The sequence below is a fragment of the Gymnoscopelus braueri genome (assembly GCF_963280865.1).
Source record: "Gymnoscopelus braueri genome assembly, chromosome: 4".
NCBI classification, from domain to species: domain Eukaryota; kingdom Metazoa; phylum Chordata; class Actinopteri; order Myctophiformes; family Myctophidae; genus Gymnoscopelus; species Gymnoscopelus braueri.
In genome coordinates, this window is record NC_137605.1 from 34245846 (window position 1) to 34317781 (window position 71936).

Genomic DNA, 71936 nt, shown 5'->3' on the forward strand with positions numbered 1-71936 from the left:
ACATTTTGATGCCAATACTTTTGTAATTTACAATTCCGGACTTTTACTTGTAACAGAGCATTTCTATATTGCAGTATGGATACTTTTACTTAAGTAAAACATTTCAGTACTTTTATCCACCACTGCTCTTTCTCTCTCTCTCCCTCCCTCCCAGTCTCCCACCTTCAACCCTCGTCCTGCTCATCCTCAGTAACAGGTTGATCCATGAGTCCCTCTTCTGACATCCGTTACTCCGGATCTCTCCAAGGGAACGCTGACAGGCTAAGAGTGATGATGATGGTCCAGACAGGAAACCAGCAGACACAAACCTGTCCCATTCTGGAAGATGGATAAGCTGCAGCAACAGGGTTCACCTGCATGAAAATAGACAAAGGTCTAAATTCAACTTTTTTTTGCACAGTTACACTTGTGACCGCTGTACTTATATAACAAGACGGGGGTCTAATAACGCCATGGCTCCCATGTGGCTGTGGATCTTGGACGTCATGTGGCCAGTTCATGACATCAGTCGTATATGACATATCTGTGATGTATGACTCCACATTTGGGCAAGTTTTCATTCGGATCTGAGCCAGACTGACTTCCCTTATAAAATGTAAGCTACAGTGAATGTATCAAAATGCATTTACTTCTTTGGCCTGCTGGCAGTGTACACCAGAAATTTGATGCTGATCAGTTCATGCCAAGTTTGGTCAGTAATTCATTCTAGACATTTTCTTCAAATGGAAAATCTGATCTTTTATGAAGATTTAAAGAGGAGAAATTGTGAGTTATTGTGAGCACGTCCCCTATAATTCGGTATTTCTTCCCAGTTTTCCTGGCTTATGTTAGATTTTGCTCTTCAGGCAATGATTAAGAACACAATATTGTCATTCCGTCTCATTTTTTGGGGATATTGATCAATTACTCACCAAGAAACACCAACTATAGACTAAACACTTTATCTCATTCTAGTTGATAATTTAGCTCAGCCCAAGTCTGAACTTGAATTAATTTTGACAACAAATATAGCACACTTAACAGATAGGATCTGCTCTTTATTTTCCAGCAGTCTTTCGTTACTCATTCAGTGCCAGTGTGTTTGCCCAGTGCCAGAGATTTTTTGATTTTTCTTAGATTTTCAAGTAGTCACAGAATATTTAGCTCCAGTATGATCGATCCCCTGATGGTTGCTAATCACAGGGTTTCACTGTGATTCTGAAGAAAAAATAATGTCATTGCGACCTCCCGTTCCCTTTATTCCACCTTTGAGAATAGCATGTCTCGGCCAAAAATACATAGTAAAAAAAAAAGTACACAGGAGCCGAGATACAGGATTTTTAAGTAATAAGTTAACCAAGAAGTGAATGGAGCAGTAAATCTTCGGATCACGTTATCTTGGGTTCTGGACGTTTTTCAAGCGTCTGTGACGTCAATGGCACTCTGGGCTTATGAAAATGTGGACGTTGGCGACGTCAATGGCACTGAATGAGTATCACAGTATAGTTGAAACCACTCAATTTAATCATTCCTATGTTATTCCGTGAAGGTATTGCATGTGGTCCCTGACCATGCATTTAGTAATGGAGGAAAGTGTATTTTTTTTATTTTTATCGATCACTATAGTTGAGAAACAGTGCACTAAATGACCTGTTGACATACTGTACACAGTATGATGACGCGTCAATGTTGTCAGTTACTGGGAAGTCACGAGCTTCCACAGAAAAGTCAGTTAGAATCTCAAGGGAAAGTGTACCGGATTGCCTGGTTGAGTCACCATTATTAGGAAATGTACCCATATAATCAATCAACAAATTAAATTAAGCCCTTAACAGTCATTATTTAATGTCAAGCTTTTCCCCCCACACCATGACCACATCCCCCCTCCCAACACAGCTGTGGTCCCCAGGTTGATTCTTAGACAGGGTGGTGGTCCCTGGTTCATAATCAGTTGAAAACCCCTGATCTATCCTACTCCACTGTCACCTTTTCAGGAAAATTCCAGTTCATCCTCCGAGAGATCCTGTGACTTAGATTAGAGGGCAGGACAACAGTTTGTTTGTACGCTACTACTATTGTACTTTGGTACTATAGGTTACCGTACCAATTATGTACTTGAGTATTTGTTTCACGACAGACTTTTGACTTATACTCACTACATTCTATCTACAAATCTATACTTTACCCACCCCATTTTCTACAGATTTTTCATTACTCTAGAATTCATATAGCAGGGGGTACTTGATAGCATGTTCCATTTTAAGTCCATAAGCTGCATGCCCAGTAATTATATTTAACAACATCACATAACACTTCTTTGAAAATCATCAGCTTATTTGTTTTCTTTCCTTATTTCCTGCATCAGACCTCTTCCATCAAATGGCAAACTCCTACATGTAACTAATCTAAACCCTAATGGATGTGACAAGAGTACAGAGGGGTCGATGTATATATCAATTATTCATACTTGGCTGCTTGCACACCGACATGCAAGCACATTGCCTTAACAAAGAGATGTGATTATTTAATCCAGTGGTGTGATGATTTTTCAAATGCTCTGTAGAAGCTCGATTGAGCACAATGATAGGATAATTGATTTTATTTGATGTATATGGTCTGAATTGTCAATGTTTAATAGTCTTCAGAAATGGGATTTGAGGTTCAGACTCCTTCCGCCTCTGTGATTGTTACTTTTACATGTTAACTCTCAACACAGAACACACTACAGTATATGTTTTAAAAGTACATTAGAAATGCCTTTTAAGAGGGCTTATACTTTAAGTATTTTGACGTGCTTTTAACCGATTATTTGCAGTTGACTTGAGTAATGATTATTTGTTCTTCTTCCACATCTGTATAGTTTACTGTAAAATTAACCCAATATATTTCTCTTATTTAATGTGAAACACCACCTTTTCTTATCGTAGTCTCACCTTGCTGGACAACATTTGAAAGGGGTCTTAATGGAAAGAAACATTTGTGTTTTCATTGCGTAAGATTTGTTTTACAGAGCTTATGCGTGCGCAATAACCGTGCATGAGCTCAAGCGTGTGCGTGCGTGTGTATGTCTCACAAAATGTAAACAGTCAGACAGTAAGACTTCCTGCCTGAAAAGCAGAATGTGAGATTAGAAAGAGAGAGACAGTCAGACAGACAGACAGCGAGGGAGGCAAGATAAAAGACACCAAAATGGAAAATGTAAGAAAAAAGGGATGCTGACAGCAGGAGAAAATAGGAAGAAAGACAGACGCACTGGAGGGCTAAAGAGACACACAGCAAGATAAAGAGACCAAAAGCTACTACATGGGAGGATTTGATAATAGCTGATAGAGAGACCGAGACAATTATTTCTCTTAATGGAATAAGTACCTGAATGGAACAACAACCCAGATGGACAGAAAAAGAGAAGAGAAACTATTCTCAGGGAGATTACTTCTGTAACTTCAACTGACACAGAACAAACACACTTAACAAGTGGAAGTCACTGTCCTGAGGTGATGACGTAAGAAGGTGAAGGTCACATCTGACAGATGCAACATCCCTTGGCTGGTGCATGACCCCTGCATCACTTGGTTTGCTACTGAGTGGATTAAGATAACACTGAGGGAACCCCAACCTTATCTCCAGGACTGACTGGTCCAGAGTCAGTGAGTATAACAATAAAACGGGAGGTTTGACTGGTCCCCTCTCCCCTTATTGAGGTAAGTAATTTTTTTCTTCTTCTTCTGGCTCTATAAATGGTAACTGAATCAACTTTTCAAATTCAACCCTTTGTTTGGATTGTTTTTTACCAAATAAGTCCACCTGAGAAGCTGACGGGTAAAAATAAACATTTTTGCAGATTTAGAGATAGCAATTAAACCATGTAAACTTTCAAGTAAGTCCAGTAAAAACGAGTAAGTATATATTTAAAAAGAACAAGTCTGCAGTCACACAAAAAAAAACGCTGAATAGCCATGGAATCATCCCTTTGCCTGAGGGAACTGTCTAAAAATGACTACAGAGACATTGTAATACCTAATTTATGGTCCGTTGTACAATGAAGTTGGCTTCAGACAGCGTGGGATCTGAGATTAGAGCTATTCCATCCTGTCTCTCACAGCCCCTACTCTCTCTGTTCACACACAGAGGACTCCCACATCGCCGGGGTTTATTTGGACAGTGTTATTTGTGATGTGCCTCAGAGCCCTCTGCTCTCCTGTCTGTATCACTTTACAGGCTTTGATGTAAAGGCACGGAGGAACAACAAAATGACACTGTAGCTATGAAGATGCACTGAAATGGCTTTGTGGTTATTGTAGAAGCTTTAACACGGTATGTATTATAATTATGAGAAGATCTCTTACTAATTCAATTTTTTATTTTTGAAAATGTCAGAATTTCATTCCTAACTATTTAGGTGTCATGTAAAAATCTGCCAATTTCTCAGTATCATAAATTAAAAAAATGTTGTCTGGACACTGACAGATAATTGACTACAATTATAATTAACTATAATTAACTACGTAACCGGAGTTCCTCAGGGCTCGATACTAGTGTCTTTTCTGTTTTGTGTTATTGTGGGGAAAGCTTTCACTGAAAATAGCCGATTGACAAGCTCACAATGCGAGGCAAGTTGCCTCGCATTGTGAGCTGGACGATCTGCTATTTTCAGTGAAAGCTTTCCCCACAATACGGATGCTGGGGTTTAGGTGGTTAAGTAAAAGAACTTGATATGAAGAATCACAGCAGTGGCGTAAGTGGCAGCCCCCTATTCATAACGTATATTGGCCGGGGTGGGAGGCAGAGCCCAGTTATTACTGGGGGTGTTACGACTGTGCTGGATTGTGGCATTTTATGTAAACGATTAACATAAAAAGAATTTACGAGGTGCTTGGGTTGCGTGAACAGCCAGCAGCATTTTCCTCTGAAAGATTCGATAATCAACCTCCATCTTTCTGAGACTCACTGGTGGGTCCCCAACCCACGCTTTGAAAACCATGGGCTGAACCACTAGGCTCTGTCATTTATCTCTATGGCTACAGAGGCAGTGAGTGGTTTAATACACAATTTCCCCTCAGTGATGCTTTTAACACTCTTTAGTGCTGCTAATGATGATGAACTATCAGCAGTAGAGTGAATAATATCAGGGGATGTTACTGTGAATATACCCATTCATTTCCCTCACTGCCCTTACAGCTGTATGGCCGGGCTGCTCTTGTTATGTTGATGAATCACATTATTCACGTCCCACTCTTAGTTGAGCATGTTATTCTCATTAGTGGGAATCCAATACATTTGTCATTGGCTGGATGGCTATCTTGCTCATGGAAGATTAATTCTGAGCAATGGGTACACATAGCGCAACAACCAGGGGTTCTGAAACCTTTTCATCTCGGGACCTAAATGGGAAATAAAGCTGCAAGTTGGAGCCAATAGTTACGGCCCCTTGACCCATTCTGGCTCCCTGTTCAGCTTGACACTGCACCAGTGGAATCTGTGACACGGGACCACATTTTCCCCTATTTGTGCATAATCTTTGAATTTATTATGACAAATATAATTTGTTTTAGCTTAATTTTTCACTTTTGCATCATTCTGAGGAAGAAATACCATTCTGAGGAAGAAATACAAAGGGCACATTAAGTATTTATACTCTCTCTCTCTCTCTCTCTCTCTCTCTCTCTCTCTCTCTCTCTCTCTCTCTTTAATTCACTCTAGCTCTCACAGTACAGTCTCTCTTTCTGCCTTTAATTACTTTCTATTTAGACATCTACAGTCTTTTTCTGTTGCTGTCTATAAGATTCTGGTAGATTCTTGTAAACATTTGAGTTTGTATATTTTCCTATTATTATTAACACATACACTTTAGTAGATGGGGTAGCAACCATTATAACTAATGTGATTGATCTGATACATTCTCATAAGGGTTTGTTTGTGCAGGGTAGGGAATAATCATCACTCATTAAATATGAAAATACACACACCCAAAAATAATATCAGACGTTTACCGCAATATCGGCTTGTTCTTTGTAGTTGTCAGTTGACATAACTTGTTTTAATCATCCATTCCCCATCAGGTCTCTTAAAGACATGGTAACAGATCATTGTAAACGCTGGAAATTCAAATCATGAGGAAAAACTAAAACATTATTTTAAAAGATGGTCCGTTTCAGGGACCTGTAGACTTCTGGCTCAGCTGGCTCATACATTTACAAATAACAAAATTATTTGTAAATACCAATATTTGTCAATAATTTCGTACCCATACACAATTACCAAAACATAAACACAAACTATTCTGCTCAGTTTTTCCCATCACAGAATTTTCTCAGTCGTAAATAAATACACTTCCCAAGTTCCCATCTTAATAAAAATAGAAGATAAATAAATAACCCTGAATTCATAGGATGGACTTATGATGCTGAAGATCTGTACCACAGAAGGGTACAACCAGACCTTCTCTTTATGTATAATTGTAAGTAAACAGATAGCCCATCTGTATAGTCATAAATAAATAGACAGTCGAAAATGAATGGATGCTTCAAATGGCCCTTAGTGACTTTGTCACTCAGGGCTATGCCAACACTAACAAACTTAAGAATGGGCTGTGTGTGTGTGTGTGTGTGTGTGTGTGTGTGTGTGTGTGTGTGTGTGTGTGTGTGTGTGTGTGTGTGTGTGTGTGTGTGTGTGTGTGTGTGTGTGTGTGTGTGTGTGTGTGTGTGTGTGTGTGTGTGTGTGTGCGTGCGTGCGTGCGTGTGTTTTCAGGTTTTCTCTGAGTAGCCATTAGCTAACCAACTAAAATATATATTTAAACAACAATTGACTAGACCCTGGTGCAGACCTCATCAAAAGCCAATTCAGTTCATTTGACAGTTTGGCCTAATGGTGGTGCTAGGGGGAAGGTCATGGGATCACCAAAATCAATAGGTTTCCTCTTGGGAGCGTGAAAGTGCACAATAAACTCCAACCATCCAACCATTACTATTTGAGATATGTTGGTCATGGTCACAGACAGAGAGACGAACACATGCGGACATCATCACGACCTCAGTGGCACTGTGGCAGAGGTGATAAACAACCCAATGTTTATGCAGCATCCGGCATCCAGACTTAAGGCCACTTTTCTTTTACTTTGTTAAGCAAAATACTGATTTGAATTTTATACTTCATTGAGTTGGCACACTGAACAGATTGGATTTTCCTCCTGAAGGTTAGCAATGTTCTGTTTCCACAAGTGGTAAAATGCCAGATTCCAACTGGGCACACAATGATAAATAAGTCTTATTATTATAGGGTCTAACCTCTCCCCCCCTCCCTCCTTTTTTGTTGCCAATTCCCCCTTCTCCCATTGTAGGCTTTATGCCAATTCACTTGAATGTCAATGAAACTTGGTGTAATTTAACCTTTGTGGTCCAAAATAAAACTGATAGGCTACATACTGAGACTAACAGGGTTGATTTCAGTTTCCTTCCCAATTATAGAATTTCTCCATTCTTTGCATAGTTTCCCAACATTTGGACAGTAAAACCATATCATCAGCAATCCAGCATAAGAGAATGCTCACCATTTCCTTTCTTCACATGTTAGATTGCAAATGTGAACAGGGTGGGACCCTCTGTTTTTCCCCTGATGGAATTGGAAACCAGTTTGTGCAATATCACTTTTGTCACATGCTGTGTGTGTGTGTGTGTGTGTGTGTGTGTGTGTGTGTGTGTGTGTGTGTGTGTGTGTGTGTGTGTGTGTGTGTGTGTGTGTGTGTGTGTGTGTGTGTGTGTGTGTGTGTGTGTGTGTCACTGTAGTTTATGAGGTTATATATCGTGGCAAATCCTGGATATCCTGCATGAGGTTTATTTAGAAATGATCAAGTATCAAGCCATGACGAATTGTCATGCAAACATCTGAATTACGTAACAGCTTGTTCTTTAGCTAAAATAACTTGTTGTCATCTTATTCTTATTGTTACTTCACTGGATCCACAACGACAATCAGGGGTTTACAGCGTTGATAAAATACATTTCATTTCTTTGTCTGTTCATTCTCCTAATTACTGTCATATGAAGAAAAATAATACTCCTGTTACCTGAGAAAGACTTATCAGCATTTTAGTATTCCCCTGAACTAAAACCATACCGTATCATGGTGTCAGACTAATATTCAAAGTATCCTTTAACCCATTAAAACTGGGAAAGCATCTGTGTCATTTTAGATTTTGGTGTTGAAAAATGAAAAAATCAAAAATAGCAGATATACAAGCTCGTAGCGCGTCACGTACATCTGCATTTGTTTTACATTTTTGAAAAAAAGTGTTTGCACAATGTTGAATAATTTTGAATTACGAAAAAGTTTGAGAACTACTGATTTAGAAGGCATTTGTATCGGTCTCAGGTCTTAATGAAAGCATTATGTCATTTTGCCTTTCAGAGTTTCAGCTCCTATCCCAAATCGTCATCTTTGTCCGCTTCTTCCCCCACATCATCATCATCATCATCATCATGTACTCCAACACTTCTGATTCCTGGATGTACGTCAATACTACATTTTCCATACAGCCTGTGATGGGCAGTCCTAGTAACAGTGGCGCTGTGGAGCCGTACCTTCAGAGACTGGCCCATTTAGATGAGGGCCTTTACTATGACTTCTACAGCCTTTGGATTGCTTTGATGGTCATAAATTCTCTTATATTCCTGGTAGGTATTCTATACTTACAGCATTCACTCAACATTTGTTCTGCAGGTATCCTGTAACAAGCCATACGTGAGAACATTATTAAATGTTTTAGTGCAAGTCCAAATCAAATCCAAAGTGCAGATATTTGTGACTTATAACACTTATAAATGAATACTTAATTGACTGGAGTTGGCTCTGTACGTGGTCTGCACTTTTTGTCTTCGACAGACCGGGAGGCGAAGACTTTTGCCCCTGTCTGTCTGTCTGTCTGTCTGTCTGTCTGTCTGTCTGTCTGTCTGTCTGTCTGTCTGTCTGTCTGTCTGTCCATCCATCTCAGGCACCACTGACTATCAGTGTTCATCAGTGAGGTCTCTGGTGCAGGGTTGGTCTCTGGTGGTCGTTCAGAGACCAACCCTCCTTGCTACTCCTCCCGCCTATGAGCACTCATCCTGGGCATGGAATTGGAACTGTCCTTAACTAATGATATACTGTATTACACTTGGTCATAGTGACTTCACCATTAGTTAATGGTGAGGACCAGGAATTAATGAAGAGTTCATGATAAATTCATGAAAAATTTATGTATGAGGTCATCATTAATTAATCAGTAATTAAGCGTTATATACATGTTTATTGTTTTTGACAGCTGCCACCATCACTGCATTCCTATTCAACTCGCTTTCTTCAATGAACCAATTATCTCTTCCCATTTTTACCCCTTGCCTCCTCTCCTCTCTCAAACTTCTTCTCATATCCCTGCCTTTGCCTCCCTTCTTCTTCTTTCCTCCTCCTCCTCCTCCTCCTCTCTCCAGGTGGGCATGGTTCTAAACACAGTGGCGCTGTATGTTTTCTGTTACCGGACCAAGCCAAAGACCACCTCTGTGATCTACACCATCAACCTGGCGGTGTCTGATCTCTTGGTGAACCTCTCTCTGCCAACTCGTATTCTGCTCTACTACAGTGGGGGGGAATGTCTCACCTGCTCCTACCTGCACATCTTCAGCTACTTTGTGAACATGTACTGCAGCATCCTGTTTCTGACCTGCATATGTGTCGACCGCTACCTCGCCATCGTACAGGTGGGCGTGTCACTTAGTTTCAAAACAGCCCGCATGCATGCATGCATGGCAGGGTGTTATAATCAGTCAAGTCTGTGTGTGAACGTCTTTGAACAAACTTATTTGGCTGCATGAGCCGATTTTTCATGAAACTTGATGGATGCCTCAAAGAGATGATTCACTTTTGCGTTAAAACTCTCAAAGATCAAGGTTATATGGCAATATAATTTCATCAAGGTAAAAAATAATTGGCCTAAGAACAGATTTTCTTTTTTTGTTTGTTTAGACCATGGACTAACCATATATATTTACAGGTTTTGTTGGGCTTAATTTATACCTTGTCAGATGACGTGTTACTTTCCATAAATAACAGGTCCTGCCACAAAGTACAAATTAGGGTTTAGTGATTTGTTTGGTTAATTTCTAGTGATAATTTCCCCCCATGTTACTAGTAGGATACTCAAAAAAAAAAAAATTACATAACAAAAAAAAACAAAACAAACAGGTTACTTCATTTGGTTTTGTCTCATAGGTTGAAGCATCCCGACGGTGGCGTAGTTCCAGCGTGGCCAAGTGTGTGTGCATCTCCGTCTGGCTGTTTGCCATCGTGTTCACCTACTCCTTCCTGTCTTCTGCTTTTCGGAATACGGGCTGCTGTCTCTCCAAGCTCCTCTTCCTCACCATCACAGAGTTCTTCCTGCCAATGATCATCATCGTGGTCTTCACCCTGCGGATCATGTGGGCGTTAACTGACCGCCGCCTGATGCAGCAGAGCCGGTATAACTCGCCTCATGTCAACATTACAGATGCTTGGCATTTTTTTCATTTTTATCATAAATGTGGTTAGTCTACCGGTTCTCAACAGGTTTCACACTGGAACCATGAATTAAACACACTCATAATTACATTGTGTTGCCACTTGGAATGAATGCTTACATTCTGCATTACTCTGTAGCAGTGTTGGGCAGTAACGAGTTACTTTTAATATATTACTGTAAATATTATTATTTTACCCAGTAACGAGTAGTGTAAAGTATTACTCTGCCAAAACAGTAATATTTTAACATATTACTATGTAAAAAATAGCACATATTACATATTACTCAGGTTTTGTTGGCTGCCTTTTGAAAATGTTGAATTTAAAAGGTCAAGAGAGATTGCCGCTTTATTTTATAGCCTTTTTAGCTGATTGGTGGCTGGAGCTGGCTAAACAGATTGTGTTGGAACAGATTGTCTCTTTTTTTTTTTTGCGGGTTGGGGGGGAGTAATATGTAATATAATAATATAATATATTACTCTTGTTTCCAAGTAAGAGTAATATGTAATATGTAACATATTGAAAGTGAGTAATATTGCCCAACACTGCTTTGTAGTCTGTAGAGCATGTTTCATAACACACAGAGACCCAAAGACCTAAATACTCAGGAATAAAACTTCACACATGCATAATAAATAACCAATATCTGTAATGTATTTTCATCCATTCAATAGCTACAGGAAAACAGCAAAAAGTTGGACCATATAAATCCCATGTTGTCCTCCAAAGAAGAAAACAAAACAAAGAAAGCCTTTTATAAAAAACTAAGGTGTCTATTTGACAGCAGTTGAAATATGGTTATGGTGGGTTGAATGTCACAGTGGGTGATTTGAAGCTGCGTGTCTGTTAAGGGAGAGGAGGAGGAGAGCTGTCCAACTATTGACCACGGTGCTGGTGATCTTCACTGTCTGCTTCACACCCTTCCACATCCGACAGGTGAGTGACACTCCATCTTCTTAAAGGGATGTCAAAAACCCAGACACGCTGTATGGGATTTAACCACTTGAACCCCAGCATCCTTATTTCAGGGGAAACATTTGTGTGAGCTTGTAGATCAGCTATTTTTGGCATAGAGATTATGTGTAGACGGGGGGGGAAGCGGTCCAAGTACAGTACTCAAGTCCGTTTTACTGAGCATAGAGGGTTTGAGTGGTTAATAGTTGATAAAAAGCTGTTGAAAAGTTGGATTGCAACACGTGTGTAAACATGTCATTGCATCTGTGATGATGACAGGGTCATGTGTGCTGTGTGTTGTAGGTGTTGGTGTACTTCTATCCCAACATGCCTCACCATGTGATTGTCTACCATCTGACTGTGACTCTCAGCAGTTTAAACAGCTGCATGGACCCTGTGGTGTACTGCTTTGTTACTAATAACTTCCAGGTAACAATGCTGTGTGTGTGTGTGTGTGTGTGTGTGTGTGTGTGTGTGTGTGTGTGTGTGTGTGTGTGTGTGTGTGTGTGTGTGTGTGTGTGTGTGTGTGTGTGTGTGTGTGTGTGTGTGTGTGTGTGTGTGTGTGTGTGTGTGTGAGAGAGAGAGAGAGGGGGGTGTATGTCGATCCCCTTTCCTTCACTCTGTTCTTCCTTCCATCATCTGCCTTTCTTTCCACTTTTATTCTCTTTTTCTTTCTTTTCTTCCAAATACTTATTCAATCGATCATCATTTATTCAATCTTTTGACCATCTATCTTTTAAATACCATCTACCTTTCAGACCTTCTTCACCTATACAAACTCATTCATCCATCCACCTTCCCTCTCTCTCTCTCTCTCTCTCTCTCTCTCTCTCTCTCTCTCTCTCTCCCAGGCCACTATGAGGAGTCTTTTCCGCCGTGCCGAGGCAGAGCAGACCAGTGGTGAGATCATCAGCATGCAGCACAGCTCCAACAAGGCCTCGGGGGGTCAGATGGTCAATGCCATCACCAATAACGTGATCATGATGACCAACATTGTCCCATCACTGCAGGAAGACATTGACTTGGAGCACAGCCAACTCTCTCTAAGCTCCCCTCTCTCACATAGCTGTATAGGGACGGACGGGGATGACCCGAGAGGTCACTTATAGATGACAGACTGGGCTTTGGACAGAAGGCGGACATACCTGGCCTAACTGGACGCCGTGGTAACCAGAGGGGTTCATCATCAGCATGCAGCATGGTGGCCCCGGAACAGTTGATGCTTTCAGTGTCAATGTAATGATGCTGACCAAGCTTCCCTCCAGTCTACACCATCGGTTCTCAAAGTGGGGACCGGGGACCCCCAGGGGTCCTTGAGGGAGTTCCAGGGGGTCCACAGCTAAATAATAGATAGTTAGGAACCAAATGGACACTTATGGGTCTGTAACTCAGAGAGTGTACAAATGGAACCAAATGGACCCTAACGGGTCCATTTGGACACTCAGAGAGTGTACAAATGGAACCAAATGGACCTGTTAGGGTCCATTTGGTTCCATTTGTACACTCTCTGAGTTACATTAACATAGATTTTACAATATAAATTGGGGTCCCAGAGATAGAAATGCCATTAAATGGGGGCCTGTAGCCTAATGCATGTCAAGCTGAGGGCCCTTGAAATTAAAATGATTCAGAATCACTGCTATAGGGCCGTAAACATCTTCTTTTATGGGGGTCCCTGGCATATCTTTTCAAATGGGGGTCCGCGGGCTAGTAAGTGTCAATTTGGGGGTCCTTGACATGAAAACGTTTGAGAACCACTGGTCTACACTATACACAGAGACTACAGTGAGGAGGCAGTTTAGCTGAAAGGTAGAGGCTGACTGTTGTGGGTTCATTCATGCCAACCTGAGATTGCAATCTACATTAACAACTGATGGAATGATTGTCAAAGTAATAGCAATGATGAGGAGGACCAACCTGACACATACTGTGTACAGTATGTGACCACCACATCCTGCACCTCTAGGGAATCACACTGTAAAACGGTCGAGGGAATCATCGGTTTTGGATTGCAAGACGTTTTGAGCCAGGGATTGGCCTGGGTCCTATGAGTATGGAGGCAAAACAAAAAGGGAAAAAGACTGTAATGACTATCCTGTCCAATAGAGGGCAGCTTTTTGCTGCCTTTAGGGTTTCGAAGCAATCCAAGGACTGATTCATGATTTCATTTTTCATTCATTTATTTATTTCGAACATATCAAAGTTATTAATGAGAAAATACAAAGGAAATAAAAGGAAACTATAAAAAAGAATTAATAAAAAACAGCGCCAAAGTTATCTTATTAGATTATATTCCATGTTCGAAAAAGGAGTAGGAAGAGGTTTTGTGAAAACTTATCAGGTCCTACCCCTTCTTTACGTACAGTAGGCCTATCTCAAAACCCCTCAAACCTGCAGATAAATATTTTGGCTTTCCGCCCCAGTGTTTACACACTCACATTGAAAAAAATTATAACAATTAAACTTTGCTTCCAAATGACATCCCAATGGAAAGACAACTTCACTCTAAATATTTTGGTAGATGGCCTCTAATTCTGGTGTGTATTGAAATACAATAGATACTGTATAAATTAAGTTGAAAATATTCTGTGAATAAGACTCTTTAGAGTGTGTTGTTTTAAGTGGGATTCCCATTAGAATAATGTTTCAAATAAATCAAGAATATAGAAATGAGGCAATAAAGAGTTTCAGCTTCAAGTCATGTTCTATATTGAATACTTACCATTAACACTATTGCATGACAGCAATGAGCCATTTATTTCCTGCTCCTTCCTTTCTTTCTTTATTTAATGATTTGCTATACAGTAGCTGATGCATTATGTATCAATGTACCAATAAAAAGTGAGAAGCAAGCACTACAAAGTTAGACTGCTCTTTTGAGTTAATTGAATGTGGATGTATGGTTGTGTACTGTGTATTTATTCAGTGGTGTGGTGGTCACCACATGGCATCACAGCAAGAACATATTTGTTTTATATCATTTAGCCCTGTTTTCTCCAACAAACGAAAAGACACTGTGTATTATCATCCAAATTTAGTTATAAGCGGAATAGGACCGTGTTTGGGAACAAAACTAAACCAAATCTGAAATCTGACCTTTTATCAGATTGATCCCGCCTCTCCATCAGCTAGGTCGCTGGTTCTCAACCTTTTCAGGCCACGACCCCCCAAAATGTAAGAATCCCCCCCAAATAATCATAGTTGAGTTGAGGCATTACATTTAGTTTGACTCGATTCCACAGATACATATTGTGAAAATAGCTGATCTACAAGCTCACAACGCCTTGGGAGTTGTCTTCACAACTTTTGCCTTTTTCTTATATTATTTGACAATTTGGCCAATGTTTGACCAGTATTTATAGTAGGCTATAGTTTGTTGATTACTTTTCATTTAATTTCTTTTCTTTCTTTCCTCTTTTTTTTAGGTATTAAATTAAAAGGTCTTAAAAGTCCTTAAATTCTCACTTCTCTGTCATCTGGGGACCCCCCCTCCAAAATCATGTGGGGTCCCGAGCCACAGGTTGAGAAGCACTGAGCTAGATGCTGATGATGTCAGCATCTGCCCTCCGCTTTGTTACTGTGGCAACCAATGAGAGTGATATAGTCAAACTAACCAGATGGTCAGTCAGTCAGTTAGCATGCTAGTGTTAGCCACACACAGCTAATTTAATAACGCAGAGACCATCATTATTGTAGTCCGGATGTCCCGCAGGATGGATGTTTTACCAGATCAAGCTCAGGTATGAGGTATCAGTCTTTTTAATGGTACATTTAGCCATCTTAGCTTTTAGCGACAACTGAAGTTGGAATGATCTTTCTGAATCTAAACCAGAGTTGATGGTTTTGATCATCCTGGACATAATTACACCTGCCAGTCTCTGTCTCATCATCATCTGCTGATGTGTGCTCAGGATATCGACATTATTTGGGGAGTTTAACTGGTCAGGAATAGATAGCATTAGCCTGAGCTTTTGTTTTGTGTGGACCGAGTTATTGGTGTCACACACATGGGATCGCCTGTTGTGTTTCGCTAGCGAGAGAAAGAGCAGAGCAGGTATACTGTTGTTAAACCTCTGTGTGTAAAACGTGTCCTGTCCTGAGAGAGAGATTCCTGTAGAAATACTTTCAGCCTCGGATCATCTGCATGTGTTGGGAACAGACCATAACTCTATGGAACAGACGCTCCATCGTGTTCTTTTCGCTTCTACGACCCCGTAATAGCAGCACCATGATTGTAAGTTTGGGATTTATACTTGGAAACTGGAACTGAACTTTTAAGTGTCTAATGTATAAGCCATGATCGAAAAGAGATATTTCTTGTCTATTTTGAGGTGGTCTAATATTGGTAGGAACTATATCTGGGTTGTCTCTGTTATTGTAGCATTGATTGAATCCTTTGTTTACTTCAGTTTGATATGGGCGTTTATAAGAGTTGTATCTGTTTTAAATTAAAATGTTGCAAGATTTCTGGCAATTTTCATACCAGATCTGTCAAGTAACAATTGTACTCTAGTCAACCACTATAACTACATTGACTACAATAACAGTAACTGTAACTATGATTGAAATGAAAGTGAATTAATCAAGACCCTAAAGGGAAATGAAACATGAAAAAAAAGAATGAAATTTTTTTTTTTCAATCCTACCTCATTTTGCTTATTAGATATGTGAGAGTGGTTGATATGACTGGAGGTGAGGTAAAGGTTATCTAACTACTAGCCCTGATACATGACTGTCATGTCATGACAGATGGCCGTCTTGGATCCATGGCTATCTAACAACATGTGAAGATATAAATGTTGCTGTGCTAATGCCACAATGCCAATCAGTTGTGAAATGCATAGCTGAGCTGACAAGGCAAACTTGTTCTGAACAGCTATAAGGTGTGGCTCTTCTTTCATGCATGCGGTTTTCCTATTGCATAATCATGTATTCTCCTGCAATAAAAATCACACTTATTTCTGCCAGTATACCACTGTACATAGAGTATTACAGTTACTGGCCTACCAGAACTGGGTCTCCTCTTATAATTCAACCACAGAATTAATGTAAAGGAGCAGATTAACAAAGATTCTGGATCGGCTATGTAACATCATAAGCCATCATTTGGAAAAAGGAGACTTTTATGATTCCATCATGGATAGAAACTGTTATTCATGACCTCAACTTGACATTTTTATATTCAAAATGATTTCTTTACTCATTAATCATACTCATTAATTACTAATACATGCACAAGAACATTTTGTGTTTTCCAAACCAGCTTCAGTGTCATTAGGCTAATAGTGGCACAATTATATACTTTGTCCAGTACCTATTTTTTATATTGTGAAAACGTCCATAGACGTTCTACCCGGAAATACCCATTTTCTTTACAAACATTCAGACATTGTGATCTGGTCTATAGAATATGCAATGAAACAGTTGATTCAAATTCACATAAAAAAAATGCCCAAATAGGACATTATGCCTCAGTGATAATATTGTAGCTTCAGCTTACTGGCTAACTGACTGTTTGTTTCTCTGTAGGTTATTATGTGACTTCATGGGGCCGTGCCAAGGATTGTCCACCTGCACACACACTCATCCCCTCCATCCCCCACACACTTAAACACAAACATACTCACCACCAGTCTCCCAGGCCCTCGCCAACCCCCGACCAAACTGGTTCCAACCACAGAACTACCACATACCCCATTATGGAGTTGCCCTGAACTCTGTCGGATGGATGTCGCAGGGATTCTGACTGAACAGAAGAGACAGTGAAGAGCACCATACTGTAGCTTTCTGAGCCAAAAGCCAGCCAACGCGTTGGAAATTGGATTTCCTACTATAACTTTTACAGGACATGAAGACCAGTCACCAGGTACCTGTTTTGCAGTCAACACTGAGTGGAATTCTTTTGTCTTTCTTTTTGGGAGAGTTTTTTTTTTTTGGCATTATAAAGGTTGTCCTAGTGAATAAAGAGTGAAATGCAGAACGCTGCGGTCCATGGATGGGATCTTAACAGGTTGTTGCCAAACCTCTCGCCCTGATCACATCCCTCTTCTTTCTGAAACTACAGTTAAAAAAAGTCGACATGGATTCACTATCAGTCTAGTTGGATTTTGTCGCAGCATCTTAGTCAACCATCCTACCTCTCACATTTCTTCACCAATACATGTTTGAGACCATGGATACCACATGTTGTCATATCAGCAGACTATCTGTAGTGTTATAGGAAATTGATAAATAGTAGTCATATCATCCATCCTTACAACGGAAGAATGTTGCCTAATACAAAAGAGCCACTTATGGAAGGAGAAGAGCAGGAGACGGTGGGCCAGGAGGTCCCCAGCCTCCCTGAGAAAAGGAGACCCAGGGAAGGGGAGGATGGACACAGAATACCGCTGCGTCGCTGGGTGATGCACGGGGCGGTGATGTTCGGCCGCGAGTTCTGCTACGCCATGGAAACGGCTCTGGTAACACCAGTGCTGCTGCAAATAGGTGAGACACTAGGAGGCAAACATCATGCACGTAAGCACAAGGTGATGTGGGGAGAGTCTGCGCAGGCCTTGGTTTGACATAGGCCTATATTATTGCAGATTGATAATGGGCTCATATATGAACCAAATCCAGTGGAGTAAAGTAACTATAAGTACATTTACTCAAGTACTGTACTTAAGTACAGTTTTGAGGTATGTGTACTTTACTTGAGTATTTCCAATTTCCAATACTTTTACTTCTACTCCACTACATCTCGGATCCAAGTACTTTTACTCCACTACAATTATTTGAAAACTTTAGTTACTTTGTAGATTTAGATTATTATTACAAAACATACATTAACCACTTCAGTCCTGCCACTGACAAAATCTCAGCCCTGAATGATGAGGCTGTCCAAATGCTACTGCTCTACAGAGGTGGCCGTGTTCCGATTTAGCACTGCAGTCAGTGAGAAGGTTGCATAGCTGTAGGCTGGTGAAATCTGTTGGTGTAGCTCTATGCCAGAACTGGATTTACCCCTGCTGTGTAGTTGGCTGCATTTGCCCTGGCCGATTTGCCAAGTTGCAGTGTCTTGTCTTATACACAGATAGGCACTGTGTGGTCATGGTGTCTGCACTAGGAATGCCATGTGTGTGGTCATATTGTGTACTAGGAGGCCACGTTGCGGTCCACTTTTCTAGAACAAAGTGGACAAAACATCACATGGAGAAATGGCCATGATCCTAAAGATCAGCATGAACAAGAGTGGGATTGTGGAGCTACTGTAACATGCAGGGGTAGAAATGATGTGCATTAATTGGTATTATTCTCTTTAGGGCTGCAATAGTTAATCAAACTACTACATTTAATCGATTATAAAAAAAAACGTTGATTTTAATAAAATAACATTTTGGGGACAAAAAAAATAGCAGATCTACAAGCTCATAACACTTCTCAGTGCAACACGTGACACTTGAACTTGTAGATAGGCTATTTTAGCTAATTGTTGTACGAGAGCTTGAAGGGATTTTTCACTTTCAAACATGTTTTCAAATTTTTTAAATTTGTTTTAATGGATAAATAAAGAAATAAAATAAATGAAAAATGTTATTGAAAAAACACGGCCCCTCACGTATTCAAGGTTCATGGTGTTTTATTGTCATTCCATACAAGTACAGAACAAAATTTGTTACCCAGTTCCTGGTCATGGCAGAACTTCTTTTAATGTTTTATATATTTTTTATTAGAAGGACAATCAGTCACCACAATCTGGTGACAATCAGAACCAAGGACACGTGTTTAAATACATGAATCTATCATGGTCAAAATGGAGTTTGAAGTTACAGTGGGTTTGTATAGGAAGGGGGCGTGTCTGATAAAATGAATATCAAATATCTTAATACTGAACGTAAAAACTGTCTGGTGCTCACAAAAGCCAGAGTAGACATAAAGATGAACTTGATCATGTTTGAAAGTGAAATATCCCTTTAAGTGGGTAAACAGAGGATTTATTTTGGGTGTCCCCGATTATTAGCAATCATTTAGAGCTTCAGAACTTGTCGTATCTACAGATAATGTTCTGTTGAATATACACAAAATACACAGACATAAAATACATCCTATGTTGTTTGTACCTGTCTTTAAACACAGTAGCTGAGAATAGATGCACTGTGAAGTCCAATAGGGCTGTAGAAGCCTATACAGACTAATAGACGATTTAAAAAAAATCAATTACAATTTATTCACGTCGATTTGTTGATATGTAAAATATATTTAATACGTCATTTAAAAACTGCTTTCAGATTACTCAATTCATTGAAAAAGTAATCGATAGAAGAATAATCGCTGAAAATAATTTATAGCTGCAGCACTATCATCGTCTTATCCATTGGTTCTCAAAGTGGGGTCCGGGGACCCCCAGGGATCCTTGGGGGTAGGGGGGGGGGTACCAGGGGGTCCCCAGCAAAATGTGTTAATACAGTATAACGTCACAATCATTTTAACCACTTTAACCATATTTTACACTTTGGCTATTCAAAAATAGCAGATATACAAGCTCATAGCGCGGCACTGAGTGCCGAGTGCCGCACTATGACCTTGTAGATCTGCTATTTTAAAAAAAATCCCTGACACAAAATATTTTTGAGATGGGGGCGGGGGGGTCCGCAGCCAAATGCATATCATTTTGGGGGTCCTTGACATGAAACAGTTTGAGGACCACTGGTCTTATCAACTGCTCTGGGTCGTACCGAAGGTGTTATGTGAGTCCTTTGTGTCCAGTAGTCGCCAGCCAGAGGGTATGAAGCTACCAGGTTTGCCACCATAGCAGAAATGGAACAAAAGGCCTCTACTCCTGGCTAGGTATGGCAGGAATGTCTAACACAGCACATTTCACGCACTGTTTTCCTACCGCTTAGAATATTGTCGGAAAAAAAGTGTGTTTGTAAAGTCTCCTTAAAAAATCCATCAAGAGGTATTTTGAAACATTCCGCTGCTCCCAAACACTCATTTCCTGTTTTGTTCATATTCTTAGGCCCTCCATTGTGGTGATAGGGGTAATGTGTTGACATACTGCTGAATAGTTTCTTTAACTATGGACCAGGATCTGAAAGAGGCCTGTGTGACCACTTCTGTTTTTTTCCCCCACATATATTGTTGATTATGAGGAAAAATGTATTCTTTTTAGATTATGGGCTGAAGGGTTTAAACAACCACCTTGATAATCGTTTCAGATAAGCTGCTGTATATCCTCCCCTGTGTGAAGAACAGTCAAAAGCTACTGTATACTGGCATACCATTAGATTTTCATCACTAAATTAAGTTGATTGATTGAGACTAATGACAATTGTGCCCCATGTTTCAAGAAGGGTAGTAGGTATTTTCCAATTTATTTTCCAATTAAAATTCAGTATTTCAAAGTCCCAGCCTTTAACATCCAATTGTCTAGCAACGTTTTCTTACAACATCATCCGCTGACACATTAACCTGCCAGGTCAGGTTGAACTGTACCAGAAAGGGAAGAACAGTGTTTTTGCAGGAGTGGTTTGGTTACACATGGCTAGGTTTCACATGACTTGCCAGAGATTTAACCGTTCATCATTCATTACATGTTTGTTAGAAGGGAAATGTGATTGACTTTTAAAGTCAATGATCCCCTGAATCATAAAACAAATATTGGTGCATATCATTTAGGTTAGAATTATGTTGAGGCAATAACTCGCTCCAGGCCATGGCATATTGTGATTATATCACAGCTAAGGGGTGTGATAATCTGTCAAGTAGCCTAATCACAATACATCATGTCCTGAAGTGAATTATTACTGATTGATTATTATCAAGCAGTTACCAGATATGGCAACATGAGAATTATAGACAGATCCCAATTACAACATGTTTTAATAACAATTTTACTACAAGATTATTGTTTTTACAAGAATGTAGTGGTGGTTATTTTGCTTCTGTACAGTATACTTTAGACTTTTCCATCAAGTTCATCAATCTCACCTTTCTGCAACTTTGTCTGTTGTCCTTTTAAGGTGGTCCCAGATTTTGTGCTGGAGAACTGCGTCTCTATAATCACTTCCTCTATAGTTAAAGATTCAAGTTCACTTTAAATGTTGTCATTGTGTTGTCAATTTCACTGTGACCTACAGATCGTAATGTTTTTTCTTAGCTGTGGAGTTATTTTTAACTGTTCAAGACATTATACTTCTAACCATGGTATATGGTTATTATATCCTACCACACCTATCAAGCATCAGATTATGTAATTTGACATATATTTCTATTTATACTTCCTATTCTGTTGATGGAGTGGGTAGAACTAATGATCAGAATATACATTCTGCTGAATGAAATAAACTGAATCCCCTCAACCACAACTACACTTTAATGGATTGCACTTCAGAAACCACTTTTAAAAAACCTTTAACTGTAAACTAGAGCAAGGAGGAAAAAGAAGTAAACAATGGCAGTTGGTGGTGTCCAGTTCACCAATCAAGGGAACTCACACACACACACCAAATTAAATTAACAGACACCCAGGATTTGTTGATTCAAAACAGGAGCACTCCAATCAGAACAAAAACAACTGTCTCATGATGTCCCAAGAATGAGCATTGTTTAGCATTGTTTAGCTTGCTTATCCCATTTTTACCGGGAACGCATCTCTGTCATTTTAGATTTCTTTGGCTATTCAAAATCTACAAGCTTTTGTGCCGCTACGAGCTTGTAGATCAAGCTTGTAGATACAAATCTTTTAATATATATTTATTAAAGTGAACATTTGTAAAATATTTTGTTCCAGGGACCCACAGAAGCAGAGATTTTGAGTTACAAATGTTCCCTTTAAAAATATTTTATATTCAAAGATTTGCAGACATTTTCAAGATTTTTCAAAAAATAGCAGATCTACAAGCTCATAGCGCGGCAGCTTGTATATCTGCTATTTTTGAATAGCCAAACAAATCTAAAGTGACACAGATGCGTTCCCGGACCGAATGGGTTACACTAATAATCCATGTCATATCTTTTGTCGCTCTCTAGCCAAAGCGCAGCCACTTTGTACACGGAGCGAATGGACAGGAGAGACAGAAAGTTTAAACATTTCCCAGATTCCATGAAACTCTAAGCTATCTGAATTATGTGAGAGAAAAGTGAGGAGAGGGAGGCAGCGTGGGTAACATCATGCATGTTGTTCCCTTGAGAACCAGCAAGGCACTCCATGAGAAGTTTCCATTGAAATCTATTGACCTTCCCTTTTTCTTTTCTTTTTTAAGGAAATTTACTCAAGTACTGTACTTAAGTACAGTATTGTATTTGAGGTATTTTTTTTACTTTACTGGAGTATTTCCAATTTCAATACTTTTACTTCTATTCCACTACATCTCAGAGGCAAATACTGTACTTTTACTCCACTACAATTATTTGAAAAGTTTAGTTACTAGTTACTTTGCAGATATAAATTATTTTATTATAAAACATGAATTAACCACTTTAGCCCCATTTTATACCTAGGCTATTTGAAAATATCAGATCTGCGAGCTCACAACGCGTCGCATAGCTTGTAGATCGGATATTTTCAAACATGTTGTCCTTTTATTTTTGGTGCTTTAAGTATTATTTTGATGCCAATACTTTTGTACTTTTACTCAAGTAACATTTTGAACACAGGCCTTTTACTTGTAACAGAGTATTTTTTACGTTGTGGCATTGCTACTTTTACTTAAGTAAACTATCTGAGTACTTCTTCCACCACTGGTTCTTAATCAATTGGATGATGTTTCAGCTCTTGCGTTGTTAAAGGTTAAACTAGAGGAGGATTTTGCAACGTCTTTGTTGGGGTGCAAGTCGCTCCATTTCACTCCGTCTCTCTCTTTCTCTGTCCCTTGTTCTGTCTCTCTGACCCTTCGACCTGGCAGTCACATTCTGTTCTGTGCTGAAGTTGCAACAGACCTCACTGTGTGTTCTCATTCGCTATACAGTTGGTTATAGAGAAAGGCTTTTGGAAAGCAGTGTTTCTTTAGTGATGGACACAGGGATGCTGGGGATGTTTTGTAAGGGCTATTAATAGGGTCATTTAACGAGCCTCTGTCCAAGGGGAGATTACATTTTCTCTTGGGTACGACCCAGGGGATACAGGCATTTTTAATGGCATACAGTATGTTTGCCATTCCTCTAATCCTGTGTAGTATTCCTTTGATCGTGTTCAAGCCTTGATTTTCAGGTTTGTTGTAGCTTTTTCAAAGAGTTTTCCATATTCAAAAATGTGTAATTGAACAATATCAGAGAAAGTCACCGACTGACTTTGCATTTTGGGTTGATTTTCACATTAAAAGCCCCATGCTGTAGTGTTGTTTTGACTCTTCTATCCAGGACGACTGGGTATTCATTATGTAGCAGATGCAGGACATACTGTAGTTAAGATGATGTTTTAACCCATTGAGACCTGGAACGCATCTGTCATTTTTTTATTTGAGCTAAAAAGCATTATTTTACACTTTGGCTATTCAAAAATAGCAGATATACAAGCTCATAGCGTGGCACTGAGTGCCTCGCTACGAGCTTGTAGATCTGCTATTTTTGAAAAATCGTGAAAATGTGTGCAAATCTTTGAATATATATTATTTTAAAGCGAACATTTTTAACTCTTAAAGCTTTGCTTCAGGGGGTCCCTGGAACAACACATTTTGAGATGGGGGTCGGCGGGCCAAATACATATAATTTTGGTGGTCCTTGACATGAAAAGGTTTGAGCACCACTGATATAGAAACATACGTGTTTCAGAAATTTGTTGGGATTTAGAAGACATTTGTGGAATCGGGCTTCAGGTCTTAATGGGTTAAAATGGTGTACTGTATTACCTACAGTAACTTATTTATTTTTCACCTGGTCTACAGGCCTGTGAGCCATGATGCAAGAAACCCTCCTGTCGGGGTGTGGTTTTGGGCCTGTAAAGACATGTCCACTCCACTTCCTCAAACTCATGTCCCATCTTGAGTAACTGAAGGCATGCCAGTAGGGAAAGGGGGTATTTCTGTCACAGAACATTTGCATATATACACTATGTGAAAAATGCCCAGGCCCAGCAGCTAGGGGTTAACCCATTCAATACGGGAACGCATTTCTCTGTCATTTTAGATTTATTTGGCTATTCAAAAATAGCAGATCTACAAGCTCATATGAGCTTGTAGATCTGCTTCTCTTTTTTTGGGGGGGGGGGTGATTTGTGCAAATCTTTGAATATACATATATTTTTAAAGCAAACATTTGTAACTGTCAAATGTCTCAACAAATGTCTTAATTGTTCAGAAAAAATATTGTTGCTATATCAGTGGTGCTCAAACTTTTTCTTGCCAAGGATGTTTTTGGCCGCCGATCCCCATCAAAATATGTTGTTCAAAGAAGCAAAGATTATTGAGTAAAAAATGTGTTTAAAAAATATATATGTATTCAACACAAATGTTCAAGATTTAGCAGATCTACAAGCTCTTAGTGTGGCACTCTGTGCCGCGCTATGCGCTTGTAGATCTGCTTTTTTTGAATAGCCAAAGTATAAAAATAATGGCTATAGCTAAAAAAAAAGACACAGATGCGATTGAATGGGTTAAGTGTCTTTCTCAGGGACACTTCAACATAATAGGCCGGGGCCGGTGGGCAGACAGGGGACCTTCTGATTCCCAGATGGCCTCTCTACCCATTCAGATGGCTGCCCCGTGTACCCTGTACTTACAATGGGCCTTCCTGTTAAGACACATATAGTCCCAGATCAGATACAGTAGTTCCTTATCTCTCTGAATTGTCTGTTATTGACTAAAAACGGCAATGTTAATGTGCTAATAATTTCTACACGCTTACTTGAAACACCCATAGCCAGCCAATATAATATATTTGTAAAAATATATATTTTAAAAATTAATACGTTGGGTTTTACTGTGTAGAGACTGAGAAATTTAACATTAAACCTATGATTACACCCCACTAGGCGTTGGTCAATATTCAATAATATTGACTAACAATATATTTTCTATATTTAGAAAATGTATTTTATTAAATAAATTATTAATGTATTTTTTAATAATTTCCTATTGAGCCGAGCAAGACAACTTCAACAAATGACTTCCTCCATTTGAACATACTACATTATATTGAGCAATAGAAGTGTTCCCCACATACTAACCTTACCCAACAGCTTGTTCTCGTGTGTGTGTGTGTGTGTGTGTGTGTGTGTGTGTGTGTGTGTGTGTGTGTGTGTGTGTGTGTGTGTGTGTGTGTGTGTGTGTGTGCAGAAAACAACACTGGACTGGTTTAAAACTACAAGGAAAGCTAGCTTGCCTTCCTGCTGCAGATCACACCGTCTCATACAATATTCAAAGATTATGCAGTTGATGAGGATATAGTCACCTTTACAGTCAAAGCCAGATTACAGGTCCTTCCAACTAGACTCAATCTTTCTCTGTGGTAACCTAATACGTTTCCTTCTCATTGTCTGCACCATGACCACAGTGCAGTTACTGAAACTCTGTCACATATTCTGGATGGCTGTTATGTATATAAGGGAATGTACATTGCTAGGCACGACATAATTGTTGACCTATTAGTTAAGGACACAAGTTCTATGTTTCATCATCTGCCAAAATGTATAAGCACTCTTGTGTTTCAACTACCATGTTCATGTGCAATAATGAAAATGATGCCTTTTCAGATGTCACAGCTAATACACCAGATGTTGTTATTGTTGATGAGAACAGTAGAGAAGTGACCATTTTGGAAGTGGCATGTACATTTGACCACAGCCTGGAAGAGGCATTCCTTACCAAGGTGCTTAAGTACCAACGTCTTAAGGATGCTATTATACAGCTTGGTTACAAATATAAATTGCTTGTGTTCATATTTGGAAGCCTCTGTAATGTCCATAAATCAGTTGTGAGAGGCCTGCAGATTGCCGGAATGCCCAAGCCAAGAGCTAAGGAATTGGCAAAATTATGTTCAGTGACTGTGATAATTGGCAGTCGCCATACAGTATATGGAGGAGGCGATGCTTCCTGTACCCGCCGTGATCTGTATCCTGAAATACTTGTTGTTGAGCTTTGCCAAGTTTGTGCATCTACTATTGTTTGTGTTCAAGAATTTCTTGTTAATGTGTGTGTGTGTGTGTGTGTGTGTGTGTGTGTGTGTGTGTGTGTGTGTGTGTGTGTGTGTGTGTGTGTGTGTGTGTGTGTGTGTGTGTGTGTGTGTGTGTGTGTGTGTGTGTGTGTGTGTGTGTGTGACTGACTTGTTTTTTATTTTTGGAATATCAATAAATATCTTTCTAAAAATTATAAAGGAAATTTGAAATTACTATTTTTGATTAATAACCAAGCATTTTTTATTGTGATTTAGACATAAAAAGGATTATGCCATCTTGGGCCTAACCTAATTGAATGCTGCATTGCTGTCTGCCTGCCTGTGTGTAACTAACAGTATTTTGTCTCTTATTTCCAGGTCTTCCAAAGCAGTACTATAGTTTAACCTGGTTCCTCAGCCCTATACTGGGTCTGCTTTGCACTCCTTGGATTGGCTCAGCCAGTGACCGCTGTACTCTAAGATGGGGCAGGAGAAGACCCTTCATCCTGGCCCTGTGTGTGGGCGTTCTGCTGGGAGTAGCACTCTTCCTAAATGGATCCATGATAGGTGAGTAGGGGTGCAACAGTTAATCAAACTAATCTATACAAAAAAATATTATTTAATAAAGAAATTGATCAATCCCTATTTTGGGCATGTCATTATCGGTGAAATGTTTAATTTAAAATAAATAAATAGTGAAAGCTATTTTCACAATTCTTGCACGACACTGTTGTGTGACCAAGTATAAAATAACACTTGAGTGATTAATCAGTTTGTTGATATATTATATAAATAATTTACAAATATAGATTATTCGATGAATCAGAAAAGTAATTGACAGAATAATCGCAAAGAAAATAATGGATAGTTGCAGCCCTTTAGGTGAGTGAAAAGGATCTAAAAAAAGAACTGAAAGTGCTGAACATTCAGTATCTTTGTTAATGTTGAGTGTAAAGAATTTGTGTCTTCCACCTGCCATGGTGCTAATGTAGGTCTGCAGTGGTGTAAAGTAACTAAGTACATTTACTCAAGTACTGTAGTTAAGTACAATTTTGAGGTATTTTTACTTTACTGGAGTATTTCCAATTTTCAGTACTTTTACTTCTACTCCACTACAACTCAGAGGCAAATATTGTACTTTTACTCCACTATAATTATTTGAAAACTTTAGTTACTTTGTAGATTTTGATTATCATTACAAAACGTAACCACTTCAGCCCTATATACTGTACATTTTCACCATTTGAAAATAGCCGATCTACAAGCTCACAATGCATCGCATCTGTGAGCTTGTAGATCTGCTATTTTCAAAAGATTTGAAAACTTGTGAAATGGGACATTCTGACAATGAGTACTTTCTACTTTTGGTACTTTAAGTACATTTTGATACCAATGCTTTTGTACTTTTACTCAAGTAAATTTTTGATTCCGGACTTTAGCTTTTTTAAAATCTTTCTTTGTAATTTTTACATTGCAGTATTGATACTTTTTCTTAAGTAAAAAATGTGAGTACTTTTTCCCACCACTGTAGGTCTGTCGATTAGCGACACCCCCGGTAGCCAGCCACTGGGCATCATCCTTACTGTGGTGGGTGTGGTGGTCCTGGACTTCTGTGCTGACGCATCCGAGGGACCAATCAGAGCTTACCTTCTAGATGTGGCCGATACCGAGGAGCAAGACATGGCTCTAAATATCCACGCTTTTGCTGCTGGTAACGTATAAAGCACATGTTCAGACGCAGACACGCACATTATACACTCATCATTTACTTTAGAATGGAAGAGCGAGAGATGGCCTTCAACGTCATCTTTTTCTATCAGTTCTTTCGGAGCGTATTATTATTATTTCTTTTTTATCATTATTTTAACTTTTACCCACTCACTTACTTACTTATTTACTTGTGCACATTTAAGTGCCACTGTTAACACAGCTGATGTCCGATAGGATGAAAAGATTAATGACGCATGTTTAGCTTTCTTCACAATTTTTGACTGGTACAATTTACAATTCAGACATTTTGCAGGACTTCCAAATGAAACAGGATAGCTCTCATGTTTGTATTATTATTATTATGTTATTATAGATTACCCTTGCAGTGTGGACCCACATGGGAGGTCTTGCCAAAGTAGGATAAAAAACAACAACAACATACAAACCCAATAATCCTGCTATTTGACACAGTTCAGTATGGGCGTATCATACTCAGTTGAACTTACCACTCAGTCACAGACAAATCTCTCCTGTCCAGGTGATACAGATTTCATCTTATAACGCTGCAGGCATGACAGATTCACCCTCCATCACTCCCCTTTTGATAACTTAAATAACTCAATTAACTATTAAATTACTTGAATATTAACTCAAATATATAATGTAAAGGAAGCACCAATAGGGAACAAGGATTCCAAACTGTGGTATACACATACAGTATTCTGCGATATCAACTTTGCACTATTTTTGTAGACGTTTTCGGATGCCAAAGAAATTACATATTGGCAGAATTGGCTTATTGTAATATTGTAGGAACAAAAAGTTTATGATATTTAACCGGTAATGGAGCTTTAAAATGTTTTTTTCTGTTTCCGTTCCTTGAACCAGTTGGGAATCAATAATCTTCTCAAAATTAAAGTTTTAGCTGGAAAATTCCCTGCAATTAATGGCTTTCACCCCAACAGGCCCCACAAAAAGTCAAAACATCCTTTTTGCACACGCATGCTGCCCTTGTTTTGTTGTCTCTTGAACTCGATAAGTGGGTGTATTATTCATGTTCTCTCCCTCAGGGCTAGGCGGCGCTGTGGGCTACATGTTAGGTGGTCTAGACTGGACCGACACCGCTTTGGGCCGCGCGTTCAAGTCCCAGGAACAGGTTCTCTTCCTCTTCGCGGCCATCATCTTCATCATCTCTGTCACGCTGCACATGCTCAGTATCCCAGAGGGGCCGTACAACCCGTCCCTGCAGGCCGAGGCCACAGCGGACGGGGACTCCAGCAGTCAGGCCTCCCTAAAGCCCAACAGCCTCGACCTGATCAGAGAGGAGGACGCCTTCGCTCACGAGGAGGACAAACCTCTAAACGTTGTGGACGGGGATATGATGGACTTCCTGGATGTGGAGCGTGTTAGGAGTAAAAGCGACTCTGCCTTAGCCATACCAGACATCAAACTGGATCCCGATCTCGACCCGGACTCGCATCATTTCCCACCCGAGGTGCATTTCTTACCCGCAGAGACGCCGGACGAGTTCGACGATGTCTTCTCATCGACGAACCACGTCGACGAGGCCTCCTCCTCGCCCCCTCTTTCTCGACATCTACATCCTCCTCCTTGTGAGACTTCTCTCCCTGCTGGTCAGATGGTGGATTTGGAGCCTCAGATCAAAGACCAGATGGATGGCCCGCAACCTCCGCTTCTAAAAACCAGCCCAAGCACAGAGGACACTGTAAACACAAACGCAAGGGTAATAAGAAGTGTAGTGGGGAGGTGCAATGATGAATAATCCTAATAGAAATTAAAAGTGCTTTGATTCACTGTGGACGCTGGGGGCATGTTCTCTCCTCCGCGTCATCAGCGCCCATACCCTAGGTGGGGTTGGCGAAAGGGCCTTTCTGTGTGGAGTTTGCATGTTCTCCCTGTGTCCCCTAGGGTAGGTACCCTCACAAAAACATGCAGCAATCCTGGTCTCTATACTGCTTCCCCCTGGTCAAATCGTGGGATTTCTTTTTTTTAAAGTGCTTTGATTCTTTTTTATACTGTGATTTCACCTCTCTCTTCCTCTGACCTCCAGATCCAGCAGGGTAAGGCTGTCAACGGAGTAAAAGCGGTGGTGTCTGTTTCGGGGCCTTCCCGCTCTGTGAGAGACCGTGGCTCCGCCAAGCAAGGGACCCGCCTCTTCAGCACGTCGACACCATCCCGCTCGCACCCACACACCTTCTACAGACAAGTATGGTTTTCAACGTCTTTGTTTAATATGTGTATAGTACTAATCAGAAATATAAATGTGTAAATGTATATTTTTGCCTGCGTATTTAAAACTCGGTTACCTACAGCAGTGGTTCTCAAACGTTTTCATGTCGAGGACCCCCAAAATGATGACCCCCTGGCTCAAAAAACATTTTTGTGCCAGGAGTTTTCAAAAATAGCAGATCTACAAGCTCATAGCGTGGCACTCGGTGCCGCACTATGAGCTTTGTATATCTGCTATTTTTGAAAAGCCAAAGTATAAAATATGGTTAAAGTGGTTCAAATGATTGTGACGCTATATTAGCTAATTTGGCTGGGGACCCCACTTTTGCCAATGACATACAGTATTATGTCAACTCGATGGCCTATACGTGATGAGGTTGGTCCTTGTCCCCGTCTCTCTCTCCAGCCTTCCTTCACCTTCTCCTATTATGGACGAGTGGGATCGCAGCGCTACCGTCTGCGGAAGCCGGCGTCCGGGGCTCCTCGTGCGATCACCTCCTCCCGCAGCCTCAACGACCTGTGCGACATCCAGCGCCGCGCGGAGAGGCGGGAGCTGCAGCTGTCGGCCAGCAGTCTGTCGTCTGAGGGCTCAGAATTGGAGGGAGGAGCGGAGGGAGGCACCACTGTGCGACTGCTCTGGCTCTCAATGCTGAAGGTAATACGTTCAGTGGTGGAAAAAGTACTCAAATGTTTTAATTGAATAAAAGTATCAATACTGCCATGCAGAAATACTCTGTTACAAGTAAAAGGCCTGTGTTCAAAATGTTACTTGAGTGAAAGTACAAAAGTATTGTCAAAAAGTATTTTTCTATCAATTACTCATCCCTCAACTCAATTTGTGTGTTGTATTCTTTTACAGTGAATGAAGAATCCAAAAACAAAAGAGAATACCTGAATTAAGAAAGTAACAACAGCAAAACTTTAGCAAAAATCTGTATAAGCTCCCATTACATCCAAAAACCTTATTGTTCAAAACACGTCCGTTGTAAACAGTCTCATGCATAAGCGAGGAGTGCACCTGGACGTGCACGTGGGGTTCAACACGATCTGAGTTCACAGGCACGTGCTCGCCCAGGCATGTGAGTCATTCGTGCATGGGCCTGTTTAGCCAAGAAGTATTTGAAACGATAACTTTTGAGCGAAAATTGCTGTGTTTTGGATGTAATGAGGACACCTACTGAAAGCTGTGTTTGAGTATATGAACAGATTTCTGATATAATTTTGCTGTTGTCAATAAATATTGGACCCCTCCTTTCAGTTTTTCAATTCATCCATTTTTGCTTGTTTTCTGGATTCTTCATTCACTGTAAAGGAATTAATTTGGGGGTGAGATATTCTATAATATTCCTTTAAGGTGGTGACTGACTGGTTATTCAATTGCATTACTCTTCTCAAGCAGAAGAATGACACTAATACAGTTTCACACGACATATTTTGAAGTTCATTAAACAAATAAGAGATTCTTAGTACAAGAAGCATTACGGGACCGGGACATGTGAGTCATAACTGACACAGAAGGATGGGATATGAATAGGCACACAAGAGTCAAGATGTTCTAATAAGCAGATATGTTGTACTTAAACAGTGACATACTGTATCCTTGGGCCTTCAGTGTTTTGATCAAATAGAGCACATGGCATCACAAACACTTCTCAATGCTTGCACAGCTTACTGTAAGAGTGTTTAAGTATGATAGTTATATAATAATGTACTGATAATGAGGTGTGGGTCAAGCAAGCGTCAAATATATTGCAACAGTGGGTGTGCATTATGTGGTGAAATGTGTATCAAGATAAGACATCTTTTGCGTTTGCAGACTGGCGGCTCATCAGAGTTGTGCTTCTTCATATCCAGGCAGTAACACTGATGGCTGCTTGCTGTTTCTCCTCCACAGATGCCGAGCCAACTGTGGCGGTTATGTGTGTGTCATCTCCTCACGTGGTTCTCTATTATAGCTGAGGCCGTGTTTTATACTGACTTCATGGGAGAAGTTATCTACCACGGAGACCCTAGGGTACACACACACACACACACACACACACACACACACACACACACACACACACACACACACACACACACACACACACACACACACACTTACACTCACACTCACACTCACGACACAATGACATTTGATGTCAAATATTTATCATTGGTTAAGAGTTGATAAACATAGTCTCGCTGTAGCCGTACAATTACATAGATAATAACTTGGAGGGCACAAGGATTAAAAAGTGGTTAAGGACTGCATCCTAAGTCAAAAGATAAGACATAATCGTGGCGCTCGGGTGGCGCAGTGGTTGTAGACGCTTTGTCAAGCGTCTACACAAACATAATTGGCCCGTGTTCGGGGAGGGTGATAATTGTCACTGCACGTTGTAATCTTACGGGCTGGGGGGGCGGCACCTGTCAGCAGGGAGTGTTGGGCGGGAGGAGTAGGACGAAGGCTCTACGTCCTCCGTTCCCACCGGGGGCTCCTCACTGGCAGGTGAGTCAGTAGGATACGACAGCAGTGACAACACACAAACGTGTGTGGGGAGGAATCAATTGGCAGAACGACAAATTGGGGAGAAGACATATTAACCCGTTTAGACTGGGGACCCCTATACGTAACTCTACCTTTCAAGCCGGGAACCCCTTTTGGGGTTGTTGTTGCTATGTAGAGTATATAGCAACATAAATCTTTTGTAATTTTTGAATAAATATAGTTTTTCAGAAAACTTAGGTCGGGATTTAGTAGGCGTTTTTAGAATCGGCCTCGGGTCTAATGGGTTAATTCACCAACCATGGACCTAAACCACAGCCCAGCCAATCAAACACATACTGTACAGTCCAACACATACCTGAAAGTTTCTGTGGTAAAAACCCAGACATGTTGACGTGTGATTTGCTGGAATTGATGATGGAAGACAGTGGGTCTGACCATGTGAGACTAATGAATATATTATCACAGTGCTACTCTGATTTTTTTTAACTGTTTCCTTTAGGCACCAGCTAATTCCACTGAGCTCCAGAACTACAACAAAGGAGTGCAGATGGGTTGTTGGGGACTGGTGGTCTACGCTGCTACTGCTGCTGTCTGCTCTGGTTAGAACACCTCGTCTCTGTTTTGTTTTCAGGATTCTATATTAGGAGACGTGGCTGTCGGCATCGGTGATCAGTCTTTTACACATTTGCACCGGCATCTTACAGTCTGTTTGTGCAATCCACCCCCCTCCCCTCCCCACCCCTCCCCACCCCTTTACCATGCTGCTGTTAATTATTCTCTCTTCGTTCCAGCCCTCCTTCAGAAGTATTTGGATAATTTTGACCTGAGCATCAAGGTCATCTACATCCTGGGAACCCTGGGCTTCTCTATAGGTAGGCACCACTGTAGAATAAGAGTAGAGTAGAATAGCTGCAGAGAGGGATTTTGATTTGATTTCTGAGCAAGGACACTTTTTGTACCGTCTTGATGTATACCAAAGAAGTCATTTATCTAAAAAATGCTTTTCTAACTCCTCTCAGGAACTGCTGTCATGGCAATCTTCCCTAATGTCTACATTGCCATGGTGATGATCAGTAGCATGGGTGTCATCTCCATGAGTATCTCCTACTGTCCTTATGCTTTACTGGGTCAATACCATGAAATCAAAGAGGTACCCACACACACACACACACACACACACACACACACACACACACACACACACACACACATGCACACACAGGCTCCGTCTCATTTTTCCGATCTACCTAGATAGGAACATTCCTTATTAGGTTCCTATTTTGTCTAAAAGATTACATAAACTGAGACAACCTAGAAAGATTGTTACCATAAATACGGTGAACCTCAATTTGATGGACTTTTTTTTTCTCATGCCTGATATGGAAAAGGAAATAATGAGTATTATTTTGTAAACTACTTCAAGGTTACACACAAGATTTCGTTGTTTGCTTTCTGTCCGCGGCAGCGCTCCTCCTTTTGTGTGTAGACAACAACAAGGAAGGGGCAGAGACTCCTCCACTGCTGCTGAATATGCTGTACCTCTCGTATAGGCTACTAATGACAGAGAGTGAGTCCAAATTAGTTCCAATAAAAAAGGACATCTTTCTGTCACTCAAGTCTGTCACTTGGAAATGGTTCAGTTACCGGCAAAATGATACCGCTCAAACAACCGTAGTCCTGTATTAACAGATACAAAATTATATTGAGTACAATGAATCAAATTAGAGAGTCACGACTCCCTTTGCAGCTCATGTAAACCACTTTTTTATGATGACCGTCCTGTGGTCTAGTCGCACAATGCAACCGTATTTGAGAATCAATGAACACTATGTCGAAGATTGGGAGCTGAGAAGTACATGCTTGCAGACAAGCTATGCACCAAAACATCATATAATAGGCGATCATAAGATGTTGAAGTTTTATGAGGAGCAGCTGGTTTGTGTCACCACCAATAATGGAAGCAATGTTATCGAGGCATTTTCCCTAAACAGATGGAAAAGACTACTATGTTTTGGACATAGGTTGAAATGCATCTTGACATCAGTAAGAGAATGCAATCACTTTCTCCCCTTCCTCTCTCTCTCGCACGTGCACACACTTGCTTGCTTATGGTTGTCCACTGACGTCTTGTGACGATATGAAACGTTGTCCTTAATTGTGGGCTCTTAGATGGCTGAAGTCCAAATCCTGGAACCACATATTTTATTGCAGGTGGGGCATGTGTAGGTTGTAGTGGTGGTACAGTAGTAGGACTGGCAACCATGGGTGTGTTCTTCTGGCAGTGCTCTCCTCCTCCAGCCTATGAGTTCTGTCTAGGCAGTGCTGATGCCAGACCGTGACGGTCAGCACTGCAGCAGCAACCTCCAGGTTCTCTGGCCTCAACGACGTCTTAAAGCTGGTTCTTATACCTCTTCTTCTTCCCCCCTCCAAGCGCAGGCCACTCTGCGGAGCAGTCGTTCTTGGGGCATCCGGAATCCGGATCACATGTCCAAGCCAGCGGAATTGGTGCTGGTTAATCATGGCTTTAATACTTATTTCTTGGTCTTTGCAAGTATTTCAGTATGAGGCACACGATCATGGCAGGTGAACCCCAGGATGCGTTGTAGGCATCCCATATAGAAGTTCTCCAGAGACTTGATGTGATGGCTGCATGTTACCCATGCTTCACTGCTGTAGAGGGTGGTGATGCATACAACCTTGATGTGCAGGTGGAGGTTATTATTCTGGAAGACCTGGTGCCGTAGTCTCCCAAAGGCAGCTGCACGCTTGCATGATCCGATTTTGGAAGACAGGCTGAGTGTGTAGCGGCAGACCACTTCTAGTGGTGTTGACAGACACAGCCCCATCCTGCTATAGGCCCTGACAGCAAGGATGGTCTGAAGATCCTGTGGACAGTGCACCACAAGAACACACACATGCGCAAACACCGAACTGAGTACACATAGGGGAAACATGTACTGCACAAACTTGTTTTAACATCTGTATGTATTATAGCAGTTATTTTTCAATTTGATTAAATGTCATATTGTATGATGCATTTAATATTTCCGCAGGCGATAAATGTAGTTTATCATCCATTCAGTTTTTTCTTCTGTATCTAATATCATTATTAGCCATTAGCTCCAATTGTCATGTGACTAAAGTTTGATGCAGCATGCAGCATGGTGCCTCCCGTTTCCATACTAATCAAACCCATTGCGCACAGTCTGTGTACTCACACAGAGTAGAGAGTACACAGACCCACAACAAATGAACGGACCGACAACAACGAACAACGTTGACATGCATACAATTTAAAAATGCAACTATGGATGACGTTTTGGAACTATTGATTTTATTTGTAATTCATTTGGAAGGAGAAGCTGAGGCTAGCGAAGGTATCATGAAACCATAAACGATAAAGAATAATGTAAGGCATTGCCTTACAGATGTAATGAATGTCTGAATTTCTGAACGACTAGAGAGCACATGCGGTGAGCTCCCAAAGGTCTGAGCGTATTTCCAAACGCACCCACAGGATGGAGAAGTGGAGTGTCCTGTGCCCACTTAGGAGAACATTTGTGTACCGTTTTTCATAATAATGGCAAGATGTGGGATTGGCTGTCTTTTTAAATGAAGGATCTTTGACCTAACCAACCATATTTCCTAAAAATGCTACCAAGTACCAACCTAGGAAACTTCCTTGCAAATGACACTGCCCTTTCTTTGCACACATTATTTAATGACACAGACCTTTGCACACATGATTTAGTCCCACGTTACATAATCTAGAAGACTGACTTTATTTTGTATTTGTTATTCTTCCAGTACATTCACCATAGCCCTGAAAACTCTAGAAGAGGCTTTGGTATTGACTGTGCCATCTTATCCTGCCAGGTAAGCATTTGTTTTTTCACTCATTAGACTGTGAAGGGTATTCCCCTGTTAGTTCTAAATTGACCACAAGCTATTGATTTAGAAAGCAATAGAACCCACTAATGCCTGATAAATTGGTTTTAATCTGCTTACCCTAAGAGGTTCATGCAGTGTAGGCACTAGGCTTTCTGTGTTTCTTTATAGTCTATTGTATTATTTTGCTTATAATACTGGAATTTCCAGCTTCATACAGTATCAGGATCTGATGGTTTGAATGCTGGGTGCTGTTGTGGGATCAGCGGGAAGCGTGACTATATTTTTCTGTTTTGTTTTTTATTTACAGGTCTATATCAGCCAAATCATGGTAGCATCGGCCCTGGGTGCTGTGGTCGATGCTGTGGGGAGTGTGCGAGTTATTCCCATGGTGGCCTCTGGTGGGTCCTTCCTGGGCTTTCTCACTGCCTGTTTCCTAGTCATGTACCCAGACGGGCAGGCCAGCAGCTCAGATCAGGCTAAAGTGCCAGGCCCTAACACTGAAAGGACCAACCCTGAGCCATCTCCGCTGAGACTGAAAACCAAGCAGAGTTGTATAAAGGCAGAGTACCACTCTGTTGTCTGACAAGGAGTACACTTAGGCCTCATTTTCAGTTGAAAATATGTCATTTCTTGTCGAGCGACATGTCACACACCACTTCTCTGTCCAATAATAAATTAGCCTCAAGGCACCCTATTCACCAATATTTTGCTACTGTAACTCCTTCAAACCAATTTTGCACAAATAAAACCCTTGGAAGCAATAACGCTGCATGTCGGGCCAGCAAGTAGTGGCTTCTATTGCTGCGAGTCACAGACATTGGCCATCAGATTGGCTTCATTCCCCCGTTTCTTGCAATCATCTCCAGTGTGCAGTGCTACTCCCACAACACTAATATTTTTCTCTATTTTCCAAATGTTATTTTGTTCTGTTGTGGTCGGATCTCAAATGTCCTGAATAGTTTTGAACTTCCATCCACTGCCATCAGAAACTCAATCTCGCTCTCAGAAATGCACTTCCTTTTTGTTTGGCATCGTGGTTCAGACCTGAGAGAGCACTTAACAGCACTGAATTGGCAGGCCACATTTATAGATGTATGGAGCTGATTCTTTTATTAGTCATCAGCCTTGCTGAATTAAGCTGAGGTACACAATTTGCCCTAGGAGTTGAAGTACTCTTTGATGGTGTAAAGCTAACCTCAGTAGCTTTTGAGCTACAAGCTCATTTGCATTAATTTCATATTGAATAAGAGAAGTGTGGTGTGCTCTTAGCTACCGGGGAGCAAAAATAACCTGCTTTCGCAATGCAGTGTTAGGGAATCTGGGCCTACGTCTTTCAGGGTGCTTAATCCATTATAATAGGAGATATACCAAATGAATTTCATTTACAAAACTGTCCCTCTTCATCGCATAAATGATTTGATCAAACCCACATAGTTTAAAACAGATTTTCAGTCTGTGGTTAAGTGGCTTAAGTGATTCTGTCTACAAAGGAGGGAGGAGAGAAAATAAGTGTAGCTAAACACAGAGTCGCATCTGTAGATGTACAGTATGCAGTACGGTTCTTATGGTGAGGAAGAGGAGAATGACGAGAGACAAAGGAACCTCTTCTCTTACATTTACACAGTCACATAATGACAATCTGGGACGACTTCAGCTTATCTAGTAGTTTACTCTGTAAAGTACTGCAAATAAATACTAAGTGGCTGTAGGGTGGTGTGATCCACTGAAGTACACCTAGCAACCTATTGCTTTTGAAAACTCTTACGGTGCGTTCTTCACACAGGAGGCCAAAAGAATATTCACATTGCTTCGTGAAACGAACTTCAGTCAAGTTGGATTATATATGTAATCGCACCGCATGAATCTTCACCTCCTCTGTGGTCTCACACCTTTTTATGTCAAAGATCGTTAAATGAATATGTATTTGGCCGCGGACCCCCATCTGAAAATATTTTGTGCCAGGGACCCAAAATACAAGATTTTTGTTGTTAAAAGACGTCAAGACGTTTTGAAAATAGATCTACGACTACAAGCTTCACAACGCGACATGTTGTGAAGATTGTAAATCTTCCCAACTGATGTTTATGCTATATTAACACATTTTGCTGGGGACCCCGTGGAGCCCCCTCAAGGACCCCTGGGGGTCCTCAGACCCCACTTTGAGAACCACTGCTTTACAGTACGTGAAAAGCACTTTTTCCTCTGTGGAGAATGATTTCACTTCACAGTGGCATTGTGCATAAAGCTCAAAGAACACTATCCAAATGCTGAAAAATACATGTGACCTGCTATACTTTATGTACTATTTCTGTAGACGCATTAATAGACACATGAATGTATATTCCACTCACTGCCGATGGAGTATCTTGACATTTTCCATTTTAGTTAAATGTTTAGTAATTCTTCTTCACCAAAGAATCTCCACATATTAAGTAATTGGTATGTTCATTGATTTATTTACTTTACAGTATGAGATACTGTATGATTTAAGAAATCAATAGACTAAAATTCACTATGTCAAGGTGTCCTTTCAAGTTGATGGTATACAAATCAATACTTTTTGCAATATAGATAGAAATATGACCATGTATTTTTACGGCGTGGCTCTGCAGGAGGCTAGCCATCGATAAGAGGGTCAGCCTGTGTGTATATCTGTCTGTCTTTGTGTCTGTGGAAGCTGATCGTAAACCGCTGGGCCGGCCAGCTCCAAATGTTTTGTACACCCTGCCAGTTGGCTAACTTAGTACCTCCACTAATTTTATTTCACATAATGTTTTATCGTACATTTTATAATGGAAGTCAGTGGGGCTCGGATCGGGCTGAAACTTTGCCCAATTTGGAGTCGTGTCATAGATGCGTCATAGACGGCATTCCCATGTGGATCCCAAGATCCACATGATTAGATTTATTTTAATCATAATTCTTTATTTATTCTTTAATATGTGATATTTTGATTGAATTATTTTATCCTATTTCCCAGGTACTACCCCCAGTTAGTTATAGTAATCTTGTTTAATCAACATTTACACAAAATGTTCACAAGTTGTCTCAAGACAATTTACGTAGAGCAGAGATCCAAAGTTTTCACCCTGAGCTAAATTTGGCAGCAGGGGCAAGGACAAACTACGCTTTAACAGGGAGAAGGGAGACACATTTCATACACCAGAGCTACTGTATATTCAGTCAAATCAGGAATTGTAATTTTCTTCTGACCCACAGCTTTTTGTCACATCTTAGGTGTCTTGATTTGACCTCCACATGATCAATGTGAGGAGGACCCATAGCTTTTTTTGATAATCAAAATCCCACGATACATTATATTCTTCTGTGGAAATTAACCTGATGGTAACATTTTCGTCATTACTATACCTGTCCTCTAAGTAGGCGTCGACAAGAAGCTCACCCCATTTGCTGACAAAATCTGATGTTCCATCAACGTTGAATACCTGTCCCGATAAAACTGTCAGAGATTATTATCGTAATCCACTGATTTATTGTACTGAACGAAAAGCATTCACATTTAGGCACTAAGGTGTGGCACACAACATGCTCTAAGCTACTGCCAAAGCAAGCTAGACTGACACATTCCCCATGAACCAGCCTGCATGCTAAACAAGGCTGCATGCCTTTGATTGGCAGAAAACAGACACATTGACAGGCACTCCTTTTGTTTGCTTCAAACACTGCATAAACACGATTATTCCGTTGTTCCGATTATCGTTGTTCTTTTGGGTGGCTTTGCGATGCTGGTTCTGAGTCAGCAGCACCACAACCTCTGCAAATGTGCTATGTTTTGCGAAAACATAGTTTTATCTTTGGTGATTTCATGATCCCACTCACCTATGTGATTCTTTTTTAGAATTTAACCACCTGATGACATTTTTTCTCTGTAGACAAACTCCCACCCCATTTGACAATAAAATCTAACGTTTCATCCTTTTAGTTTCCTTTGAACCCCTCCCTCTACTCAGTTGTACCATTAACTTTAATTAATTAACCCCAGTCAAGAACTTCATAAAGTAGCTGGCTTGTTGTGTTTTGAAACACAGCAGCTTGTAGTTATTCCCCTTGTTTATTGGTAGCGTATTACACAAAGCAGCTTTAACCTGAGGTGCCTTTCTGATTAATTGACTCAGGTGAAATTTTGTTTAGTCCAGTGAAGTAGATATATATACAGTTTACAGCTAGCTTTGTTTGCCACAGATAAATTACAGCACTGAGCACAATAGTGTTACAAATAGCGGTGGAGCTGTACATTATATTTACTAGCCTAACTCCCGGAGCACAGTACAGTAACCCATAGATATTGTTAAGCACAATGTACCTACAGGCTATGGTTTACAGTGTGACTATAAACCTCAGTGTTGTATAGTTTCTCCTTATTCATTCCTTGTTATACACTAGGCTTTACCTCCAGTAGCTCCTCTTTACCGAGTGCTGTGCTCCTGTTCATATTTCTCTTGAATCGGACTATTTATTTTGTGTACATTTATTTCCCCAAGTTTAATAGTCCGAGCTACTGTACCACAAGAAGCTTGTTCGCTTGCCTAAAAGAATAGCAATTGTAATGTTTATTATTACATAATGTGAAGCCTGTTCCGATTGCCTCTCTACTCTGCGATGGAAACCTTCTCTGGGAAACACTGTTTTACAGTGTGTTCACAATTATATTTTTCTCAGTGAAACATTTGGTTCTCTGTCCCTCTAAAGCTGCATATAAATGGTGTAGATTATAAGACCATGTCTTTCAGATTCCTCACAGTCATCATGACCAAATGGAGAAAAAAACACATCAGGCCTTAGTCTTTGAGTCCTTTGCTTTCACTTTGACTTCATAGTTTCCATTTACAGTGTACATGCCATTTGCATACTTCAGTGAAGTATTGGGCTTTCAGTAGTTCAGGACCCACAATGTCTCAAGTTAAATGATTCTTTTATTTCATTTTACATAAATGGAACAGCGTCACTCTGCATCATTTTAAACATAAAAGGGAAACATTGTTTTTGTTTTTATAAATTCCACAATGCCCCACAGCTTGTCCCTTTATGCAATACAAGTGTTGTAATTGTGAATGTAACATTGCAGTGTTTGCCACAGTATTTATTATTTTAACCATGGATGCTTTTAGACCCAGGTTTCAAAATGCACCTTGTTATGACTGCTGCACCTCTCCAATGACTGAGGGCCAAACATTCTTTAAGAGACCTTGACTTATGGAATTTAAGCTACTTTGTGATCATATGCCTTTGGGATTAATTTAAGTGCCAATACAGATTTATTTTTCCCTTTTTTTCTTCTTCCTTTTTTAACATTCTATTGTGGAAAAGTTCTGTGAAGTGTCATGGTGTCCTTTGAAACTTTTTACCATGCACCTGGAACTAAAACAGACTCAATGTCTCGCAACCAAAATGGCTGTGTGAGTACAGCCAATTAACCACTTCTTAAACCCTATACAGGGCTTTATACTAGTGTATTTTCTGTTTTCTGTTATTGTGGGGAAAGCTTTACCAGAAAATAGCAGATGGACAAGTTGTGAGCTTGTCGATCTGCTATTTTCAGTGAAAATACGAATGCTGGGGTTTTGGTTAACACACAGCAACTGCTTTGAACCTTGAAAACAGTGGACCTAAATGAAACATACTCATGTCAATCATAATTTAAGAAGTGCTGGTTTTATACTTGTGTATCTACAAAAGACAACAGGAGCTGGTACACCAATGCAAATCTTTTGATCAGTATTGTTTCAGTGCATGGGGCTAAGGTTATATTTTCTAAATGGTGTTTCAGAGGAGCTTCCACATCGAGGTAAAAAACTGGGCTGTAGCTTTGATGATCAACAAATGAAACTGAGTTGACTGAGTTATAGTATACACTATATGGTTTGTGATTGTTATTTATTTGAAGTTCTACACAGCTTTGGTTACAGGAGAGAAATATTTACCTTTCTAAATTGTGAATAATCTTTCCTTTTATAGATTGTGTGCTGTTGATTTGTTTTCTTCATTATTGAATGGACATTTTGATTTGAAAGTCAACAACTGAATTTGTTATAGAAAATATAGCAAGTTCTTATGGCCTTCTCTTTGCTGCTGTACATACTTTTATACCCTGAGAATAAGGTTTTTTGTACCAATGACTTCCATGAAAACAATGAATTCACCTTTAACTGTGAAGTGTGTCTGTGTCTTCATTGACAAGCTATTGCACATTCATCCACCTCACTCAGAATCAAAAACAGCTTTATTGTCACATTACAGGTTTACAGAAGTAAAAACCTCCATCCAATCCATCACTAGCCCCTTTCCCATTGCACTTAAGCCAGGGCTTTGTGTATTGCAGAGTTCATCAACATTAATAGAAAGCTGTCAGCAGTTTGACCTATGTGTACTATGCAATAAGCTGCTATCGAGTCATGTAATAACTGTTTCCCTAGATGGCAGTGTTGTATGCAAATGTTACAAAATGTAGAACCTATCTTTGAGGTCAGTTAAACAACTTTAAATGTAAAATAATGTATTATTAGTTTCTAAAGGGGAAATAAAAAAGACAATCTTGTTGAGTCTAACTTCACTGTGTTGGACTCAACAATGCTGTGCTGCCATTGAGTTTAGCCTTGCAAGATTTTAACCACAAGAGAGTTTAGGAGTGGGTTCTGCAGTACAGTACATGCTTTAGTAAAAGTTCATTGCAGTTTTGAATGCTGACTGACTAAACAGAAAATACCCATAGGCTTAGTGCCAGTTCTACAGTCCAGCATGCATTCAGTCATTAAGGTGATTGATACTGCATAATAATTTTGCAGAAAGATCTAATGTCATTCAATACTGTATCAACGGAGAAAAGAAACAGCTATAATTATTCTAGAAAAGACAGAAAGGTGAATATGAAAGCACGTACAATTCAATGGGAGCTCACAATATCCAAAACCAAAGGCAGAACTGCAGTTGATTCATGTGTGCCACATGAATCCTATAGCGTCCCTATTCTGGGGCGAACATTTGGCTAAAATAGCAGATCTACAAGCCCACAACACGTGTTATAAACTTGTGGATCAGCTGTTTTTAGTGAGGAGATTTGGGTTTAGAGGGAAAAAAGGAGCGGACCTAGTATAGATCCCTGGGGGACTCCGGTCAATGAAGTATATAGGGTTTCAGTGGTTAAACTTTCAGTAATTACATTCACTCAGGACAACAACTAGCAGTATTCATGAGGCTTTGTCCAAACTGCAGGCAAATCCAATTTGTTTCTCAGACCTGGTCTTAGGACTGACTGTCCACACTGTTATGTGCAAGTGGTCCGATCCGATTAGTCACATTTGATCATATCATTGACCTATCTGCATTGGTTGCTGTGGTAACAATTTAACAATAGTAATGCTGAATTGATACTCGGTCATACGATGGTGTCGCTTGCCCAAAATAGCTGATCTACAACCTCACAACATGTTGCATCGCGACCAGCAACGAAGTAAATCAGGCTTTAGGAATTTGGTTGAAATTTGATTCACAAAAATCTGTTTCCATGTGGTTAAGGCCGTTCAGACTTGATAAAAGTAAAAACCAGTCTGATTCCAAACTGGATTGGCCAAAAAATCTGATCTGATCTACCAGTCTGATAACCCACCTGCATGCGTATGGAACATACCTCTGTGGGAGGGCTGACTAGTCATACTGGTGTTTATACACAGGATATAGGCTACAGTAGCTTTACAAAGGTTTATAAATAGATATATGATAAAGGTATGTAATTGCTGGAACTTAAAGACAGAGGTGTCATAGAAAGCTTACCTACTTGGATAGCTTTGTTGCAATCAAATATACAATTATATACTGTATGTATGTGCAGGCTATTTGTCTAAAAAATACAAAAACTGGCAACTCATATTTTAGTTTGAAACGTGTGTGTGTGTGTGTGTGTGTGTGTGTGTGTGTGTGTGTGTGTGTGTGCGTGTGTGTGTGTGTGTGTGTGTGTGTGTGTGTGTGTGTGTGTGTGTGTGTGTGTGCGTGTGTGTGTGTGTGTGTGTGTGTGTGTGTGTGTGTGTGTGTGTGTGTGTGTGTGTGTGTGTGTGTGTGCGTGCGTGCGTGTGTGTGTGCGGTGTGTGTGTGTGTGTGTGTGTGTGTGTGTGTGTGTGTGTGTGTGTGTGTGTGTGTGTGTGTGTGCGCGCGCGCGTGCAAGCGTGCGTGTGTGTTAGAGAGAGAGACAGACAGAGAGAAAGAAAGGAGAGAAAGAAGCAGAGAAGAGAGAGGAGAGAAAGATCATTTTCTGCTCTCTGTCTCGAGAGGGGGGGGGGGCTGGCAGAGCAGAGCGCGTGGTTGTCTTAATCAATCAATGCGCAGTGTGTGTGTGTTCATACAGGAAGCAGAGCAGACTGTCTGTCAAACCACTGAGCAGTGAGCACTGATCACTGGATAACAGGAGTAGAGTACCTGGCATCGTACTGAGGATCAGGATACTGTTGTCATCATAGTAGTTCAAAAGTAGACTATATGATAAGAATGAATGAATGAGAAACCGAACGGATGACTTTGGAGTTTGGACTGTCATGAGGTTAGTGTTCATGACATTCGCGACTAAAAGTTTTCTTTGACAACTAGACGGAGAGTTTTCAACTTTTCTGAAACTCGATATATTTTACATAGGATGAACGCTTGAATGTTACAGAGATACTGAACTATACACAGTAACTGCATCCTGCCATGTGTTGGTTGATCAGTTGAATTAAATATCAGATTCCCACTGAGCCATAGTCGTCTATTAGACCTCCGTCTAAAACTGGGTTATAATTGGTCTAAAAGTGAAAGTTTTTTCAACGTCTATTCTTAGCCTAGACGTTGATTAGCTGTTTTTTAAGCGTCTATATTTAGACCGTCTATATTATAGACGTCATTTCAACGGCTATGATATAGACGGTCTACATATAGACGCTTAAAAAACAGCTAATCAACGTCTAGGCTAAGAATAGACGTTGAAAAAACTTTCACTTTTAGACCAATTATAACCCGGTTTTAGCCTAGACCTTAGACGTATTTTAAACGTCTAATAGCCCGAAAAATGCTCAGTGGGTTGTAAATGAACACATTGTCTGCACCCTTCTGTTTTACCTGCAACTCGTGACAGTTGTGATTATGGGCTGCTTGGAACTTGATCACCTAGAAAGAATCACATGTCATGCTGTAAAATATGGTTTGAAATTCCTCTGAACTTTAATAGCCCTGAATGGCTGTGATATTATGTATTACATACTAGGCTATATTATGTAATACATAAAGTCTAATTTAAATCACAGACATGGCTAGGCTACAGTACCTCTCAACAGTGGTGTAAAAAGTACTCACATTTTTTACTTAAGTATACTTATGTAAAAAACGTGCTATTGCAGTGAATACTGCTATATAGAAATACTCTGTAAGTTAAAGTCCGGAATTCAAATTTTACTTGGGTAAAAGTACAAGGGTATTGGCATCAAACATACTTACAGTAAAGCACCAAAAGTAAAAGTACTCATTATGCAGAATGTCCTATTTCACAAGTGTTCAAAATGTATACAAATCTTTTGAAAATAGCAGATCTACAAGCTCAAAATGCTCTGCAAAGGATGCATAAAGAGCTTGTAGATCTGCTATTTTCAAGTGGTTAATGCATGTTTTGTAACAATAATACAAATCTACAAAGTAACTAAAGTTTTAAAATAATTGTAGTGGATTCAAAAGTACAATGTTTGCATCTGAGATGTAGTGGAGTAGAAGTAAAAGTACTGAAAATTGAAAATAATCCAGTATAGTAAAAATTCCAAAAATGTGGACAACCCTGTCTCGAAGAATCATAAAATGTTAGAGAAAATGGCACTGAGATAAACAGTTTTGTTTTTGTCACCCAATGAGTGTTTATTTAGGGTCAGGAGCTAAAGTGTCCTTCATAAAGCCTATAGTTGAGCTAATTTTCCTGTTTTCAACAATTGTTATTATGCCTTTTTGTTTGCATAAACAGGACAGGGTATCTATAACATCTGGAAACAGCCTAAGGAGTGATATCTTCTATAGCTAATCTTTCAGGGAAGGACAGTTGATACATTTTGTGCAACAATCTTTGTTCTCTGTGAAAAGATTTTATTGTAGCCCATACACTTATGTAAGCCTAGTGCTAGAGTGCTTTGTTTGCCTTGATTTATCTGATATATTGATCTTGGCCTCAATAATTTGTACTTAAATGGGTGTAAATATGGAATAGTAAACATACTAGTAAAAGTGAGAGGCATAAGCCAGCAATACTACTTAGGGCTGGGCAAATAATCAAAAATATGTCGAAAAGATATTTAGAACCAATAACTGACTTATAACAGAATGATCGAAAAGCACGGTTATATTTGATACCCCCCCCCCCCTTATATATCAACGAATCAACACGAAATCTAATAGATTGTTTATAATCGATTAGACTGATTATAACCCTTGTTGTACAATGTTGATGTACAATATAATAGTGAAAATAGCTGATCTACCGGTGCAATGCGTTGTGAGCGGGTAGATCTGTTATTTTCATTATTTCTTTATAATCGTTCATTACTCGTAATCAAGGCAAAAGTTTGAAATAATCGTGATATTGATTGGTATTCATATCACCCAGCCCCTACTACTGTACTGTACAAGGAGGCAGACCAAAACGCCTGCCATGCAAAGATAGAGAAATAAGTCAACTGTATCTTATTGCACTGTTGAGGTGGTTCAGATTTCACATGTGCAAGCTAGACGTGCAATTATAATGAGTTAAGCAATGCTGCAGAGGCAACAGTTTTGAATGTAAACAACTTAAAGTAATCAGCAGCAATCTTCTGAGATTAACTTTGTGAATGAATAAGAAAGCACCGAGATGATTTTAGATATTTTTGGACCACTGAAATTAGCTGAACAGTAGCTCCTTTACTAAATAGTTAGCTATCTAATTTGAATTTGAGTGTTTATGCCATATGACATTAGACTCTCTGTTCTGCTGTTTTGTTGACTCATGATCATTCGGACCACAGTACTGGTCTCATATTGAGGAATACCATTTAGTTTGTAGCAACACATTAACGTATTGCCTGTAAATATATCAGTAAGTATTGAGAGTGTGTGTGTGTGTGTGTGTGTGTGTGTGTGTGTGTGTGTGTGTGTGTGTGTGTGTGTGTGTGTGTGTGTGTGTGTGTGTGTGTGTGTGTGTGCGCGCGCGTGTGCGTGTTAGTTTTTAGCCTTCTGCTTAGACACTAAGCAATTTACAGCACATTCAGCAGTTCAACAATGTTCTTCTTGCTAAGCCAAAACCCATACAAATGATCAAATATCAAATAAAAGTCATCCACAAGTCATCAAATAATACCAATAAACCTTTAAATTATCATTAGCAAGCAAGTAGGCTACCTTAGGCAGACTTAAGTATTCAAACATGTTCTCCGGTCTCATTTTCCATGCTTTACCTATAAAGTTTGTTAACATGAAAGCTTCCTCTCCACACAGCTACATTGTCTTCATTCATTATAATGGACAAACAAAAATGTACAGGAGAACAAAAAGTGAAATTCTTTTTTGAAAACAACCAAATCACATACAGAAAACAATTAATGTTCTTCAATAATAGAGTTAAATACCCACCTCACTCACATGCACCCAAAGATCTCCTGAATGTATCCTTGGATAATGTGTCAAGATATTGGACTGGACTCGTTCTTGATCTGGTTATTATAGGTTCTATGTTTTAGTCAAATGTCAGTGGCCAGTGAAATAACCTATAGTGTTGTGAACACTTAAGCCATTTCTTCATATAATATATGAATAATATTTCAGTGAAACTGATCAACAATATTATTGTTGATCAGTGTGTGTGCATGCAGATCCCAGGGTTATTTTCTGTCATTTGTGTGTGTGCTTGTGTATATACTTGTGTTTTCTCTCGAAGTATCCTTACTTCCACCCCAGAATGAACTTTAGGGTCAGTCCTCATCATTGAAAATATTGTATTCTTTATTGTATCAATACAATAGTCATGTTAATTTGCACTATTGTAGAGATCACATGATTATACACTTCAAATCATAATGACCTTGTCATGTCCTTGGCTTTATGGTGGTTATGGAGGGACATTTGTAGATCATGTGATGTACAGTACTAATGGAATACTAAGTCGTTGTTGACTCAGAAGGGCTTGTGAATAATTTCTTGTGACTAGATATCTTAAAACTGCAATCCATAACATTTATGTCCTACCCGGTAATCGACCTTGGGTCCCCCGTGTGATCGCTGAAAATCCCACTGTTGAGCTATAACGGAAAGCCAGCTTGGGCAGAGGATTCACAGTAGTAATTGCAGTAAATTATAATGGAAGTGAGGAAACGGGGTGGAGAGTCTATTGGAGTTGAGCAAGTTTGTGGCATGTGGGATAAATGAGGACTTCAGTATATGTTTGTACATGACATACAAGACACAACTTGAAGGGAGTGGATCTCCCCACAACGGGGTGGCTTGGGCAGTCTGCAATATTCTGGGCTTAAATGCAAATAATATCGTAGTCTGCTGGTGTTTGAGTGAGTCTGCTGAATGCCATGCATTTAATTGATACAATACTTTCACAATATATTGCTGATAAACCAAGTCACTAAGACCTTTGAGTATTGATTGGATGTAAGACGTTTTATTACCTTAAACAAAAGTAAGATTATTAAAGCAGTTCAAATTCAATCAATTTATGTTGGCCGATGTAAGAGTTGAGAAAGTTTCCAAGTTCTGATCTTTGAAAACTGTACCAAATCTGACAGTAAAACCCATCAGCATGTTTTTGGTTTTAAAGACCACTATCCCTGCCAGGGTTGGGAGGGTTTGGGATTTTAATTCTCTCCTAGGACCACCAATACCAAAAGTATTCACCTAATTGCATAATCTATTCGTCTTTACAATGAAAATGACCAAATACGCTTGGGAGGTATCAAGGTATTACGGTAAACGAGGGGATTTTGAAATCCACTATAGTTGTATTTTCAATACCATCGAAAATACAGACATGATAACTTTATCTTGACATGACTTATTTCAACTACAAAAGCAGTTTATCAGCCACATGATTTTATTCAACTGACAGTCTGCCACAACCACCCTCACATCATCTCTGTTCAGCTCACTGATGTGTCAGTATCTGCCATGGCAACAAGTCTCATCGGGTCCTGAAGCAAGGTAGACTATGCTGAAAAGGTATGCAGCAAGACTTGTCTGTACTCTGTAGGTAGACTAATTGCATATTAGACACACAGCATTGAAGGCTAGATATGTACATGGCCTACATGCGTCTATGACTATCACCAGCAGCTCAGCTTTTAGAATCAAAATCAGAATCAGGATTATTGTCACATCACATGATTACTTACAGGTATAAAAGAGTGGGTCATTTACTTTTTTTTCAATATTTCAGTTATAGAAAGAGGGAAGAGAGCATAGAGAGGAATGGAACACACAACACAGAACAAGTCAATAACAGAAAGAAACAGACAAATCAAATATAGTCCAATACGTACAATGTAAGGTGCATGAAAAATGTGCAATGGATAGGTGGCACTGCAAAATGCAGAATTGCTTCTCGTGCAGTTGGAAAACATATTCAGTCTATTAAATAGTAGCAGGTATATAAAATGGTTAAATATATGAAAAACAGATATGTTTGGGGGTTTTCTGCCTTTTATTTGACAGTGAAAGTGGAGATAGACAGGAAACAGGGACAGAGAGATGGGGAGAGACATACAGCAAAGGTCGTCGGGAACGGGACTCGAACCCACGATCCGCTGTCAGGCTACTTTTCAGCCTAGGTGCCCAGACGGTAAGCCACAGTCCGGGCCAACTCACAATTTCATATGCATGGTAAAGTGGCGATACAACATGGTGACATGGCTCATTGTTGATTCAGCAGTCTGTTTGTTGCCAGGTGATACTGTAAAGAAGTCTTCTGATACTCCATGAACAGATTGTGGCTGGGGTGATGAATGTCCCTGATGGTTTTTTGTTTTGTTTAGCTTTTTACCCCTTCTTCTTCCCCCCAATTTAGTCATCATGCCAATTGATTCCTCCCAGGCCCCCAGAGCTGCGGTAGAACATTGAAGCGGCCGTCGCCTGGTGGTCAATCTGAGAATGCAACACTTCCGCATTTAAAAAAATATCTTCGTTTGTGCGCCTGCTCAGAACTCTATGGACACGCCTTTTCGACTCAATATTCAGTACTTCCGGCAGACAGACCCAATCAGAGTGTAGACCACTTTTAACTTTCCGGCAGTCTTCCGGGTGCTTCAAACGCCACTGAGCAACTTTCATAGAAATGATAGCTGGAGGCGGGGCAATCCGCCCTCTAGATATATTATAACTCTATGATTCCTCCCGACACATAATGTTGTGTTGTCATTGCTGTAGTATCCTACTGACTCAACTGCCAGTGAGGATGTAGAGCCTTCGTCCTACTCCTCCCGCCCAACACACCCCGGCCCGCTGACAGATCCCACCCCAGCCCGTAGGATTACATGCAGTAACTATTATCTCCCTCCCTGCCCGGCTTCCCTCCCCTAAACACAGGCCAATTGTGTTCGTATATAGACTCTCAACAAAGCTGGATGCACCACGGTGAATTCAAACCCACACCCTCCGTGGTGGGCAGGGACTTTACCACTGTGCCACCCGAGCGCCCCTTCATGATTTATTTTGTTGTGTTTCTTTTTCTTTTTTTTTTGTCTTGTTTTGTTTTACACAAATACTGTTGTATACCCTATACCCCGGTGAAATGTCAGGATACCGCCCAAACCTTTCACCAAAGTTACCAGAGAGTCAGCAATGTCTTTCTACTTTTTTAATTTAAATGAGAGCAGGGACTTGCTGTGCATTGGGTCGGTGTGGCCACTGGATTTGTATGTGTGTGTGTGTGTGTGTGTGTGTGTGTGTGTGTGTGTGTGTGTGTGTGTGTGTGTGTGTGTGTGTGTGTGTGTGTGTGTGTGTGTGTGTGTGTGTGTGTGTGTGTGTGTGTGTGTGTGTGTGTGTCTGTGTCTGTGTCTGTGTCTGTCTCTGTGTCTGTCTCTGTGTCTGTGTGTGTGTGTGTGTGTGTAATTGTGCGTGTGTTTCGTTTGTTTCCACACGCTCAGTGCCCTCAGTGCCCTCTTCTGCACTCATGAGCCTAATTTGCCCTGAAGAGGAGTGTAGTTAAAGCCTGGGGCAGAGCAGTAGGGAAATAAGATAATGCGCTGCTCACTGTGAGGGAAGAGAGGAAGTCAAGGACAGACAGTGAGTGAATGATTCTTTGTTTTGCCACTTTGATAAACACATAATGTTCAGTGCATTTATTAGTGATTCAGTTGTTGTCTTCAATAATCTTAGGAACTCAATGAGCTCTATTCTTTGCATGATCAGTGTAAGAAATTTACAAACACTTCGGTGGACAGTTTTTTATCAATTTTGTTATTGTACAGTTAGAGAGTGTTGGAAGTACTTGAAAGACTTGTGCGACGTGGTTGCAAAACTATGCTATAAGCTCCTGTAGAAGGCTAGAAGCCACACATCTGTATGCAGTCAATCTAGTTTGCTAAATATAGTAGCTGATGGTCATGATTTATTATTCCGCTGGTTGGCATATTTCCAGGCCTAAGACTCTTTATTTAATGATGTTCTTGACTCAGTGACTTCTTCTTTGGAATAAATGAATGGGAAATTCTCACCAGCACCGTTCAAAAAGTGGACAGTCACTCTATTGCTGATGCACATCTAACTTCCCTATCCTCTAATGGGGATTAGTAATGGCTCTGGTGAAGTCATGACCTGTAAATGATAAAATCATTGCATGGGCATGGCTTTCCAATGGCGATCATTTGTGGTTGGAAACAATGCAGGTGGCATCCCCTTTTGAGGAGGAAATTAGAAACTTAATATTTAAATGTCTGCCCACTTATAATAATAATAATAATAATAATAATGGATTTTATTTATAACGCACTTTACATTTACAAGAAATCTCAAAGTGCTTACAGAAGGCAATCATAACAAGTTACAACTTGGGCTGAACATGAGATTTAGGCTGACCATCAGTATCCTTTTTGAATGTTTTCAGTTCTGAATTCATATGGAACCAAAACTACATAAGTGAATTCTTTTAACTCCCAGAGAACTGCTGAAATGATTCAGATGTTGGTCAGGTCAAAATGTGTACTTTTAAGTAGAGGAACCTCTACTACTGTTTCAAACTTACATTTCCCTCTCTAGGTTACTTTTGGTTTCAGGACTTGTGTCTTCATGGGCTTTCACAGGAAAGAATAAGACTTGCATTGCCAGATGATTGGAGATCTCTGCCTACCAAATACAGCTGGGCATTTCTAGATGAAAGTAGTTGCTAGAACAACAGTGAGAATAGGCCCCCACCAACAATCCTACGGGCTCTGCTTTGGAAACCAATCATATATCATGTCACTGCCCCAATATGAAGGACCGCCCTAAAGACTTTGGATTGGATCTGCAATGGAGCGTTTTCATATCATAAACCCACATACATAAATAGACATCCACAGGTCACGTCACTAGTGGGCGGACGTATGATAGAGCCATAATACATCTCCCAGTCAAATGACAAATAAAGTAATTTACAATGCACCAGTGAAACATGTTGTTAGCCAGATCTAACCAGATTCAGTTTACCAGGCATTGCTTACAGTGAAAAAAGGAACATGTTACAAGAAGTCATTGATGGTTTAGTCTTTGTTCATGCCTTTCTTTTATTTTTAATATTCGAAGGAATATTAGAATATGTAATATGTGTTGACAGCCTTAATATATGTGTGTCTATCTCTATCTAATCTATGTACCTTCTCTCTCTCTCTCCTCCAGTTCCATGGTTGTGTGTCAACGGCTCTGAGGAGACGTGGTTCTCCTGAGATCTAGAGAGGCGTTCCTTGGTTCTAGAAGGTACTGTAGCAGTTCTGCTGATGGCAGATCATCTGCCTCCTGGTCTTCTGGAAGCTTGCGTGGTGGTAGGATCATCAAGTGACAAACTCAGAGAGCTGTGCCAGGTATTTAGCGCGTGCGTGCGTAGTACCTCAGGTGCTCATATAATCTTATGTTATGTTGCAGTGATGCGTTCAATTAACCTGCACTGTATTCCACTGAGATTGCAAATAACATTGAGGATAAGGGCCTTCTCTTTCTTCCTCAGTCTACCCAGGAGACTGGTGGAAGCAATGGAACTCCGGCGCTCCCCCTTCTGGAGCCAGAGGTACTGCATGTCTTTGCTCCTCCCTTTGTCACCAGAGAGCAAGCAGGGAACGGAGTGTTGAAGTCATTTGTGAGGCGGCGACGCTCCTCTTCATCAGGAAGAAGAGAGAACCACCTGTACCGACCACAGCGACCCCTAGCCAAGGTCTGCTCTACTAGTACAGTATCACTGGTATCTGGTGTCAACCCAGACCAGTACGTCCCAGATGTGTGGTATTGTAACTACTGATCCAGTGTCTCTACACCCTCTGGAGCCCATGTTGGGGTTGTTTCCTGCAGTGTTATTTTTGACAGCAACATTTTTATGTAGTTTTAGTCATAGTCTTTTGAATAAAATTCCATTTAGTTTTAGTCTATTTGAAATGTTAGTCTAGTTTTAGTTGACTAAATATCATAAGATTTTAGTTGACAAATATGCAGTTGATTTAGTCGACTATGTCTCTTGGCGGGTTGTGAGGGCGTCGTAATGCCTGATTTCTACTTAGCTAAGAGCAGATCTACAAGCTCACAACGTGTCGCACTGCGTCACGTTGTGAGCTTGTACTGTAGATCTGCTATTTTCGAAGCACGACACCAGTGCACAACCAAGCATAACATTACTTGTCTTAGTTCTACTGGATCTCTTCTCCACTAGTAACTTTTTTGTCTAGCTTTTAGCTGTTGACGAAATTGTCAATGTACTTACTTTTATAGTTTTAGTCAAAAGATTTGCACTGGTTTCCTGCTATATGCAGTATACATATAGATATACAGTAGATATATAGCTAATTATGTATTTATTTATTATAGTTGAAGAGGTGAAAGGAGGAGGAACTGAAGATGTCACTGTTCCCAAAGACATTGATCTCATGGCACTACCTCAGCTCTGCTTTCCTGGTACGCGCACACACACGCACACGCACATGCACTCTCACACACACACACACACACACACACACACACACACACACACACACCACACACCACACACCACACACCACACACACACACACACACACACACACACACACACACACACACACACACACACACACACACACACACACACACACACATACACACACACACACAGGGTAGTTGGGCACACTGTTAACACACTGTTCATATACATAATGTCATCTTTGTTTCTGTGCTCCAGGTGGGCTCCAACTGTCCAAAGACCAGAAAGAAGAACAGTTTCACTACCTGGTTTTTACTGACGTGTTTGGCAACCAGACCCATGGAGTAGTGATGCAGTATCATCGACCTATACAGGTACATAAGACTACACACAATACCAAGCATGCATTAAGATTTAATGCACTATATTGCTTTACTTTAGCTTTAAAGCTGCAATCCATAACTTTCTTTTGTGTGAATAAAATGTTATTTTATTTTGTAGAACAGTGGTTCTCAAACATATTCATGCGTCGCTCCGTGACACATTGTGAGCTTACCTTGTAGATCTGCTATTTTTGAACATGCTTGGGGTCCCCCTTGAAACCCCTTAACACATTCCCTGCCAGAGGGTTTTTTTAATTTTACTTCCCCCAGTGCCAGTGTTTAAATTTTAAAATTTTAAAAGCCGAGATACAGGATTTTAAAGTAATAAGTTAACCAAGGAGTGAATGGAGCTAGAAATCTTTGGATCGTGATATCTCTGGTTCTGTGTGGATAATTTTTTTTTTTTTTTTTTTTGAAAAACGGTTATACTCGTGGATGGATTTTTTTGGCAGTAAACGGGTGTATTTTTCATCAACGGTTATACTCGTGATTGGCAGGTAAAGTGTTAAGGACCCATTGGGATCCCTGGACCCAACTTTGAGAACCAGTGCTGTAGAGCATGTTAATATAAAATAACTAACCCAGCAGTGGTAGTTGGAGTTGATCTCCTTGTTCTTCTATGAGACATTTAGATCGTGGGTCAGATAGGACCACTACTGGTTATCAAGAGGTAGTGCATAAAACTCAAATGGACTCAACTTGCCTTCCCAAAGCTACTCTCCATTATTTGCTGGTGCTCTTGCGGGTGACCCGGGTTCGAATCCCGGGTAGGACATACTGCAGTTATGGATTGCAGCCGTCGATGCACCCCAGTGTTTGTTAACCCATTAAGACCTGAGGCAGATTCCACAAATACCTTCTAAATCAGTAGTTCTCAAACTTTTTCTTAATTCGAAATGATTTGACATTTTTCAAACACTTTCAAGATTTCAAAAATAGCAGATGTACAAGCTTGAGTAGCTGCTATTTTTGAATTGCCAACGCAAAAATCTAAAATGACACGGATGCTTTCCCGGTTCTTAATGGGTTAGCCAGTGTTTATTTTTGCCATAGTCAGACTTGAGTTACAACTGTACTCTGACCGCTTTTTCTTTTACGTCTACACCAAGTCTCTTTGCCAAAATAGGCTATTTTGGGTGAATGTTCCCCCCAGAATAGGCATGCCTACTGTTCAAGTGGTTAAATGAGTATACTTATGTTACTGTACTTGCTCTCTTGTGTGTTGTAGGAAGGGACATCTTTCTACCAGAATGGCCTCTGGTCCTCGAGGCCTTCTAAACTGTTCTCTGCCTATGCGTTCTGTATTATATCCAAGCACCCTTACTACACAGCTCTAAAAGACTGTCTGTCATGGTGAGAATAATCAGCCCAGTTAACTTAAATTGTTTTTTTAATCATTTATGTTTTAATTGTACTGTATAAGACAGGTTGGTTGTCTTTGATTCATTTACAGATATTCTTATAGGACACAAATTGTGTTTCTTATTTTATTTTAAACCATAATGTGAGCCAAACGGAATTGTGTTTCTTGGTTCCACCTGGAAAAAAACACTGTTCTTTGACCCATCTGTTTACTGTACAAACTGTACATACTCTATCTGTAAAATTGTCCATTCCTGTTGTGCTATAACCCATAATCTAAAAATAATTATGGTTGTCACTTTTGTTGCCATTATTTATTGCAAAGCTAAAGAGGCCACAGTGCAATATGATCCATATAGATTATACTGTATATGTGCCTTTTTCGATGTATTTCATTTCTGACTCTCTCTCTTCCTCTGTTTGAGTAATTGTCTGTCTTCAGTCTGTTGGTCCAGTTGAAGACGTGTCGCTTATCAGACTTGGAGGAGAGGGTGAAGGAGTTTGCTACCAAGCTGTCACTAGTGCCCATTCCTCCACCTGGACAACTGCATATGGTGTGCATATGTGTGTGTGTGTGTGTGTGTGTGTGTGTGTGTGTGTGTGTGTGTGTGTGTGTGTGTGTGTGTGTGTGTGTGTGTGTGTGTGTGTGTGTGTGTGTGTGTGTGTGTGTGTGTGTGTGTGTGTGTGTGTGTGTGTGTGTGTGTGTGTGTGTGTGTGTGTGTGTGTGTGTGCGCACACTTGTCTTGCTGCTATACTTTTGAGAACCAAATGTAACCACAAGTATAGTAGAGTATTAGTATTAGCAGTTGAGACCAATTTTCCTGAGGAATTTATGTTTCTATGTTTAAAAAGTAGGCTCTTTTTAGAGCTACGGTTATATTTAGGAAAAGGTTGGGGTTAGGGTAAAATGGCTCTTCTTTTGCTGTCATCTTTCTGGGTTATTTTAGGAACGAATGTTTCCAGGTGCATGTGTGATTGCATTGTAACTCAGTGTGGTTCTGTGTCAGCTCAGACATTGGCTCATGACAGAAATAAGAGACTCCAGAAAAAATGAAGCTGCCAGCATTAAGATAAGACTGTTGATCATTTCTAGACGTTTACTCTACGACCTCTGACCATCGTGTTACCATCTAGAGAAGACAAAGACCAACCAGCTGTAGATTTGGATCTTCATATACCTCTGCTCTGCCTCAGACCACAGCAATTACTACAGGTAACACACTGACATGCTTTCATAAAGGACTGTTGAATTTGCATTGATAAACCACAGGGTCTGTTTCTTCTGTCTCTGTCTGTAGGTTCTATCCTGTCTGCTTCAGGAACAAAGGGTGGTGTTATTTTCTGCTGACTGGGCCAGACTCACCCTGGTAGCAGAAAGCTTGCGGCACTTTCTACAGGTCAGTTAAATGTCAAATCGGTGTCTCTATATACAATAGAATGGCTTAACTCCTCCTAAGATTCTACAAATGACATAGTATTTTTCATACATCAGTAAAACATTTTTGACTAGAGCAGTAGTTCTGACTGGTCTAAAAATCTAATGTACAGTACATATGTCTTTATTTTAATAGTAGATATCAGATAGATAGATTTACTGTATAGGTTACTGCATTATGACCCGGCCATTCCTTGCAGACCTGTATAACATTGGGCAACGGCAAATGCCCGACCGGTTGATAGTTTGTTTATCTTATACCCATAACCTTATTTATTGACAAAATAGCATTTAATCAACGCAGTTGATAACAGTGCAGGAACTCAGCATGCATGACATGCGCAGAGAGGTCACTCTTGATGACAGGTCAGCAGTCGGTGGCACCGCGGCAGCACTTTAGTTTGCACTTATAAGTCAGCTGTATCAGCCCTAGGGCTAAAAACGTTTATATTATCAGCCTGTGTCCTTTTATCTCTCCAATCAACCAGGGCAAATAAAGGCAGGTGGTGTGATATTACAGATGCAAGTAAATCAGTTTTTCCATTTGTCAAAATGGAAAATTCTGAATTATTTTTTATAGTATATCTTGATTTGTTATTTCTACTAGATGAAATAAAAAAAAATTATTTTCTCTCTCTCTCGCTCTCTCTCTCTCTCTCTCTCTCTCTCTCTCTCTCTCTCTCTCTCTCTCTCTCTCTCTCTCTCTCTCTCTCTCTCTCTCTCTCAGCCTCTGTCATGGCAGCAGCCCTATGTTCCTGTCCTGGCCAGCGGTATGCTGGACTTCCTTATGGCTCCAACTGCATTTCTCATGGGCTGTCACATAAGCCATTTTGAAGAAGTTGCTGCTGTGAGTACTCACTCAGTTAATATCACCTGCGTTCCTGCGTGTCCAAATTAACAGCCAAATCTCCTATGGATGTGAATGAAACTTGGCATATGGATTGACAGTCAACCAAGGACCAGAATTATTCAATATGTTTTTTACAGCTTCTGAACACGCATATTCAGAAGCTGAGCTAATATGTTCACGCATATTAGACAAATATATGTAATATTATCCACATGGCTGAGAGCAGCACATGCACATTTTGTCAAAGGCTTTACTAACTCAACTAATAACCAAACTCCATTGGAGAATTCAAAAGAAGTCGAGTTCGCAAATCCTTTGACAAAATGTGCATGTGCTGCTCTCACCCAACAATCAGATAGGACCACCAAGCACCTTTAACAGCCCTATATTATACTTCGTTGTACGACTGTGTCACACAAAAATAGCCAGTTTACAAGCTCATAACGTGAGCTTGTAGCTCTGCTATTTTCCAACCACGCTAGGTTGAAGGTGGTTAATTTATTATTGGTCGTCCAGGAAACAGATGATCTGATCCTGATCAAGATTGACACCGGAAGCGTCTCCACTTCCTGTTCTGACACAGTTGACCTGCCAGAGATTCCGCCGGCCGCTGCCGAATGTTTCACACAGAGGTACAGATGTGTCCGAGTGAATTAACATAGCGTCACTATCGGTTGAAACCTTGTATGTCCAAAACTATTACTTTTCACAACATTACTTGTCACAAGCTCTGAACTGTACTTTCATATGCTTTTTTCTGCAAACTTCTAAATTAAGTATTCAATCAATGAATCAATCAATACTTTTCATTGCCTAAATATTTGTAAATCCCACAGACATAACCACTTTCACTTTCAACAAGCTCATAACGTGCTGTGAACTTGTAGATTGGCTATTTTCATACGAGTAGTATAAATCCTAATAGGAGAGAAATATTATTTGACGTGGAGGAAGAATGGACTCATGAGTGTGTTTTTTCCAGGTGCATGTCCCTGCAGATACACTTTGACTTGAATCAGTGCCACCTTGCCAGCTGCTGTGACCTCAGTGAGCAGCGGGCACATAGACGAACCTGGCAACGCAATCTCAACCACGACATCCAAAGAGTAACTCTAGAGCTCATTGTTAACATTTTCAGGTGTGTGTGTTTCAGTGTTCATTTGCGTGCTTTTTGTATTATAGTGTTGATTTGATTTATTTGGATGACAGGAAAAAAAACACAGATAGGCGGTTATTTTCATGGTTCAAAAACACAGATGAACATACTGCTTATCAGAAATGCATGGTCTTTTGTATCTTATTCTGTGCTATATTATATTTATATTTATACAGAATAGCACACACCCAAAGTTGAAGAGGTGTAGACTAGCGGAGAGTAAACGTAAAACATATGAGAGTCTAAAACTTGAAACTCTAATTTTTTGGTGTGGTATTGTGTTTAAATGTGTGGTGTGTGCAACAGGGATGTGAGCAGTCATCTGAACTATGAACACAGAGTGTTTAATAGTGAGGAGTTCCTTAAGACCAGGGAGCCAGCTGAACAGCTTTTCTATAAGAAGGTACAGTAAACACTATAACTACTACCGATTGGTTTCATATCGATTGATAGGACCACAATGGAAACAAATCCCCAAGGACTTTTTTGTGTTATCCTATTTGTGTATTTTACGTCTGTGCTGTTTAATTCATTAATTTACTAATAAAGTATTCAATCAATCGATCATCTTTGTTTGTGCACATCACCCATTTGCTTACAGATTTGTCTTTTTATATTGCCTGAGCTTCCCCATGTTGAAAAGCAACATGATGTCACCTGCAATCTGTGTTTCAGTGGTTTCCAAGATTCTATCACTGTCAGGGGCGCCGATGACGTGGGGGCGTCGGGTCCAGCGCCCCCACACTCAATTGGTCAGCCCCCTCATGAATCTCAGATGTCAGGCTCAAACTTACAGTACCATTACCATTACCATTACTATAGCGGGCGCAGATAGGTGTTAACGCGCCGTTGACACCTAGAACAATAGCCCAGACAGAGAAACGGCTCGCGGCGGGGGGGCGGGGCTATTGCGGCTCGAGTTGAGCCCCCACGGCCGTGCACATAAATCGGCGTGCCTGATCACTGTAATATTATTAAAGAACCAGTATAGTTACATTTAATTTAGATTTGTCACGTTATGTGCAGCCTACTTAACATCTACCAAGTTTCATGAACATATTCGCCCAACCATGCTCAAGTTATTTTGTTCACAGACGGACACACAGACAGTCCTGCAAACGCTATAACATTTGAGTCATCCAATACGAGTGTGTCGCAGCAACTTTGAGGTGCTGTGTTGATAGTTCATTTCCATGGTGTGTTGTAGGTTTTGGAAACCCACATCTTCCATTCCTTCCTGAAGGATCGTCTCAACAGGAAAATGGATGCCTTCGCTCGCATGGAGCTCCATACTAGATCAGAGAGCCAGAAGTAAGCTGTAAAGTAAACCCTAGCTCGACAACCTGTACATGTTCTGTAGTACTCAGCTCCCACTGCACCGCATGCTAACCCCAAAATAAATATATCTTGTATTTCTGTGTCTTCCAGGATGAAAGCTATGGTTGAAAACCCTCGCAGGCCCACCATGCAGGAGATCCAGGCCAGGAGAAAGAGCTCAGTGACAGAGATGGGGCTGAATAGGAGAATGGGGATGAGTCTCCCTAACCTGAGAGATGACCGGCCATTACATTTTACCAGACAATTATCAATATCCAAGATCCTCATACCTGACCCCAGTAAGACATATAAACTGTAACATAGATACATATGTCAATCTATACACACACACACACACACACACACACACACACACACACACACACACACACACACACACACACACACACACACACACACACACACACACACACACACACACACTAGGGCATTCACGAATAGTGATTTTTAGCATTCGAATTATTCGACCTACTGTATAAGTATTCGAATATTCGATTAATCGATTTGATTATAATTTTTTTTTTCTTCTTTTTTTTTCAATGGCATTGACGACTCGACTCAAGGAATGCGAGTTGACGTCACACCAGAGCTCACAGCTGCGTGTCTGCTGTAGAAAAGCCACAAAAAAAAAATAATAATAATAATAATAATAATAATAATTAATAGAATAATCGAATAGTGGTTTGATAGTCGAATAGTCGGTTTGATAGTCGAATATTCGAATATTCGATTATTCTGTTAATGCCCTAACACACACACACACACACACACACACACACACACACACACACACACACACACACACACACACACACACACACACACACACACACACACACACACACTCCCATAACTGTATAAACCTGTGTATGCACTCTTGCCTATATTACTATGTTTTAAAACATAGCTGATACATACTAGCCTTAGCCTGGTAAACCCTCCCTCCGGAAATCTAATTTCCATTTTCAAATGGAAATGAGATTTCCGGAGGGAGGGTTTACCAGGCTATACTAGCCTGGCTCCAGCCCCTGAATCTTTGCCACGCATTCAGGGTCTGGTGACGCTGTGGAATGCAGGGTTTTCTCAGTTGAAAATCTAACCGGCGGCCCGACCAAATCGGGATAATCGGATAATCCAGTATGAACCAATCGCTAAAGCGAGCCACTTTTGCCACACCCCCATCTCAGAAAACGGCTGCACTGAGAGGGCTTTTCAGACTTTCAGAATAATGGAGTGTCAGGTTAGATACGTTATCTTGCACATTATTTCAAAACCATAAATTGTCTCCTCCTCTTTCTGCATTGCTCCTCTTGTCCTCCTCTCTGTCCTCTCTCTCTCTCTGCAGTGTTGAGAACTACTCCTAAGCCCATAAAGGTGTTCAAACTCCCAGAGTTCCCAGCCTCCCTGTCCCTGCATTCTGTCCAGAGTTACTACAGTGAGTTGATCGTACAGCTGGGCAAAGCCATCTTCTGTGTCCCGGTTGACAATTATGCCCTGCTCGCCAGGTACACTACGTTATGCTGCTTTTGTGGTTCCTCCTATCATCCTTACAGAAAACCTCTTGGTTCTTTAATTGTTATTAATTTTTCATGTTAATATTATGTTATATTATGTAATAATATATGTATGTGCGCATGGAGATTCTGGAGTATGGCATTAGCAGCATCTAAATGTACACTATTGGACTATTGAATATTGTATTTTAGCTGGTTATCAGAATAATACTTCTCATCATCTACCTCCTGTTCATTGTGAGCCTTCTTCATTTTGTCTTTATTTCTTTTCATCTTCTGCTCCGTCTCAAAACATGACCCAAACACAGTCATTCACAGTACACATTCACCGTGCTGTAAAACACTAATCAGTAATGCATGGCACAAATGCACTTTCCAGAATTCCTGTCTTTTCACTTCATCTTGAGATTCATTTTCATTAGTCTATATTTGTTCATGTTTTCATTAGCTTATGTTTTCTAGTGTAGCCATTTTAAATTCATGAAAGTAAATCTCTCTTCACCCACAGTAAAAGCTTAAATTATGTACTTTTAGCTTCTCACGCTGTGCCTCATTGTCAAGAGACATTACTTGTGCATATAATCCCCCTCCCCTGTAGATACTACTATTTGCGTGGTTTCATCAACACCTTGTGTTCACGGCGTCTGGAGGCCTTGAGTGACTTCCAGAACCTCTACAAGACAGACACAGCCATCTTTCCCACCCAGCTGGTCACTTGGCTGGTGGACTCACTACAGAAAGAGGAGAGGCAGCAGGCTGACAGACGGCCTGAGCTGAAGAGACTCATCCTCAAGGTCGGTCCGTTGGTACCACTATTGCTAAACTGTGGATTTGAATTAAGCTCATCATTTTTTTGTCACACAGTATTTGACATTACTTAATTACTCTCAGTCAGAACTCTAATGCTTGTACGATGACGTCATGCGCAGAAAATAGCAAATATACCAGCTTGTAGATCTGCTATTTTCACAAGTGACACTGCTCTACGACAATTATAAATCAGTTAACCGAGAGACAACCGCTACGATATCCATAACACATACAGTATTGTTGTGTCACTATTGTCATCCATCTTGGACTGAAAACAATTTCAATTGCTGTTAATAAACATTGTGGTTTGTCATTGTCATTGTGGTCCTCCTTGCTCCCTGCTATTGGTGATGTCCTCAGATGGATCTTTTGGTGTTTACAGTGGTTTTCCTGTTGTTGATGATGATGTAATGTTACAGTTGTTATATGTTAATGTTACAGTTATAGTTTTCTTGTTTAGGTGAAGAAGGAGAATGAGAAGGTGTTGGATGAGCCTGATTACCACGTTAAGAAGTTTGTGTTTCCCAGAACACATCTGCACCAGGAAGAGTTTGTGCGCTGTGTCCAGGAGTCTGGAATTGTTAAGGATGCAGCGACAATTCACCGCCTGTTTGATGCTCTAACTGTTGGTAAGAGGAGAGGAATGACTGGTGTGTGTGTGTGACGTGTGTGTGTGTGTGTGTGTGTGTGTGTGTGTGTGTGTGTGTGTGTGTGTGTGTGTGTGTGTGTGTGTGTGTGTGTGTGTGTGTGTGTGTGTGTGTTACAGAGAGAAAAATGTAAAAATCAGCTTGCTGGGTTAGAGCTTAGCTTTTTTGTGTTTGTGTTTTGAGCTGAGCTGTGATTGGTCTACTTTTGTGGGGACAGATATACAGAGATGCACAGAGATAGAGACTGTTGTAGATGCCCGGGCCCTAAGGCGCCACACTTTTTTTGAAGTAAAAGAATGCTATTTCCAATTGGCCAAATGAGGCGTAAAACTTCACTACACTGGGACATTCATAAGAGCAGCCAGACTGTATAGTGCTGCTTCGCCACTGAACACCATGTTGTGATTCATGGAGCTTCTTCAAAAACCTCACACATAGTAACTTTGTATTGACAGATAAAGATTGGACAGGAATTCCTAACCGTTATTAGACAATATCTTGTTTTTAGATGGATTGTTCCATTTCTATTATGTGTGAACAAGTTTGCACTGATGATGAATGCTGTTTTGCCGTCTACTATGTACTATTAATTCTCTCCACCAGTAATGCATGAAAACAGCTTCAATTAGTTCAGAGGCTAGTGGCTGTCACACTACCATAGCGAACTTAAAGAGCCTATCAGATGATCTGCTGCTGTTGTATGATTACATCAGTGGAAAGTATTATTATGGCTTGTGCTATTGATAAACAGAGGTGCACAAGCACACATAAGGATGCAAAATACACAGGAGTTGTGAAATGCACGCAGAACCAAGGGCACATACAGAGATACGTGAGCACACCCACTGCAGACACAACATAAATACCGGCCGGAATACACACAAAGTCATGTTGTACAATGTGTCATCTGATGGTGCTGTAATTGACTGTAATAGAATCAAAGAGAGACTCATCTTCAGACGTGGCTTCAAGAAGTCCCTCCACCAAATCATCCTTTTCCTTTGACTCCTCAGCTTCCAGTGAGGGTAAGACCACATCAGAGCCACAGTTTGGAACTTCATAATCTAATCAGGCCAGAGTGCATTCAGATTAAAACACACAAATATATCCTGATTTTCATTTTCCTACCAGTGGCTGGGATATTAATACCACCAGAGCTCATGTCTGTACTAAGTAACATGTGATTTGATGGTGATTAATGTTATGGAGGGAGCTATTACATGACTACAACTGTTTCTAACTATAGCTCTGGATCAGACAAGAGAACCAGAGCTGAGTTACTTAGAACCAAGGTTATTATAGTTAACGAAAACTAACGAAATAACGAAAACTAAAATCGAAAAATCATTTTCGTTAACTGAACTAAATAAAAACTTAACTAGAATAAAAAAAAGAAAACGATAACTAACTCAAACTGTATTGTGTGTTTACAAAACTAACTAAAATGAACTGAAATTATAGACAAAATGCTCTTTGTTTTCCTCGTTGATTGTCCAACAGTAACTGAATATATATTTTTTTAAATTGTATTTTATTACACAATACTTACTCTGACCTTTTTGATTCCTGCACCTAACAAATAACGCAAAGTATGAAAATAACTAAAACAAAGCGTTAAAAACGAATAAAAACGAATAAAAACGAGCAAACCAGCTCTAAAAACGAATCAAAACGAACTGAATTAGATTTTTTTTTGTCAAAACGAACTAAAACTAAACAACTAAACTTGCACTAGAACTGGCATCAATTGGTGGTGGTGGGCGGGGGGGGGGGGGGTAGCGGGGTCTGGGCAGGGTGGGGTTGCACAGTATCTGTTTTGCAGTAGACACAAATAAGATTTAAAACCTCTCTCCTCCCCTGTAGTTGTTTTGGTATTGGCCAAGTCCATTTGAACATACCCTGGAATTTGCCCTCTGCATTTAACCCATCCTAACTAATTTATTAGGAGTGGGAAACTATTGAACAGCACCCAGGGAGCAGCCGGGGGTCCAGTGATTTGCTCAAGGACACGTCAATGCTAAGCCAGGAGGAGCCAGGGATCAATCTGGGAAACCTTCAGTTCCCAGACGGACGCTCTACCTCCTGAGCCACTGGCCACCCTAACACAAAAAAACACCTAATTACTCACTGTACAGATAATTTCTACAGCGATCCTTTTCTAAATCCACTTACAAAGAGGCCTGTATTATACAGGTATCTTCATATCTTGTCCTCGCTCAATCCCACATGTCTTATAGTATCTGTCATACCATTAGCTAACACCCACATGTAGCATCAATTGGAGTGCAGCAATATTGCAAAAAAAAAAATCTCACATGCTTTTTCCCCCCCGTTCCTGGTATGTGAGTTTATTTGATGGTGAGATGTGACCATGCATGACCAACAGAACAGCATGTAACAGGACCGAAGTGTTATGAGTGATAGCATGCTGTTGCTGAGATACTAAAAGTACAGTATGTTGGTGTGTGTGATGTGCATGATGCTTTACAGAGCCCTATGTTGTAGAATGAGAGTGGAGGTGCATGCCTCTGTCTGTTTATAATGCATTTTAGTAAACAGTATATTCACGTCTGCTTGCATTTGTTTGTGTGTTGGAGTTTTTGTATACCATTATGCACGTATATTTGCATGTGTATGTCTGAGGATGTTTTGCTTTTTTGCATGATTATGTGAGGTGGTGGCGTGTGTGTGTGTGTGTGTGTGTGTGTGTGTGTGTGTGTGTGTGTGTGTGTGTGTGTGTGTGTGTGTGTGTGTGTGTGTGTTTCAAGTTGCAATGTGTATGTATTGTGTAAATGCTTCCGTTGTTTGCCGTTTGCTTGCTATGTCAACCTGCTTGCGTTTGTATTCATTTATTTATTTGTTTAATTTATTAATTTATTTTAAACCTTTTTTTAACCAGTAAAAAACACATTGAGAGTCTCTTTTACGAGTGTGAACTTGCCAAGAGAAGAGGCAATAAATGTTACACAGCTCTGCCAGTAACAACAAATACAGGACAATAACAATGACAGACATACAGAACATCTGTAAAAACAATTCCCACTACCTCGGTGCTCGGTGCCGTTAAAATGATTGTGACGCTATGTTAACTAATTTCGCTGGGGACCCCCTGGTACCCCCCCAAGGCCCACTGGTGGTCCCCGGACCACTGGTTGAGAACCATTGCACTAGAGGGTTCATAATTTGTAGAGGCACATGTCTCACTTCTGTGCATCTGCATACTTATTTGTATACCAACATCTCTGTGTTCCAGGCCATCAGAAGCAGGTGGAGCCTGAGCTCTTCAGAGTCTTCTACACCTTCTGGAAGGAGACCGAGGCCGAAGCGCAGGACGTCAACTTGCCCTCCGAGGTCATCGAGCATCTGGACAACAGCGAATGCGTCTACAAGCTGTCGTCGAGCGTCAAGACCTCCCATGGCGTCGGCAAGATCGCCATGACACAGAAACGCCTTTTCCTGCTCACCGAGGGACGACCCGACTTCCTCGAAATCACCAAGTTCAGAGACATAGAGGTACTCAGTGGTGGAAAAAGTACTGAAATGTTTTACTTAAGTAAAAGTATCAATACTGCAATGCAGAAATACTCTTTTACAAGTAAAAGTCCGGTATTCAAAGTTGACTTGAGTAAAAGTACAAAAATATTGTCATCAAAATGTACTTTAAAGTACCAAAAGTAGAAAGTACTCCTTATGCAGAATGTCCGATTGCACAAGTTTTCAAATGTATACATATCTTTTGAAACAAGCTACAAGCTCACAAATGCGTCGCATTGTGACGCATTGTGAAATTGTAGATCTGTTATTTTCAAATGGATGAAATGTATATAGGGTTGAAGTGGTTAATGTATGTTTTGTAATAATGATAAAAATCTACAAAGTAACTAGTAACTAAAGTTTTCAAATAATTGTAGTGGAGTAAAAGTACAATATTTGCCTCTGAGATTTAGTGGAGTAGAAGTAAAAGTACTGTACTTAAGTACAGTACTTGAGTAAATGTACTTAGTTACTTTACACCACTGGAGGTACTGTATATTGTGGGGACAGAAAATACATGAACATTTACTCCATTACTACTCCGCATCAGTGCTTCTCGAGGGTAACAAGCCAATACCTCTATCTCTCCATCTCCCTCTTTTTCTAAAATCTCCCTTTATACGTCCTTCCAGGAGGTGAAGATTGCCTCGGCTCCCTCCTTCCTCCTTCGCATCCCCTCACTTCGTATCCGTACCTCCAGCAGGGCTGAGGTGTTTGAGGCCAACCTGAAGACGGAGACGGAACTCTGGAATCTAGTAGTTAAAGAGATGTGGGCCGGACGCAAGATGGCCGACCAACACAAGGTACACACAGGGATGTCTGTTGTTATACTGTGACTGATATCCTGTTAAGACCGGGGACGCATCTGTGTGTCATTTTTAGATTTTTTGGGCTATTCAAAAATAGCAGATATACAAGCTCATAGCGTTGTAGATCTGCAATTGTTTTGAAAAATCGTAAAAATGCTAATCTTTGAATATATATTAACACTTTTAACTCAACTCTCGATAGGGGTCCGCGGCCAAATACATATCATTTTGGGTGGTCCTTGACACGAAGATATTATGTTGCTGATTATAGCAACATAAGTAAAAAAAAAAAAAAAAATGTTAATCTAGTGCCAGCATATCTTCCATCCACTTACGCTGATATGTTGCGTGCTGTAGAAGCCCCGACGAGGACCCGCATGTAAAAAAAAGCCTGCGTGCGAGACGGCGGAGGGTCCCGACTAACGCCTGGAACAATAATATTTCTAACGCGGTCCTCCATTGCAGAGTGATCGCCGATCGAAAACGGCTCGTTTCCACCACGTTAAAAATAAATATTAAGCTTTTAGTCAAGGAGTTAACATTGGAGCGGACGCCCGGAAGTATTTTTGACATGGATCCGCATCCGGCCTCTCCTTCTTAGAGACTCCTTGGATGATCCCAAAGTTTCGTTAGAGCATCCCCACGTGGGAAAAATATATTTGAAAAGAAATGGGCTAAAAACGGTCCGGACCGTTTATGGCACATAACGCATTGCTTCTCAAAAACGGTCCGGACAGTTTTTGGCACTCAATGTGTTAATTAGCAGATGTACAAGCTCGTATGAGCTTGTACATCTGCTATTTTTGAATAGCCAAAATATAAATAAATAATGGATAAAGTGGTTACACGGATGTGTTCCCTGTCTTAATGGGTTAATGGTGCTGTAGTGGGAAGCCTACAACATGGTGCACATACTGTACATGTATAGCTCTCTTTCTGTCTCTACTGTAGGATCCTCAGTACATGGCCCAGGCTCTGACAAACGTCCTGTTGATGGATGCCGTGGTGGGCTGTCTGCAGACCCAGCGCTCCATCTACGCTGCCTCCAAACTAGCCTACTTTGATAAGGTCAAAAATGAAGGTATTTTTTAATAATTTCTGTTCATTTACAGGTATATTCTGTTAACCTCTGAAACGGTATCATTCATTCTTAAATGCTGTGTGTGTGTTGTGTGGGGTTCGGGGATGACCAGTGCCCATGATGGTGCCTGAGACCACCTCAGAGACTCTGAAACACAAGATCAACCCCTCGTTGTACCTGGCTGAGCCTCAGACTGTACATGTGCTGCTGTACACACCAGGTAAGACTGCATCCCCTTCTGTGCAACTTTAAATACAATGTGACATACATCATTACAGAAACATATCATTCATAGCATTTATATATATTATAAAGAAGTAAGGAATCCCAGCATCTGCATTGTAGCTGAAATGATGGTGAGAATGCACCATTGGCATACTTTAGGTCATTGGTTTCAAAGTGTGGTCCAGGGACTGCCAGGGGTCTTTGAGGGAGTTCCAGGGGGTCCCCAGCTAAATGATGGATAGTTAGGAACCAAATGGACCCTTATGGGTCTGTAACTCAGAAAGTTAAATTAACACTGACAAAGGCATGTTGACTTCCAAAAATATAATTTCCTTCAATATAATTCCATATCTGTTCACTCACTAGACTGCTGGTAGCAAACGTATTGCCGTGATAATGTGTTATCAAATGGACACAGATGGTGTCTTTTAACTGGGTCCATGTTAAGTGAATTAGTGTAACCCATGACACCTCAAATGCATATTTTTTATTTTTAACAGACTGCTTGCTAGTAACAATCATTAGCTCCACATTCCTGATTTGCTGATATAGTAAGCACAGGATATGCGCCCTCCATCATGTAATTTAATTTCAGCAGAAGTGTTTAATGATAAAGTCTGATGTCATGCTAACAGTTCTATAGTCCTGCTTGCGTGTGCCACGGGGATAATTCTCTGTTTGTGATTCATTGTGTGGACGTCTGCATATTGTCTCTGTGTTACCGTCACAAGATGGTGTGTCATTATGCTGTAGCTGTCTGGTGTGAACTTGTTGTGTTTAGCATTCGTCTCATAGAGGAGCCAGCCAGCCAGCCAGCCAGCCTGTCTGTCTGTCTGTCTGTCTGTCTGTCTGTCTGTCTGTCTGTCTGTCTGTCTGTCTGTCTGTCTGCCTGTCTGTCTGTCTGTCTGTCTGTCTGTCTGTCTGTCTGTCTGTCTGTCTGTCTGTCTGTCAGAAGGAGCGAGTGCATTCTCCGGCAGCGGCAACAGCCACGGAACTTCCGCGGAACTGCCGGTGGAGGAGCGGCAGCTCCCGGCAGTGACTGCCGGCGGTGGAGCGGCAGCTCCCGGCGGAGCAGCAGAAACTGCCGGTGGAGGAGCGGCAGTCGCGGAACTGCCGGTGGAGGAGCGGCAGCCAACTTCTTTTTCCGCCGATAAAGTATAGTTTTGGACCATGACGGAGGCGTGCCGAATCAGCAGACCTTGAGGCCAAGGAGTCGCGCCCGAGCGCCTCCAGGCGCGAGTGCCCGCGACGACCGGCCGATGGTCTGCTATTCGACTAAGCGCCGTCCGAGTTATGTACCGATAGGCACAGAATCGTAAATAATATTGGTGGGGACTGCGTTACACAAACGCAGCACACTCCCAAAGCTGCCGCCGCCGGTGTGGACACCGGCAGCTCCGCGGAGCTGCCGAGGCAGCAGCCGCTGCCAGAAAATGCACTCGCTGTCCCTCCTGTCTGTCTGTCTGTCTGTCTGTCTGTCTGTCCATTCAATCCGGGAACGCATACTGTTTCATTTTAGATTTTTTAGCTATAACCATTATTTTATATTTAAGACTATTCAGCAGATCTACAAGTTTTAAAGCAAACATTTGTAAAATATTTTGTTCCAGGGACCTCCAGAAGCAAAGATTTGAGTTACAAATAATCGCTTAAAAATATGTATTGATTCTTTTTAAATAGCAGATCTACAGTACAAGCTCATAGAGTGGCACTCGGTGCTGGAGCCTTACTAACTATCTATCTATCGCAGAGGTACCCTTGAGGTAGACACTTAATCCCCAACAACTCAACTGG

The 71936-nt window shown here is 40.5% G+C and overlaps 3 protein-coding genes across 5 annotated transcripts in view; all 3 read left to right on the forward strand.

The window, feature by feature from the left end:
* The first annotated feature begins 4058 nt into the window (after positions 1 to 4058).
* Positions 4059 to 12591, forward strand: LOC308084013 (G-protein coupled receptor 20-like). Its single transcript, XM_080426477.1, has 7 exons — positions 4059 to 4293; positions 8383 to 8648; positions 9441 to 9707; positions 10219 to 10463; positions 11355 to 11439; positions 11761 to 11886; positions 12309 to 12591. Exons 2-7 carry the CDS (start codon positions 8454 to 8456, stop codon positions 12564 to 12566), a joined length of 1176 nt encoding a protein of 391 aa, XP_080282603.1. The 5' UTR covers positions 4059 to 4293; positions 8383 to 8453; the 3' UTR covers positions 12567 to 12591.
* Positions 12592 to 15063: 2472 nt separating this feature from the next.
* On the forward strand, positions 15064 to 41620 carry LOC308084656 (solute carrier family 45 member 4-like). 2 transcript variants are annotated; one of them, XM_080427441.1, is made up of 13 exons: positions 15064 to 15197; positions 16987 to 17943; positions 26905 to 27093; positions 28058 to 28237; positions 29307 to 29980; positions 30308 to 30463; positions 30893 to 31141; positions 32381 to 32500; positions 33477 to 33576; positions 33769 to 33849; positions 33997 to 34127; positions 36785 to 36853; positions 37176 to 41620. In XM_080427441.1, the coding sequence occupies exons 2-13, from the start codon at positions 17724 to 17726 to the stop codon at positions 37449 to 37451; spliced, it is 2445 nt and encodes an 814-aa protein (XP_080283567.1). In that variant the 5' UTR covers positions 15064 to 15197; positions 16987 to 17723; the 3' UTR covers positions 37452 to 41620. The 2 variants fall into 2 exon arrangements, with proteins under 2 accessions (XP_080283567.1, XP_080283566.1); XM_080427440.1 differs by lacking the exon at positions 15064 to 15197 and adding an exon at positions 15205 to 15691.
* A 12510-nt stretch (positions 41621 to 54130) lies between these two features.
* LOC308083364 (DENN domain-containing protein 3-like) overlaps positions 54131 to 71936 on the forward strand; it is a 25446-nt gene continuing 7640 nt past the window's right edge. The window contains exons 1-21 of one of the 2 annotated variants that reach the window (XM_080425663.1): positions 54131 to 54263; positions 54908 to 54994; positions 55257 to 55372; positions 56610 to 56734; positions 57186 to 57297; positions 57837 to 57956; positions 58042 to 58140; positions 58906 to 59025; positions 59545 to 59660; positions 60011 to 60166; positions 60491 to 60587; positions 61392 to 61495; positions 61613 to 61800; positions 62868 to 63027; positions 63635 to 63830; positions 64307 to 64475; positions 65429 to 65518; positions 67747 to 68006; positions 68660 to 68830; positions 69788 to 69917; positions 70030 to 70137. In XM_080425663.1, coding sequence (XP_080281789.1) covers positions 54967 to 54994; positions 55257 to 55372; positions 56610 to 56734; positions 57186 to 57297; positions 57837 to 57956; positions 58042 to 58140; positions 58906 to 59025; positions 59545 to 59660; positions 60011 to 60166; positions 60491 to 60587; positions 61392 to 61495; positions 61613 to 61800; positions 62868 to 63027; positions 63635 to 63830; positions 64307 to 64475; positions 65429 to 65518; positions 67747 to 68006; positions 68660 to 68830; positions 69788 to 69917; positions 70030 to 70137 — 2665 coding nt within the window. In that variant the 5' untranslated portion in view covers positions 54131 to 54263; positions 54908 to 54966. The remainder of the gene's footprint in view (positions 54264 to 54907; positions 54995 to 55256; positions 55373 to 56609; positions 56735 to 57185; positions 57298 to 57836; positions 57957 to 58041; positions 58141 to 58905; positions 59026 to 59544; positions 59661 to 60010; positions 60167 to 60490; positions 60588 to 61391; positions 61496 to 61612; positions 61801 to 62867; positions 63028 to 63634; positions 63831 to 64306; positions 64476 to 65428; positions 65519 to 67746; positions 68007 to 68659; positions 68831 to 69787; positions 69918 to 70029; positions 70138 to 71936) is intronic. The other variant, XM_080425664.1, reaches the window with a different exon arrangement.

Excerpts from the sequence above, each read along its gene's own strand:
- LOC308084656 (XM_080427441.1), top strand. The coding sequence starts at position 17,724 with ATGTTGCCTAATACAAAAGAGCCACTTATGGAAGGAGAAGAGCAGGAG. Across the intron at positions 27,094-28,057 it reads CCTAAATGGATCCATGATAG|GTCTGTCGATTAGCGACACC; the intron begins GTGAGTAGGGGT and ends CCACCACTGTAG. Across the intron at positions 34,128-36,784 it reads AATACCATGAAATCAAAGAG|TACATTCACCATAGCCCTGA; the intron begins GTACCCACACAC and ends TTATTCTTCCAG.
- LOC308084013 (XM_080426477.1), top strand. The coding sequence starts at position 8,454 with ATGTACTCCAACACTTCTGATTCCTGGATGTACGTCAATACTACATTT. Across the intron at positions 10,464-11,354 it reads CGCCTGATGCAGCAGAGCCG|GGAGAGGAGGAGGAGAGCTG; the intron begins GTATAACTCGCC and ends GTGTCTGTTAAG. Across the intron at positions 11,440-11,760 it reads CACCCTTCCACATCCGACAG|GTGTTGGTGTACTTCTATCC; the intron begins GTGAGTGACACT and ends TGTGTGTTGTAG.